At 40.7% G+C, this 72,089-nt stretch overlaps 2 protein-coding genes across 5 annotated transcripts; one reads left to right on the plus strand and one right to left on the minus strand.

Annotated features, from left to right (window-relative positions):
* Positions 1-24,146: 24,146 nt before the first annotated feature.
* On the plus strand, positions 24,147-39,269 carry LOC131242630 (chaperone protein dnaJ 10). Of its 2 annotated transcripts, XM_058241388.1 has the most exons (10): positions 24,149-24,463; positions 26,506-26,565; positions 27,004-27,086; positions 27,479-27,632; positions 30,681-30,810; positions 31,984-32,142; positions 32,234-32,412; positions 33,838-33,918; positions 38,297-38,437; positions 38,978-39,269. In XM_058241388.1, exons 1-10 carry the CDS (start codon positions 24,377-24,379, stop codon positions 39,053-39,055), a joined length of 1,152 nt encoding a protein of 383 aa, XP_058097371.1. In that variant the 5' UTR covers positions 24,149-24,376; the 3' UTR covers positions 39,056-39,269. The 2 variants fall into 2 exon arrangements, with proteins under 2 accessions (XP_058097372.1, XP_058097371.1); XM_058241389.1 differs by lacking the exon at positions 38,978-39,269 and having other exon boundaries at positions 24,147-24,463; positions 37,274-38,433.
* Positions 39,270-40,427: 1,158 nt separating this feature from the next.
* LOC131242631 (F-box protein SKP2A-like) lies at positions 40,428-51,920 on the minus strand. 3 transcript variants are annotated; one of them, XM_058241392.1, is made up of 5 exons: positions 51,801-51,920; positions 48,723-48,991; positions 45,906-46,254; positions 45,692-45,833; positions 40,428-41,100 (listed from the first exon to the last, which is right to left on the minus strand). In XM_058241392.1, exons 2-5 carry the CDS (start codon positions 48,950-48,952, stop codon positions 40,721-40,723), a joined length of 1,101 nt encoding a protein of 366 aa, XP_058097375.1. In that variant the 5' UTR covers positions 48,953-48,991; positions 51,801-51,920; the 3' UTR covers positions 40,428-40,720. The 3 variants fall into 3 exon arrangements, with proteins under 3 accessions (XP_058097375.1, XP_058097374.1, XP_058097373.1); XM_058241391.1 differs by lacking the exon at positions 51,801-51,920 and adding an exon at positions 51,533-51,772; XM_058241390.1 differs by lacking the exon at positions 51,801-51,920 and adding an exon at positions 50,390-50,667.
* Positions 51,921-72,089: the final 20,169 nt, after the last annotated feature.

Genomic DNA, 72,089 nt, shown 5'->3' on the forward strand with positions numbered 1-72,089 from the left:
GCCCACCATTAAAAACTTCCTGGGGGCCACTATAGTTTTGGATCAAGCTGATATATATATATATATATATATATATATATATATATATATATATATATATATATATATTCCCTTCATCCAAGCCTGTATGACCCAATCAACAGGTTAGATGTCGAATAACCATTACAGTGGGCCCTAGGAGGTTTTTAAGGGTGGACATTCAATCACAACTGTTTTCCCATGGTGTGGTCCACCTGAGATTTAGATATACCTCATTTTTGGTATAAAGCCCGAAAATTATCTTTCAAAATGGATGGACAGCATGGATAAAACACATACATCATGGTGGGGTCCACATAGCACTGACCACTAGCCACCTGGCTGGTAGCATCCTCACTAGCCAAACCGCGTCCGCTCTTTTAGCACTTGCCTTTCACACGCGTGGAAGATCCCAGTGAGTCCCACCTTATATGTCTTGTTTTAGATGTATCACGTGTATAACCGGATGGCAAGAGAAATCTACGACTGGGCCTCATCCAACATAGGGATAACGCGTACTTGATGCTCATTTCAGCCCGATGAACGACTTGGATCTCGCACGTATGCGTTGCCTCCTTCGAGTGACAATTGCCAATAGGGTAGAATTCTTCGGATCTCGGACATGTATACCATCCTCATGTTCTCATTTCAGCTGTGTGATGATTGGATGATCTAAACTGCTGGTATGATGGGTCATGCTATTTCTTTTACAGGGCCCACTGTATGGATAGACCATGCCCCAAAATCAAGTAACGGCCAAGATTGGGTTGATCCAGACCATTATATGAAGAGCTGAATAGAAAGCAAGTACAATCATGTTCGGTTGAAGAGGTCACGTTAGGTGATAGTGGGTCCTAGGATAATTAAGCCATCGAACGCCCAAAAAAGGGGTGGAATTCAGGTCGTTTGATTATGACCGGTTATGATGGAGGATGGATTGACAGTTCAGTCAGTGGGCCACACTCAGCTGGCGTGGATCCCTCTCTCCACGTGCATCGTACACATCATGTCACGATGCTTGGAAACACATGTGGGCTACAGGCATTGCTTGGGGAGCATCGCACATGCCTTGTAATTATAAAGGATGCTCTCTCTTTTTCTTCTCCTCTTCTTTCTTTTTCTTTTTTGATAGAGCAATCTCTCGTCGGTGTGGACCGTTGGATCCACAGTACGCATGCACAGATGGAACCATGTGTCGCGTTGCTTGCGCCCATAGACTGAGGTTATCTGATGATCTGAACCGTTCATCTTCTCGGTGCTGCCCAAATTCACGTACCATTTATGATTCTAACCTTGGATTTTTGAGGTGAATGGAATCCATCCGAAATTCCTTTAGCAGCTCTGTCACCCGCATGTTGAGCTGTACACATCTGAAGCAGGCACACATGTGAGATTTAAGCTATCCAAAAGGTTGGAAATAATGCTTAGACGATCTTCTACCTAAAACATTGGACAATTTCATTTTTGCAGTGAGCAGAAAGTACAAAGTAAATTAAAAGGTGTTTTTTTTAACCATTCATTTATTTTAGTGTGCTGTGGATGTGGTCCACCCGATCTGTTAAATGGTCTGAATTTACTGGCTTATGCCATGAGATCCCAATGACTATGGTCACTGGTCATTTTCTCCAGTCACCCGTTTATCTTATACTGAGCGTGGCCCTCTTGATGAATGAACCAGTCTCATTTTCGTGTCAGTCATGGTTTCACTTACCTGAGGAGTAAATTTCATATCCAACAGGCATGCCATTATTATGCCCGTTGGGTCCACCGTGGTGTTCATGTGTATGGGGGAGAGGATTAGGTGTGGACCTTTCTGTGGGGCCCACTTGATGTATGTATTATATATCCTAGTCATGCATCCATCCGTTTTGCCTGATCATTTTAGGGGATGAGCCCAGAATTAAAACATATCCCTACAGTAGAGTGGTGATTGACCATTCCTGATCATTTTAGGGCATGAGCCCAAAATTCAAACATATCGGTATAGAGGAGAGAGTGGTGATTGACCATTCAAAACTTCAATAGGCCACAGAAGTTTTAGATCAAGCTGATTTTTTTACCTTCATCCAGGTTTGTCGGACCTTATCAATAGGTTGGATGGCAAATAAATATGAAAGTGAGCCCAGAAAGTTTTTAATGGTAGAGGGTTCAATCACCATTGTTTCTTATAGTATGGTCAACCTCAGATTTGGATTTACTTCATTTTTAGGCTCATGACCTAAAACCTAAAATGATATGGAAAAACCAATGGACATGTGGATATAGTATACATACATCAAGGTGGGCCCCACAGTAAGGGCAGCACCTTAACCTCTCCCTGTGCATGGCATCCAAGCAGGAGAAATCCAGTGAATTGAAGTGTTTCCTAGTCACGATCGAAGGAATATATGGTGAAGAGAAACCTATATGATCTTTTATCTACCTATAACTAGAATAGCTCCTAGCTTCTCCTCCATGTCTCTCCAAAGTAAGAACAGCTTCCTTTCTTCTGAAAGGAAAATCTGTGGGCCTGAAGGATTGCATTTCCTCCCCTTTTGATATTTGACTTCATCCGATTCTCATATGGATGAATGGCTTAAATTCTCACAGCCAAAACATCCAACTTTTCCCATTTCAATGTTAGCAAAATTATGGATTGATGTGTCGTCCGAAACAGGTATGTATTGCCCGATATGTATCGGTGTTGCCATGAACTATACAACTCTATCAGACCGTGACAGCCCGATACAAGGGCAATGCAACCTCGTATCGGTGTGACCAATGCAGTACACCGAAACCTATTTGCAAACCTTGACCAAGAACCACTAGATATTCTTGAGCAATATATATGGCCCACTGCAGTTTGTCTATGGCATCAAACTTCTCCGGCGAGGTTCACCGTCATGAAAGTTGGACGCGAGAATCAGCCCGGTCCAGCTAGCATTCATGTGACCAGTATGTGAATTCAGAGTTTTTATGACCATTTGATTGTTTTCTATGGTGTGGCCAACTTAATTATTGGGTAGGCCTAATTTTTTAGCATCTTATCATTGTAATTGGTGTGTTTAATGTGTGGGGTGGATGGCATACATGCAACATGGTAAGACCTAAGACAATAGTACATAAGCACATAAATAAGTAGGTGAATATTGGAAGCGGATTGTGAGGTGTGCAATATATTGATGTCACTATAAGTTATGTGGGCCCCATCGTGATATTTGTGTTATATTCACAATGTCCATCTATTGTTTGGAAATCATTGTAGGACATGGCTCCAAAAATGAGGCAGATCCAAAACCCAAGTGGACAACATCATAAAAAGTAGTGGGGACGATGATACCCATTGTTGAAACCTTCCTAAGGCCCATCATAATGTTTATTTGCCATCCAACTTGCACATAAGGTCACAGGGAAAAAACAGTCTAAAACTTGGTAGCTCCTAAAAAAGTTTTAAATAGTAAGCGTCCAACTCCCACTGCTTTTTTGATGGTGTAGTCCATATGTGCTTTGGATATGCTTCATTTTTTGACCCATATCTTTAAATGATCTAGAAAAATGAATGTAAAATGTGGATATAACACACATCTTGGCAGGACCCATGGAACTCAATGACATCAATACACCACCGGAGTTGGTGGTATGTGGCACACTATGCAATCCGCTTCCATATTGGTTATTAGATGCAAGCGAATGCCAAGTAGAGGTGTACACGAACCGAGCTAGCTCAGTTAGCTCGCTCGACTCGACTCGAAAAAGATCGATTCGACTCAGTTCGAAGCTGAGTTTGAGCCGAGTTGAGCTGATTTTTTGAGCTCGAAAATGTGTTTGAGCAGAGTTCAAGCCGGCCCCAGCTCGGTTCGACTCGATGTACACCCCTAAATTGCTGAGTAAACTCAAATGAAAGTGTGTATTGGATGGTGTAAAAGGACTTAAGAAGCGAATGCCGAGTATACTCAAATGGAAGTGTGTGCTGGATGGTGCAAAAGGACTTAGATTGCATAATGTAGAATACATCACCGATGTATACGTGGAAAAGCTCCACGGACCCCTACCATGATGCAGGTGCTTTACAGATGAAAGGAAAACACAAGTATCAGCTTGATCCAAAACTCATGGCTCTCAGGTAGTTTCCAACAGTAGGCATTCAATCTCCAGTGATCCTTGTGGTGGGTTTACTTGAGCTTTGGATCTGCCTCATTTTTTAGACTTATGTTCTAAAAGGATTTAGAAAAATAAATGAGCAGAGTGAATAAAGCACAGGCATCAATCTTTTCAACAAATAAACAGTAACGATACAGGAGCTGTGCAAAGCAAACTTGCCTGCAATAAAATTCATCTACATTCCAAACATATGCTAGCATGGCACGATAACTCCAAGATACAACCCATCCATCAAAACGGATGCCCTAGCCCAGGAATCAATTTGATCCACTGATCAGGTGGGTCATAGTTTTCAAAACAAATACACTTCTTATGAGAACTTGGATGAAATTCACTAACCCATCTACGGCGTCAATTGGTCGGGTTGGCCTGACGGGCTTTCGGGCCGGTCCTGTCTCGGGTATCCAGAAGCCCCTATTTAAGAAGGGCCGGACTAAGATATCCAGAAGCCCAATAACCCGGCCCGGACCGCACAGATCATTTTAAATTTCAAATTTTCATATCATGCCATTCACACGGCGGAAAGGGCAACGGAGGGAAAGTCATTTCACTTTATACCTTACCCACAGGAGAAGGGATGAGGGAAAGCTGTTTCACTTTTTTGAAAGTGTTGCCGGCTCCTGTGGGTTCCATCATGGTGTTTACGTGAAATCCACCCACCCCAACCATCAGCCGTGTTAGCCCATGTTAGGCCCAGACCCAAAAATCGCTCTCGTCATTTATTCAAGTGAACCATACGATTGAAAAGAGTGTAGATGGACCACTCATCCTCCACATATTTCACTTAGTATTGCCTACCCGAATAATGAATGGGCCTGATATTTGGTCCTCAAGCCTAAGTCCTTAGTTTGATATCTAGTGAATGGACTAGATTTTGTATAGTCATCACAGTGGGCCCTGTAAATATCAAGATTGGACGTTTCTCCCAATTGTTTTCCTTTATGTGGCCCATCTAAATCACTGATCAGATTAATTTTTTGATCATAGTTATAACTTAATATTTCGCATCTAATGGTCGGAGAGGATCTGACAAAATCATGTTGGTTCCTCTAAAAAATAAAAGGTGAGATACCTGACACTGACAAAGGTTTTTTTTGGTACGCACGTGTCAGAGCAGTTGTCTGTTACGCTGTACAACCCACCCATTTATTTTCAAACTTTTTTCGGACTTGTGTTCGACCCTGTTTATACATTCCGAGTCGGGCTCGACGGTTTTGGCCCATCACGGGCTTGGGCCAAGTTTAGAGAAAGTTCAAAAATATGGGCCGGGCTTGGACAGAGATTGGCCCGACCCATTGATACATATTATCGTGGAGCAATGTGTACAAGGTCGACCAACCTGATAGATGGATTAGATCTCTGCCATGATGGCACACGTGTGGCATGTGCACGAGCTTTGTTGCACGCGTGTGCGCTTAGCAAAAGCTCTGGATATAGTTTAAAAAAATGCTGCCCCATCTTTATCATCAACATGATACTTGTGTAGGACATCTACACCGTCGAAACGTTAGGTTCACCATGAAGATGATCTGTCACAAAAGGTAGGCCACTCATCCTGTAGGTCATACCGTTGGAATCAATGGACAACCGATCAACAGCCTCAACATACAAGTGTGGTCTATCTGATGAGTGGATCCTCTGGAATTCTGAAATGGGTGATCTTCAACGGTGTAATATATCCTTTGCATGGCACAGATTCCCCACACTAGTGTCATGTTGGTGGGAAAGATGGTTGACATGGCATGCTACAAATCTTTATAGCGGTGGGTGGGTTTCCACAGTGGGAAATGATATAATACATCCTGCCCCATTGTAGTTGGGTAAGCCACCAATCACAGTCATTTTCAATCTGTATAAAAGGTGAATGTTTCCTGTGGTGGGACGCACTAGATTGACGGGATGGACCTGAGGTTGTCGATGGGCCACGTTAGTGTCGGTCTAACAAAGTACAATTTATTCGTGAGTCCAATTTGGGCCTTTGACGGTCCAAAATAAACAAGCCCGTACTGGCCCACCATGACTATGCATGACCTGAATCTGAATCCCACCAACCCCAACCCTACTATGCCTGGCCATGTTTGGGGTGGGCTGAAATCATCCGGATCAATAAACGGGCTTAAATTTTAGGCCTGGGTCTAGCCCTCAGGCTTAGTATTTCAGCCCAATCCTGCAAGCCTGATGGACCAGCCCGGTCCATCGACAGTCATTGTTGGGGCTTGCAATTACTTACCAAGATGTTCCCCTAAGCATGTAGATGGGTCATCCCTTACACCTGCGTGGACTTAGCCAAGCGGGTAGTTTTTTTATACTCTGGCAGAATATGATGCTTGATACGCAGGGACTCGCCAATTGTACAATTGGCCTGCATCAAAATAAATTAAACTGACTAAATTGTATTCCTCCATGGAAAAAGTCACATTCCTGAAATCATTTGTTAAACAAGACTAACCTTTGATTCATGGATCTTCTTCATTTTTAGTTATCAAATAACTGAGATTCAGAATTTGGACAGTGTCATTTGAATTAATTGTACGTATGCAATTCCTAACTAATATCTAAGTGCCTGAGTATCATCCATCACAATCTGCTAGAGTATAAAGGTTTTTCTCTGGTAAAGCTCCCCCTTCCAAGGCCAGGTTCCCTACAGTAGATCCCAATAGAATCCCAAAATACTTCAGCTAATTTATTTGAGAGAATTTTACAAATCACCACTTCATTAAATATGTATTCACATTCTCATAACTTTCTTCAAGATTTTCAATAAGATACCCCATTAATCCAAGTAATCACCATCGGATTACCTTCGGCTATTTATTTTTTTAATGGAAGTTGGATTCTAAGAAGGGATTGCTGATCAGGTGGGTCCCACTGTGATATTTATATGAAATCCTCCAAAAAATTGAACCCATTCATGCTTCAGGTGGACCACATGATTGGAAACAGTGTACAGGGCAATGCTCAACCCCCACAGTTTCCCTTGGTGTAGCCCTCCTAAATCATGGATAGGTCTGATTTGCTTGCCCTAGGCATAAATTTGGTTTCAATCTAATGGTTGGAGTGGATTTCGCGTAATCATCATCATGGATCTTGTAAAAATTAAAGGTAGACGTGTCTCTTCAACTTTTTCCTATAATGTATTCCACCGTAATCAGGTGTCAACCTGATTTTTTATCCCTGGAACAAACATGGAAATACATGTCTGCTTGTCAGAATGAATCTCTCATACACATTTGGGTGGGCCATATTAAAAATAAGGGTGAGCCTGATTAAAGCATTTTTTATTTTTAAGGAGGACGTGTCAAATCCAACTAGTTGGACCACTAGTTATGAACCACACAATGGATAACTTCCAATTTATTTGATCGAATCAACATCACTACCTTCCAATAGGTTGGCCCCACAATGAGGATCGCCTACAAAAAAACAGCCCCATCTAATCATCTAGTTAGCTGGACCATAGGACCATAGAAAACAGTTTTTACAATTGAAAGTAAAATGCAACTGAGGTCCAATAAATGAGTAAATGTGACTAATTTTTGCATGGAGAAATTGTCATGTAGATTCCAACCTTTTAGATGGATTGGATGCTGCAGGCATATGAAAGATTGGAAGGTATTTTTTTTTTTTAATGTATTGTAATTTGTGGTCCAATTAGTTGGACGTGCAACCCCTTTTTTTCACATAAATTTATGAATATGTCATAGATGGTCTCTAGCCATTAATTTTTCAAGGGGCCCACCATAATGTATATGCCAAATCCATTGCAACCATTAGATGTATAATCCCATTTTTGGCTCAAGAAAAAAAACAGACTAACCTGTGATCTCAAGTGGACCACGTCGAAGGAAATAGTTGGAAAAGAAATGTCCAACCTTAATTGTTATAGAGCCCACCATAATTATTATAGGAAAAGCAATGTCCAACCTTAATTGTTATAGAGCCCACCATAATTATTATAGAAAAAGCAATGTCCAACCTTAATTGTTATAGAGCCCACCATAATTATTATATGAAATCCACTAGTTTCAAATCAAAATTTAGACCTGTGGCACAAAAACCTGACTCACCTGTGATTTAGGTGGGCTACGCTAAGGGAAACTGTGTGGAAGGTGAGTGTTTCCTTGTACACTGTTTTTATCGATGTGGTACACTTGAATGACGGACGGAGCTGACTTGTGAGCCCCTAGGCTTATCATGGGGTGAACACATTGTGGTTGGAGTAGATTAGATATAAACATCACAGGGGGGGCTCACCCGAACTCAATTAATGAGGTAGCTTATTGAAAACATTTTTAGAAATGGTACTGGAATGTAAATATCTAATTAATGAGGCAGTAATTTGTAAAATTCCTTTTATTTTAAAAACACATTGATATTTTGTGCCTTTAGATCAATCATCCACACTGTTCATATCACGGCCCTTAGGATGAAGATCAATGGGTATAAAAATCAGACCAATTAAATCATTAACTGTTGATGCAAAAATCTAGTTCACCCTCGGTGAGCTCCGAGCATTCACGTCGAGCCCTATTAGCCTGCACAGGAGGAGGACAAAGGAGACCTTGGCTAGCGTAAGGGACCCTCCGATGCCAAAGTCAGGTTAGGAATCTTGTTCTTAGTAGTGCGGGTAGATTTCAAGTGAGAGATTTTGCGTACATGTTTCAGTTGTTATGCCCTCTATTTATACCTTTGGGTTGGAGTAGACATGTCCATTAATATCGGCACGATCTCTGCCATCAAGCGGGAGCTACGTGTGCGTTGATGTCGGCCGTTATCCTGAGATCGTGTGTCAGATGACTCTCTGTACATGCGTTACTGGAGACTCCTTCGACCACATTCTCATCCAAGTCGAGCTTAACCCTCCGAGTAAACGAGCAAGTTGATCCTAGTCGGAGCCGACGGGTCAGACGTGTAACAGCCACGTTTTCCCTCCGAGCTAGGCCTCACTCAGGATCCTCCGAGCCCATGAGTGAGTTAAACCTAGTCAAGGTTCCTAGTCGGGGCCGGCAGGTTGGATGTGTGATGGCTTCTTTCGGGTTCCAGGTCGATTTCAAAGCTCTACAAAAGAACTTGGAATCGAGTCGGTTCGGATGTATGGCTACTAGTCTAAGGCCCTGCTCATCGATTTCCCTAAGTCGGCCTTTGTCGGGTTCAGCTCAGATTTTCCTATAACAGAAGCTCCTTACTTTCTGAGTCTGAGGTTGGACTCAGGGAGTAAATGTCTAGGAAAATGAATTACCACTCTTATCATGATGACGAGTCAGCAAGGTTAAAATGAATCGTCATGATGATGGCGCCTCGAGATCTGCGCACTGTACAATGACTTTAGCTTTTTGGGTACCAACCACTGGATGGCAAACAAGTTGGAACGGTTGAGGATTCGAATCGGCTGGATGAGCAGGATGCCGCCACATGGACATTGAAAGGTGAAGAGCCGTCCACGCATTGAATGTTGTTCAGCACTGGCAGCGCATGACTCGAAGGGTGTCAATTCAGACGAATAACTTGCTGCCACGTACCCAGCCAGGTTCGGGATCGAGTTGTTTCAGCTTCAGAGATAGTTGTCCGTCATGATTGCACCCCACTGGCAATGGATATATAAGTTCCACCACTTCTTCATTTGAGCTCTCCTGTATTTTATTCACGTTCCCCTCTTGAGCTTCGTTTTCTCAAAAAACTAGTGTTGCGAGACATCTCCCGAAGGGTGATTTCCTGTGAGTTCTCTCCTTTCCAAGCCTTCTTTCAATTTTGTTTAGTCCCACAATGTCAACGGTTCAGACGAAGTTCGAGTAATGGTGTCAGAGACGAGTCTAAGTCGGAGAGTACGGACTCTGAGAGTCGGGGATCGGAAGGTCCCTTTGAGGCAATCCCCCTCCGACCTCCAGTTAAGAAAACCGTGGGTCCGAAGGCCAAGGGCGGCACCAAAGGGTCTACGAGAATACCTCGGGACCCAACTGGAAGGGCCGTGGCCCGGCCTTCGGGAGGTCGATCTGAGGCCGTTTTCCCTAGGGGCTCAATTTTGGTCGAGTCCCAAATGGCTTAGATCCGTACCAACTACCAAATCTCTGACTTTGTGCACATCAAGGCCCCTTCTGCCCTCGACGCTCCAGGAGATTCGACTGACAGAGAAGTTGCTATCTTCATCTGCGCGCTCCAATGTGGGCTTCAGTTTCTCATCCACCCTTTTGTGCGGATGCTGACTGCACATCTAAAGTTAGTGCCGGGTCAGCTCATCCCAAATGCTTGGCGAATTCTGGTTTCTTCGTATATCATCTGGCGCCATCTAAAGAACTAGGATATATTACCAGATGAATTTCTGGCCATGTACCAAGCCAAGCACGACTCGGCCAAGCTGTGCTGGTATTATTTTTCCGCAAGAGCCTAATGTACTCTGAGCCTTGTAACCAGACTCCCCTCTTCCAACAAGGATTGGAAGGGAAAATGGTTTTGGGCCTCCGAAGAATGGGAGGCATCGCCATCTGAGCTTGGACACCTAAGGGCCAGGGTGCCCATAAAATTTTTTAACCCAGGTACGAGTCTTCAAGATTCATAGTACGTTTTGTTTCGATGACTCATTTCCGTTCTACCCTGTGCTTTTTGTTTGTAGATTATCCAAAAGGTCCGTCAGAGCTGTCCCCCTTCCTCCGAGCCCAAATTGATAGGGCTCGGCTACTCAAGAAAGAGCAGTGTATCTGGCACGATATCATCAGCCCGGACAACCTCCTCTAGTCCGGATTCTGCCGATTTAAGCCCCTCCCCACTGCTTTGGGTGAGTATAGCAACCTCTTATACAGTCGTCTTTCTTTGTAGGTGTGTCTATGATTTGGTTCTTTTTTTGTCAGGTATGGCTGAGGATTCGGGGTCGAAGAGGAAGAGGTCATCGGTGTCACGCCCTCCTCTAAGCATGATGATGGCTTCTGAGCCGCTTGTTAAAATCACAGCGAAGAAGAAGACTGCACCTTCTGTAGCCGAACCTGCCGCAATCCCTGCCTCAGCTCCCACCTCAGTCCCCGAGGTCCCTCCGTCTACTCCGACCCATCCACCTAGGACCGAGAGAGAGGTAGTCGAAGAAACAGTCGAAGCGGCTCTCTCCCAGGATAAGGACGTCTTGAATGAGTCCATCAACATCAACATCAACCTCACTGTCGCTAAGGTAGATTTTTTGGCTGGCAGGATGAATGTCCTAACCGAAAAAAGTGTCATCCCTGAGGCCGAGCCTCAGGCCTCTACTGCCAGCAGTGTGAGGAGGACTGTTGATCTAATTCCTCCCTCGGGTTCGAAGGTGCTTCCACCAGGCTATCATATGTCATTGCTGAACGACTGGGTAGCTAAGCACGCGACTAAGGCATCGATCACCAACACTCTCTCCCGTCTTCTCGAGTCATTCGTAAATGAATTCGCCTCGGTCTACTACACGGTAAGCTTTTAACATTATTTGCTAGCTCTGATCGTCGTTTCTATTCTCTAACCCTTTATTTTTTCGAGCATTACCGATGTTTATCCAGATCTGAGAAAGGCTGAAGGCGATGACTCGGATTGAGTGGGAGAAGGCTGAGCTTAAAGGGCTCTTGAAGCCTCAGTCGCAGAACAGGAGAAGTTGAAAGGCCTGGTGGGAGAAGGCCAACTAAGGGAGCTCATGCTTTAAGGAGAGGTGAACGAGCTTCAGTCTCGTTTGGATTCGGCTGAGTCCGAACTGGCAAGCTCGAGAGCTCTCCCCGAACGCGTGGAGGAAGACAATGCTCGACTGGTGGCTTAACTCGGACTGGCCAAACGCGACGCCGCCGAGGAGTTGGCTAAACAGCGTGCTGAGCTTGAAGCTTCAGCCGTTTTGCACAAGCTATTATGGCCGTCGAGGAATTCAAGGCTTCGGCGGAGAGGTCCGCTGAATTGGATAGTATACTACTACGCCTATAATGCCGCCTACAATGCTTACTTGGGCGATGTCGAAGAACTCTATCCAGATCTCGACCTCGATCGCTTGGCTACCGACGATGCCGAGGACGCCCCTGCTACTAAGGCTGAGAATGATCCCATCACCGCGGAGGCCAAAGGGACTCCTGAGGCTCAACCTCCCAACTTTGCCGCCAACCCTCCTACTCGAAGAGAATAAATTCATATCTTTCTTTTTATAAAAACTTGTAGCAAAATAATGATATCTTTATAATTTTTCTTATTCTTTTGGAATGATGATTTAATTTGTTGTGTATCATTGTTGGATCTGTCTGGTTGTCGAGTGACGAGCTAACCTCTTCTATAAGGGGTCAGATCATCGAAGGACTTCATTTCTGCATGTGAGAAATGGTCCCTCGTAGCACACTAAGGTGACGAAGTAAACATTCTTCCTCGGGAGAAGCCCCACGTAGAATAACTTTTGTATAAAATGGCATTCTTTATTAAAAATGTCATCGGAACAAACAATCCCGACCCATATATCATTTCCCTTTATGGGTAGTAGATCTTCAAGTGCTCAGCATTCCAGGGATATGGTAGGGGTTGTCCTTCCAAATCTTCCAAGTGGTAAGACCCCGATTTGGTCGAGCCAACTACCGGTAGAGCCCCTCCCAGTTCGGTCCGAGGGACCCTACTCCAGGTTCCACAGTGTTCTAGAACACACGGCGAAGGACGAGATCACCACATCGGAATCGTCTTATTTTGACCCTGGAATTGTAGAAACGCGCGACCTGTTGATGCCTAGCCGCAACCCGTAGTCCTACAGTGTCCCGCAACTCTTCGAGCAAGTCGAGGCTTGTCGTAATCAGCTCAGTGTTCTACTCGTCTTGATAGGTCCGTACCTGAGTAGTGGGAAGCCCTATCTCGACTGGGACAACAGCTTTCAAGCCATACGAAAGGGAGAACGGGGTCTCTCATGTAGTCGACTGAGTCGTGGTTCTGTATGCCCAAAGAACAAATGGAAGCTCATCGGCCCAATTGCCCTTAGCTTTATCTAGCTTCATCTTGAGATGATGCTTGATGATTTTATTCACAGCTTCCACTTGTCCGTTGGACTGACGATGGCGAGGTGATGAGTATGCGTTAACAATGTCGAGCCTTCAGCACATGTCTCTAAACTTATCATTGTAGAACTGTTTTCCATTATCGGACACGATGGTACGCGAGATGCTGAACCCGTAGATGACGTTCTTCCACACTAAGTTCTTTATCTTCTGTTCTATAATCTTTACCACGGGCTCGGCTTCCGCTCATTTAGTAAAATAGTCAACCACCACGATAACAAGTTTGGTCTGCCCTTTACTGCAAGGCAGAGGTCCGATGATGTCGATCCCCCATTGGGTGACGGCCGCGGTCCACTCATGGGGGTCAACTCTTCCACTGGCTACATCAGGACGGTAGCAAATCTTTGGCACTTGTCGCATCTCTAGACGAAACCTTTAGAATCTTCTTGAATTGTCGACCAGAAGTATTCTTGACGAAGAATATTTTTAGCCAGGGCACGGCCCCCAGAGTGATTTCTGCAAATTCCTTCATGGATCTCTCGGATTACGTACTCTACTTCATCAAGTCGAAGACATCTGAGGTACTACTGGGAGTAACCTTTTTTGTACAATGTGTCACTAATGATCGTGTATCATGCTGCCCTGACCCTTAGATGCCGAGCTTCTAGTCGATCTCGTGGGACCTCTCCACTTGTGAGATATCTGAAGATAGGATCCATCCAACTTACAGTCACTTGCACCCAGTTGATGATTTCTTGGTTGGTTCGGTCAATGATCAACTTATCTAGGAACTCCACAGGAACAATCGTCGAGATATTCCCTTCGGCCAATGAGGCTAACTTTGCGAGGGCATCAGCCCTCCGTATCTGACTCATGATGCAATCCTTGAATTTTCCCATTGTTTTTCGGGTTTCGCTCAAGTAGGCTATCATCCTTGCTTCCTTCGCCTCGTACTCTGCTAACACTTGGTTCATAACGAGTTGGGAATCACATCGGACATCAATGAACTGGACTCCCAGACTAACGGCCAATCTGAGCCCAACCAACAGGGCTTCATATTCTGCCTTATTATTTGATGCTTTAAAGCCGAGCCTAATTGCGTATTGAATAGTGGTTGTGTCAGGCGCAACTAGGACAACCCTTGTTCCTCCTCACTTTGAATTGAATGACTTGTCCACGAACATGGTCCATCTATCAGATCTTGCTTCTGCCCCAGCGTCCTCAAAAAGAGAAGAGGTTGGGGGAACAGTAGGGTTTATCGCTAAATTTAATGATACCTCTGAACCGATTCCTTCGAGTTCGCAGTTCGGATTAGTAAAATAAGCTATAAATCTATCACCGCTTAGCCTTTGACAGCAGTCATCGGCTGATATTGTATATCAAATTCTCCGAGCTCGACAGCCCACTTTGTCGGAGTGGTGAATCGGTGATGACAACGATGTGATGTGCTTGGAAGTATGGGTGCAATCTCCGTGCAGAAATGACCAAGCTTAAGGCCAGCTTCTCCATACTCGGATACCCTGTCCCTACTGGGACCAGGGCCTTGCTGGTGTAGTAAACAGGATGTTGCTTGCCTCCAGCCTCTCTAATAAGAGACGAGCTGACAGCCGAGGTAGAAACTGCTAGGTAAAGAAACAAGGACTCCCCTGATTCTGGTTTGGATAGTAGTGGTGGCGATCCCACATATTGCTTCAACTACTGAAAGGCTTGCTCACAATCCGAGGTTCACTCTGCCTTCTTGTGACCCTTCAATTACTAGAAGATGAGAAGGCACTTATCCATGGCTTTGAAGATAAATCGGCTGAGCACCGCAACCCTTCCAGTGAGGCACTGAATTTCTTTCGTAGTCCGAGGTGAGCTCATATCGAGCAGAGCCCTAATTTTATCAGGATTCACTTCAATGCCTCTCTAACTAACTTGGAAGCCGAGGAATTTACTTGACCCAACACCAAAAGCGTACTTAGCCGGGTTCAACTTCATACGATACTTCCGTAGAATTGAGAAAGTCTCTCCGAGGTCCGAGATATGGTCAAATGCTCTGATGCTCTTCAAGAGCATGTCGTCGATATAGACCTCCATAGTCTGGCTGATCTGTTGGGCGAACATTTGGTTTACCAACCTCTGATACGTCGCACTAGCATTCTTCAAGCCAAAAGGCATGACTCGATAACAGTAAAGCCTTTTGTCAGTGACGAAGGTTGTCTTCTGTCTGTCCGGAAGATACATCGCTATCTGATTGTAGGCAGAGTACGTCCATAAAAGTGAGGAGCTCGTGCCCGGCTGTGCTGTCAACCAATTGGTCGATCCTGAGGGAAGGGAAACTATCCTTGGGGCACGCCTTGTTCAGGTAGGAGTAAACTATGCAGACCCGACATTTCCTATTAGCCTTCTTCACGAGCACTACGTTTGCAATCCAATTCGGGTAATAGATTTCTTCAATGAAGCCAGCACCAAGGAGTTTAGAAACCTCGTCAACTATTGCAGCGTACCTCTCAGGCTCGAAAGCCCTTCTTTTCTGTTTTACTGGTTTGTGCTCAGGCTCTACGTTTAATCTGTGGACGATCACTTCAAGGGGAATACTAGGCATGTCGTGGTGAGTCCAAGCAAAGACATCCCGATGTCGCTTAAGGAAGTCGAGCATCAAGGTTCGTTGGTCATCGGACAACGAGAATCCGAGCTAAACATCAACAATCAATCATGCATCAACAATCAATCATGCACGTCCAACCGATGATTTGGATTGAATGAGGGAATTTTACAAACTATTACTTTATTAACTAGGTATTTATATTCTCATACATTTTTTTGAAAGGGCTTTCAATAAGATACCCCGTTAATCCAAACAATTATTAACGGAGTGCCTTGGGCTAGATTTTTTTTTTTTTAAAGGAAGTTAGGATTCCGCCCTATGTAGGATTGCTGATCCAGTGGGTCCTGCCATAAATTTATATGAAATCTACTTCAACCTCCATAAGTGTCACCCCATGTTAGGCCTAGATCCAAAAAATCAAATCCATCCATGATTAAGGTGGACCACGTAATTGAAAACAGTGTACAAGGCAATGGTTAGCCCTCATACTATTTCCCTTAGTGTAGCACTCCTAAATCATGGATAAGTCGTATTTAGTGTAGCCCTCCTAAATCATGGATAGGTCTTATTTATTTACCATAGGCCTAAATTTGATTTGGAATCTAATGGTTGGAGTGGATTTTACATAATCATCACAGTGTATCTCTTGAAAATCAAGGGTGGATGTGTCTCTTCCCATTATTTCCTTTGGTGTGGCCCACCGTAATCACATATTGAGCTGATTTTTTATCCTTAGAACAAACGTGGGAATACACATCTACTTGTCAGATTGAATCTCTCATGCATATTTGGGTGGGGCCTATCAAAAATCAAGGGTGGGCCCCATTAAAGTATATTTTTTTATTTGTAATGAGAATGCATCAAATCCAACTAGTTGGACCACTAGTTATGGTCCACGCAGTGGATAACTTTCAACCCATTGATCGAATCAACAGCATTCCCTTCCAATAGGTTGGCCCCACAATAAGGATCACTAATGAAAAATCAGCCCCATCTAATCATCTAGTTAGCTGGACCATAGGATTATACAAAATAGTTTTAACAATTGTTAAATAGTAAAATATAAGTGAGGTCCAATAAATGAGTAAATTTGACTAATTTTTACATGAAGAAATTGTAGTGGTGATTCCAACCTTTTAGATGGGTTGAATGTTGCCGGCATATGAAAGGTTGCAAGGTATTTTTTAAATGGATTGTAATTTGTGGTCCAACTAGTTGGATGTGCAACCCCTCTTTTTCCATGGAAATTTATGAACCTTTGAGACGTGGTCTCTAGCCATTGATTTTCAAGGAACCCACATTAATTCATATACAAAATCCATTGCAACCATTAGATATGTAATCCCACTATTGGCTCAAGATAAGGAAAAATTAAAAATTAAAAATTAAAAAAAAAAAAAAAAAGCCAGCCTGTGATTTAAAATGGACCACTACATGGGAAATAGTTGGGAAAGCAATGTCCAACCTTGATTGAAATTCACTCTAACCACTAGATGTCAAACCAAAATTTAGACCTAGGGCACAAAAATCATACTCATTTGTGATTTAGGTGGCCTATGCCAAGGGAAACAATGTGGAGGGTGGGTATTTCCTTATACATTATATTCAATCATGTCGTCCACCTGAATGATGGATGGAGCTGACTTGTGGGCCTTAGGTCTATCATAGGGTGACACACATGGTGGTTGGAGTGAATTTTATATAAACATTATAGTGGGACTCACCTGAGCTAAGTTAATAAGGTAGCTTATTGAAAAAGAAAAAAAAAATGAAAATGGTGCGGATGTGTAAATACCTAATTAATAAAGTAGTAATTTGTAAAATTTCCTTCATTTTAAAAAACACCCTTGCAAATGCACAAAAGTCTGTACAGGAATATCTTGTGCCTTTAGATGGAGTCATGGTTCAATCATCCACACCGTTCATATCATGGCCCTTAGAATAAAGATTAGTGGGTTTAAAAATCAGACCAATTAAATCATCAGACAATCCGTTGTGCACCAAAAATATGGACAGCATAAACCAAACTTGCCAGCTATCTAATTAGTTGTAAATATGTGGTCCACCTGATGATTTGGATATACCCTTTTATAAAACTGTTATGAAACTAAATCTTTCACATATAGGATAAACACATATAAAGGTGCCATGTGGCACATTTGTGCCAGCTCTTGAGCCATTCACTAGGTACAACTCAATGAGGCTAGTCCACTCATTACAAAAGATACGCTTATTGGTGTGGATCATATCATCCAACCACGGTCCTATGATGGATGTCGCGTAGGGATGGCAATGGGCTAAGCTAGTGCTGGCAGGGTGCCGATGGTGTGGTGATATGTTTGTTACCCTTTTACTGTAGTGTGAAGACTCTGTATATTCCACCCTGATGTATTTTATCCATGCTGTCAATCCATGTTTTAAAGCTGGAAGTGGATTGGCCGGTGTACTGTACACCAACGACCTCACTGGTGTGTACACGTTACGAAGTTCTATGGCCCCAACCTGAGACACGTGTTGTATCTAAATTGATTGAGATTCATTTAAGACTTGAGTGGAGACCAACAATAGAAAAAATTAGCACTCTAGACGCTTCTTTTTTCTTTTTTCTTTTTTTTGGGTTAGCATGTCAGGATACACATATGTTAGTACACACACTCCATGTTAGCCACCCCCACTAGGGATCATACCAATACCTCAAGTGTTGAAACGCGGTATCTCCACTCAGTCTGCTAGGGGTGTTAGCACTCTAGACGCTTACCTTTTATGTTTTTTTTTTTGTTTTTTTTTTAATTGAAGGCCCAAAACTTATGTTACTAATAGATTTTTAAGATATGGAAAGACAGTTTTGGACAAAAATATCATTAGGTTTTAAGGTAAAGCGGTTAAAAAAAGTAAAGGTAATTTCGTCTTTATGAGTTTGTCCATAAAATTTTATTCAAGTCGAATAAAAAAAGTAGATAGCCGGTCACGTCTATAATAAAAAATTACCACCAAAAATAAGACAGATTCAAAGATCCCATGAACCTCGCTCCAGGAAGTAGTGGGAGATTAAATGTTTACCAATGAAACCTCGGGTCAATCTTATATTTGTTTTTAATTTTCAATGAACAGATTTAATGGAGGAAAAACATCATGGTAGGAGTTATGGTCCCACTGCTATTTGTGATGTGGTCCATCCACTTGGAGTTTTGGATATGATTCATTTTTGTGCAAATGCCCTTAAATGATCTCGCCCAATTGATGAACAGTGTACATATAATAAATATATCATGATGGGGGCACAGAACTGATCTTCTTTGGCCAAAAATTAAAGCATATCCAACGCCCAAGGGTACCAAACCACACGAAGCAACTGGGATAAGGTAAAATCTTCTGAGGACCCACAACGATTTTTATTTATAATCCAACTTATTTATAAGGTTTCACATACGCAGATGAAAGGAAAAACAAAAATATCAGCTAGACCTATAATTCTTATGGCCTAGAGAACTTTCATGGCCTTCAAATAAGCTGAAAAATATATATATATAAATAAAAATAGATAGACGCATGGATGAAACACATACATTATGATGGACCCCACAGCTTCATCGAGAACTTTCATGGCCTTAAAATAAGCTGAAAAAAATTATATATATATATATATATATATATATATAGAAAGACGCATGGATGAAACACATATATTATGATGGACCCCACAGGTTCATCACACCTCACCACGCAATCTGCATTCGGCTGGGCTGGCCCTGCAAGGCGAAGACTTTCAAATGGCATGTTATCACCTGAGACTGGCCGCGCATTAAGCTAACATGTAACATGGAACCGGTTGGAGGTGATCATTAACCAGGTAAGCGTAGCACCGGATGAGGCTAGCTGAGTCATCCTCTTTTATGGGAAATGAATGATCCACAAAAGAACTTGGATGGATTTTTAGTGAGATGGCCCACTGATAGAATTACTTTAGAAAAAAACGAATGATTGCACCAGTTCGATCTGAACAGATCGTTTTGGAAAGTACTAAAATATCAACATTTTTTAAGTTTTCGAGCTCGATCATCACAGGTGTAAAGAAAGAGGAGTGAGAAAAAGATGTACTACTGTAATTTCCAATGGCTTTTATTGGAATCTTACGCAGATGCAATTTTTATTTAATGATGAGAAATGCTCCAGTACTTTCAGATTACTGTCAAGTTATACTGCTCCTGGTTCTATTGGGATACTTAGACAGTTCAATACATTGATCCAGACCGTTCATAGGCCCAATCGACATTTCATCAGCTCTATGCAAATATTGCACCATAGGGTATAGAAAATAACGCCAGATCAAGTACAGAGGATCATCTGATCGGTGCGATTTTTGCATAGTAATCCATTAAATGCAATCTGGAGTTAATAAACAGTTCAGATCTATTGATTGTACTGTCCAAGTGAACGGATGCAACTAGGAAAACTATAACTTATAGTGCTATGAGAGCACTGGAGAATTTCTCTTTAATGATTATATGAGTACAACTATTTATTTATTTATTGAGTCTACAGGTCAGATAATGCACGCGACATCACATGTGCCAGCATGGCAGACAGGTGAAATATCCTATCCATCCATCAGAAAGGTACTCCCTATCCCAAGAATCATATGGGTCCACTGGTGAGGTGGGCCATATTTAAGTGAACAAACTTAGGGCTGTGAAAAGAAAAAAATAATAATAATAATTCAGCTAAACCACCCTTCAACCTATTTCTATTATAATGGCACGCCTACTTGATGCAGTAACTTTTATCTTTGGGAAGTAACATCCACACAGAGAGGTCCATCTGATGGATGGCCTGGATATTTCACCTGTGACATGCTAGCTTATGCAGTAGCAAGTGCATTGGCAAAGCTCTTATTTTAAAATTGGAAGTTAAAGGTAAATTAAAGTACATATACGAATAATGATATTTGTATGGTAGACATGTGCATCGACTCAAGTCGGGCGGAGTCAGGGCTGAGTTTTGAAGTAGGCCTTACCCAAGATTTGGTATTGAGTCCAGCATGCCTAACTTGATTCGAGTCCGGTTTACCTTGGATTGATCCGGACAGGGACGGACCTGGTCAGAAGTACCAAGTCAAGTCGAGTTGACACGGAGTCAGATTGAGAGATGAGTGAGTGGGGGAGTGGGAGGAGAGAGAGGAGGAGGGTGGTGGTGGTGGTGGTGGTGGTAGTGGTGGGTGGGTGGCTGTTGAGCTTAGAAGAGGAGGATGAGAGAGGGAGAGAGAGTTTAGGACCGGGTTAGGATCGGGTGTGGTGAATAAGGTTAGAGATATATATATATATATATAAATTCGAACCAATTGAGTCAGGTTTCAGATCAAGTCAAGTATAATCGGATTGAGTTTCTGGGTAACTCGGACTCGACTTGGTTTAGGTTTGGATTGAGCGAAGCCTACTCGGTTTGGACCGACTCATCCATTCTATTCAAGTCGAGTCGAGTATGGACAAATTGGCCGAGTTGAGTTAGCCGAGTCAAGCCGACCCATGCCCAGCTCTACTTGTACCCGCTTATATAGTATGACACCTCTGTGCATGATCTGGGTCATCCATCCGATAGGGCTCACTGCTACGAGCATGCCATAGGTCAAAGATCAGGACAATTAAAGCCACTCATATGAATGTGGATAGTTGGTCATTTCTCTTTCTAACCGTTCGTTTTTTTCCTCATATAGATGTGGTCCGCTTTATGAATAATAATGACCGAGTGTGCTTAATCTTCCTATAGAGAGAGATGCTTGCTCAGCAGCTCCCGGAGATTACAGATTTTATTTTTATTTTTAATGCCTCCACAAACACCGACCATCTGGTGGGCCCAAATTGGATGGCTCAAATTTTTTAAACTTGGTCCAGGTCATCAAATCATGATTTATTAGTTGATGGACTCCTTGAAATATATCAAAATACAAATGGATCAGATGATCCTACTTATCTGATTGATGATCTTCAAAGCAACGGTAGGAAACAAAAATGATTAGCAATCAAACATTTAGCATGGGAAGATGTAGAAAGTGAAGAAAGATATAATGAAATGGATTGTCTACAATGTATCATGTTTGAAATGTTAGCCGTTCATCACAAGGTCCACTATATGAAGAGCCTCAAATGAACACATCTCCTGTAAAGAGATGCCACTCTACCATATATATTCGGGTCCTTTTGGTACGTCTACATGCAAACACGCAAGATTGTATGTGGAAGTTCTCATACGAGGGTTTCTTTCAGGTCAGCATGTCACATATACAGAACATCTGAAAGGAAGAGGAAAAGCACCATTTTTTAAGCTGTAAGAAACTAACACCCGAGTCTAACGAAGGTTAAGTACGTTCAAGCGCCTGCACTTTTGTGGCACTTGCCTCTCACACGTGTCAGCATGGCATACCTGTGTGAGTTCTAAACCGTCCACCCAACCACATGCACGCCAAATCTCCTAAAATCACGCCAATTCAATTATCAAATGGGCCATTTGTAAAAGAGAAACGATCGGGTACCGTAGCTGCATCATAAGTCGTGATGGTGATCCAGCCGAGTTGACCTTCGCACAGCTCAACTAGGCTCGGCCACTAGCCGACCCCAGCTTGAATTCGCCTCGGCTCGGTCCTCGAGCCTCTCAGTTCGGCCAACAGCTTGGGCCAGCTCAAGCTAAGATCGAGCCTCTATGCATTTTCTCAAATACGAAGAGGGCACCAATTTCTCACGGAATGGAAAGAAGCATCAGCTTACATCAAGATATGAGGGTATTTGTTTCATATTCATACCTTTCTTGCCACCCGCTGAAACTTTGTTGAGTTATTTCATCAAACACTTGCTGAGCAACATCAATATCTAAATAACCGAGTCACCAACTAGTATGATACGAGTTCAAGTTGGGTTTTCATTCGAGTTGAGTCAGGATGGGCAAGCTCGAACTCAGTTCAAAAAATTTTCCAACTCAAAAAATCAGCTCAACTCAGCTCAAAAGCGGTTTTGAACCGAGCCAAATCCAGCTTTTTTCGAGTCGAATCGAGCAAGCTAAATGAGCTAACTCGGTTCGTGTGCGGCTCTGGTTATAATACATCCATTTTCCCCACATCATTGCATTAAATCATACAATCGGCTGTCTATATCTAAGTTGTGTCTCTCTTTATGCGTGGATAGGCCTGATTTTCAGGTGATCATCATGATGTGCCCCACCTTTTATACGGATAGGATATTCTGCATATGTGAAACGTCGGCAGAAAAAAAAATGGATGCATGGATGGGATCATTTCTCTTTGTAGACAGAAATGGACGGTCGGGAGAATTTACAAATGGTACATTCATCACACAAGTAGGGCCCAGCCTATGACCCTACCATACTGATTATCGATAGAAAGCATCTAGGTGAGGTGGGGACCCCAAATGAAATGCTTGGAATCTCACACGTGCATAGTTCCCACGTGTGACAAATTAGCGCGGAAACAAATGCATTCAGCTTGATTGCATTTGAGCATTTCTAATCTGGCATATATGTCGCTCGATACACAGGCAGTTAGAAACTTGACATGTGGCATAATTCAACTCAAATCAAACCGATCAGATTGTGGAATCCACTGTCTTATATGTCATAGTCCCAAATCGGATTGTTTGAACGATCCTAAAGTCTGATTCGTGGACACACGTTTGCTGAGACATGACCGTTGGATATTTTCACTTTGAACCTTTAAAAGCCGTGCACCAATCTGATAGCGAGATGGGTCAGGTAAGCGTAGTATTTGGTTCATGATAAATCTAAACTGGGACCCATAAATTCGACAGTTTAATTTAAATTATCTATGTGCCACGTATGCATTTTCTAATTAATTCCAAGTGCCTGTGCATCATCCGTCCCAATTTCCAGAGTATCAAAGCTTTTATAGAAAACACACGGCCAATGCGCGTGACGGCCATGAACAGCCCCACCACGCTCCCTCTCAAATCTCCGATCTCCTTTTCAAAAAAAGAAAGGGAAGTTATTTGATACTCCAGCAGCATATGAAACTCGATATGCAGGCCCTTAGAAATTGTACACGTGGCATAAATAAACTCAAATTAAACCAACAAAATTGTATAAATTACTCTAGATAAGTTACAGTCCTAAAATCAGATTGGTTGAAGAATCTTTTCCTCCGATTTGTAGACACTTGTTTGTTGAAAGAGGACCGTTGGACATTTTTCACTTTTAACCGTCCAATAAATGTTCACCCATCCGATATTCAGATTTTTATTTCAGGATACATCAATTTTGGAACGGTTTAATTTGAATTAATTGTATTAAACATATGAAAAATAAAAGTAATTTCTAAGTGCGTGTGTATCATCCGTCACACTCCGCCAGAGTATCAAAAGTTTTTCAAAGCAACAGCAACAGCACTCTTCCAGCTCTAAAAGCCATTTGAATCCCGTCTCTCTGTTTCCCGCAATAGAAAAGAAAAGCAGAGAGAGAGAGAGAGAGAGAGAGAGAGAGAATAGTTTAATGTAGGGATGGGGAAGTGGAAAGGCAGACTTCCAACTCTTGTGGGGGCTGCTTCTCTTCCAATGGCATCCTTCATCTTCACTACCTTTTCTCTCTCTTCCTCTCCTTCCTTTCCACATTCGTCTCTCCACGCGCCATCTCCACCAGCGCTGCTAGGGTCGGTATTATGGTGAAGGATTCCGAATACTATGATATTCTCGGTGTCAGCCCTTCCGCTACTGAGGAAGAGATTCGCAAAGCTTACTATCTCAAGGTACTCTGCAGAAACAAATCCTACTTCACCAGCATCGATCTCTTCATTTTTCGATTCTTGTTTCTGGATGGATTCGATTCTTCTCGCTTTCTTGTGATTTGAAGGAATGGAAATCAGATTGAACTAACTGAATTGACACACGTGGCTTCCTTTCGTTTTTAATAGGGTGCCTTTGGATGCGCTTTCGAATTGAATTGAATTTGTTTAAACTAAAATGTTTGCAATTCGATTCACTTATGCATCCAAACACGCTGTTAGTTTTGGGATTTGTCTTTGATTGCATTCCATCTCTATCTTTCTTGTGTGTGAAATAAGTACCCTTCTTTGGGACTAAGGACAGAAATAGGGAACTCTTTATTGGACTTTATTAGGACTTGTAATTGGGCTTATGTTGGTAGCTCCGTGTGAATGCTGGAAATCGGTATCCACGCTTCTATGTTTGTTTTTGAGTCGTATGGGTTGTTTTGGATTGATGATATAGTAGACTTGGAGTCGCCACTATCCAATTAGCTCAAAATTCTCTGCTAGAACCTGCAGAATCTGTAAAAGCCATAGAACCTAGAAACTCTCTTGCTTTAAGTTGACACCTGATTTGCGACCTGGACTTCCAAGTAAGGTAACTCGGTTACAAAGAGGGGAGGTGTTAGGCACCCTCCCTGCCCATACAAGTGTACAGTCTCTACTTCGTGTAGTAAACTGATTTTAGTGGATAAAATTATAAGATGTGAAGCACCAAAATAGGACTAGGCAGCCTAAGATTTCTAATGTGATAGGATCCGGAATTTTGGCAAGCCATAGAGCATATGTCTAGAGGTTGTCTAGAAAAGAAAGGAAGTTAAGAAGAGATATGATTATGCTAGAATGTTATGTAAGAGGACTGGGTTATCACGAGTTTATGATGTGACAGGATCTAGAGTTCCGGCAAGTCATAGAGCATACATTCAATGGCAACCTAGAGAAGTAAGGGGGTTGAGAAGGGAAGTGATGATGCGAATGATGAAGTATGCATGCAAGTGGCGGCGGATCGATCTTTGACTTGCAACTCGAAGCGGCTTGAAGTTGTAGTCTTAGGTGAACCTGGACGAGAGGGTTGACCCAAGTGGGCTAGACGGCTAAGAGAGGGTTTAAAGGAGGCTAAGGGGGGTGAAAAGGATGGAAGCTTTGGAAGCTCAAGCTCTCCTTTCACTCTCACTCACTTACTCGCTCTCTCACTCTCACTCTCCTCTTGATTTTAGTGTGTGAAACGAGAAGAGGAGGGGGGTATTTATAGCCCCCTTGGATGGCTTTCTTGTAAATAGTGAGACCTTGGAGGTCAAAAGATGATGTGGAGGCTTTTGATTGGTGGTGGGGGAGGAGGTGCTACATGGCACTCTCTTATGGGTTAAAAGGTTTTGTAAAATAGTAAATAGTGATCATTCCCGGGGCAATAGAGGGTCCACTACAGCTATCTCTCCAAGAGAGAAACAGTTGTGGCTCTGGGCACATCCCTCGAGAGGAAGTAGTAATTGACTTACCACTGGTGGAAGTCAAACTACCATCCCCAATTGCTTTGTTTCGAAATCTGGTCAGATGGTTTATTTGGCTCCAAGAAGTGGCTTTAAGGCTTAGGTTTAGGCTATGGCTTGGGAATGGCTAAGGCTTGGGAATGGTTGAGGCTTGAGGGTTTAGGTTAAGTTAGGGCTAGGGTAATAGATCTTAAGGACCATCCATGCTTCATCAAGTTGCTAGCCTGGGTGGGGTGTCTACACTTTGAGAGTTTGATTGTTTATCACTCAGTGTTTCTTGAGCTTCCACGTCACGTAGTATTCCTTTCTTTTGTTCTTTTATTTTAATTTTCTTCTTTTCATCTAGTTATTGCCAAGCCAAGAGCTTTTGGAATTTGTCGATACATATTTCCAGGGCTCCTCACCCAGATTAGTTGGATGAGGCTTTGATGATGATGATGTTCCTAGAATTCAGTTTCAATTGGTGTAATGGTTTTAACATGTTCGACTAAATGACAATAAGAGATCTCACCAGAAACTTGCTTCATAATTCCACAGGCAAGGCAGGTGCATCCTGACAAAAATCCAAATGATCCTCAAGCTGCTGAAAGATTTCAGGCAAGTCTAGTTTTCTTTGTATGTGCAAATGGTGGAATGACCGGCTTATTTAAATTATGAGGCCGGATCCAATGTAAAGCCTTATATGTTAAGCTTAATGTACAATGTGTGTCTAAGTGTGTGTTAGTACATTCAAGTGCATTTAAGTGCACCTATATTCAGTTTGTAAGAACATCTAAGTCCATCCAAGTGTAATTTATGTAGATGCACTTAAATGTACTTAGATGCACATTGTGTGTTAAGCTTAAGCTTTAAAGTATAAGCCTTTGTATTGGATCTGGACTCGTAAATTATTTAAAAATTGAAATTTGTTTGAAAGGTCTCTTTTTATTTCAACACATTTGAAGAGGCCATTTTTTATGTCATATTTGTGATGTAGTTGGATCGCTATTGGGTGCTCCTGACTCTTGAATGATTAAACCTGAACTGCTTTACCAGGTATTAGGAGAAGCTTATCAGGTTTTAAGTGACCCGGTGCAAAGGCAGGCATATGATGGGAATGGAAAGTATTGCATCTCTAGGTAAGCAGTGAACAGCAACATATTAAGCACATTGCATCAGTCTGTCGTAATTTTCTCCATTGCAGGATTTCTTTTAGATAAGGTTCTCCATTGCAGTATTTCTTTTAATAAGAAATGGGTCCTAACTCCTAAGTTGAGCTATTGAACATTGCATTAGTTTGTGTTAAACTGTTGAACTGGAAGATGGTTAGTAGCAGCTGCAGTGGGTGCATGGACATGTAACTGGAATGGTCACTATATCAGCAAAATGAATTCTTCTCTTCATCTGCAGCTTAAATACATGTTGTCTATCAAATATCGTCCTTGTGATAAAAAATTTATATGTTGATTTTTATTTTCATTTTTACAAGAATGTCTTTTGTTTCTAATAGCTAAATATCTATACTTTGCAGGGAGACCATGCTAGACGCCACTACTGTCTTTGCCCTTCTTTTTGGAAGTGAACTGTTCGAGGATTATATAGGACATCTTGCTGTGGCATCAATGGCTTCTTCTGAATTAGCTTGTGACATTGAGAATCCTGAGACACTACATGATAGGTTGAAGGCAAGTACATAACACATTCCATCCAATTTTATTTAAAAAAAAAAAAAAAAAACTTTTGGCTCTTGTAGTGTGCTTTGATTTGTATAATATCTACACAAAAAACCAATAAATTCAGAATCAACATGACCCATTGAGCCTGTAGAACAAAATAGCTTCTCTGCTGATTAACTTCAGCATTCAAGGAGCTGCTAGTGAAGGGAAATTTGTTAATTTCCCTAGCAATTTCACTTTTCTACGAATAACGTTAATCTCTTCAAAAATGTTTCAGGTAGGAATATGTATCGCAGTTGCAATCTGCCAAGTTGATGATTAAGTTATTTCTTTATATACTTCTTAAACATTTCTTTTATCATGAGTGCACATGTGGTTCAAAGACAAGATCTATAGGAAACAACTCTGTCAACCTGACTCTGTATCAGTGATTACTGTGAGTCGCTGTGCTGCAGGCAACCATCATGATTCAGCATAATCAAACTCGCTGAATTGTCCAATACGAAGTCTTTATAGCTGAATTGGATGTGCAGATGGACCATTATAGGGTTGATATCTCAAAATATGATATTTTTCCCTACTTTCATATTCTATCTATTTTATTCTCCAAAATATGAAATGGCTTAACACAACTTGGATGAGTTGGCAGCGGTACAAATTCTTAAAATGTTGCTTTGCCAAAAGATCTAAGAATCATGCTTACACATGGAAACGCTCCAAAGGATTTATATGGCTCATCCAAGTTGGCGGTTTGGCACTAACACAAGTCTTAAAACCTTACATATATATTTTTCAAAACTATGACATATAAACCTGCCACTTGAATCATGTAGAAAATTGATGGGCAATTGAAGTTAATAGCCCCAACAGATCCAAGAATTGCAGGAAACCAATGCTACTCAAAACTGATGGTGCGATAAGAGAAACAACAGCATCTGAGAGAGATGCTCATTCTCATCAGAATCTACAGCCAACTGAACTCTGAGATTACCTGCAGATTAACCAACCATATATTTCCTCAGTATATTTCAATTTCCATTTACCAACAGTGAGTAAATGATGTAACAATACTTGAAAGAATCAATTAGAAGAATACGCATATCAATTTGATGATTAAATCCTCTAAGGTTATTCCACAAAACAGATGACTTCACTTGCAGCATAAAATAAAATAAAAGGAAGATTGATAAATATGTGGAATCACACCACAAAGAAAATCTTATGGAGCATCACACCACTAGATTATTTGGAGGAGAGAAAGAGAGAGTTCCATCGCGGGAAACTAACAATATATATTTGTTTGCGCGTTGTTTCCTGCACTGGGTATGCGGGTGTGCCAGAATTGGAATTGCGGTTCCAATTCAAACCAAACAGCAATGACCCTGAGTGCCAAGGTAGGCAAATACATAGTGTATGACCGAGATTTGGAGAGATCGGTCTCCTATTTGGCCACTTGCTTGATATGTAAATTAAATCAAGAGATATTTAGAGGGTGCTCTGATGATGGGTTACTCCTTTGCCTTCCGTACGAAATGACTTTTCAATACAAATCAAATCGAAAGAGAAAGAAATTCTTATAGTCGGTTGCGAGGAGCAGCTGAAGAACACCTTTCTATTTGATGAACTGAGCCTAGCGTGCGAGCGTAGACTCGAATTACAGCTAAGATTACACGCTATGGAATTACTACTATGGTTTACTCTAAGTAATGTAAATTAGCATACTTGGAAAGTAAAGATTGCGCTAGAAACGTAAATTTGCTTGATAAGGAAAGTAACAAATTGCACTAGGAAATGTAAATTGACAAGAAAATTTGAAAGATAGATTTGGTTTGCTTGGGTTGGTGTGAGATGATTTTTCCTATTGAATTCATTTTCTATTTATAGCTTTGATCCAGCCGTTCTGGATCTTTCCCATGTTCTGACGGTTACCATACCCACTCTACATTACTTGGCTTCTAGATGCTTTACACGTTTTGTTTCATTTGCTTCCTATTGCGCCACCTGTCATGTGATCAATTAGGCTCGGCCGCTTCAGTGATACACGGCATTGCCTGATACGTCCTGGCTCCACTCATCAAGAGATCTCCCTACATATCTGCAGATCTCTAGTTGTGCCATGTGCGTCCGTACAAATCACACCTACTCCCCTCTGATTGGTCGTTGCAGGGTATGGCCATAATGGGGGACGAACAATGTTTATCAATAATTGAGCATTCATTCATTGTCTCAATTATGACCTCTTGCTACAAAACCATCTAAGAAGCTTCTAGAAAGCATTTTCTATAGAAAGTCCAACTCTCTAACCCAATTGGGGCACATATTGTTTCTAATAACACTTGCTACAAGAGAAGGGAAACATAACCCAAATAGGAAACTACTTTATAAATTGCTAAAGACCAACACCTGTATACAATTGTATAGTTTGTAGGTACAGGTTGTACGAAGTCCACAAGAGGGCTCCATGGTTTTGTATAAAGGTCATGTAAAGGGGTATGGTTGGACTAGTGGCTCCAAAGTCCAAATGCCATCCATCATGGCTGTCCTACTGGATCTATGGGTCCCACAATCCTACCAGATCATTGATGTTGTCCAAAATAACCATCAGGACTTTCAATCTTATCCAGATGGTTGATCGAGTAAAACCCTTGATTTGTGCTGGACAGTCGGATGGTCCAGATATTCAATTGAATAGTTGGATAGGCCTGACGGAACTGTTCTAGGCATAATTTACAATCATATGGACCCGATCACATGATTGACCATATATGGGCCTCAATCAGATGGTCACGCTGTCTTATTGCATTAGCAACTTTCAAATGAGATCCTTGAATTTCCTTAAGAATGCTTACTATAAAGTATTGGAAGCTTGATTCCTTTAAAATGCATTTTATATTGTTTTGGTATCTGCTCATTCTAAGAGTATATTGTATAATAGGGTACTATTAATTTAAAGCTTCTCCATTTCATTAAAATCATTGCGCTTTATATCATTTCATAAGGTGAATTTTAGGCTAAGCTTTTGTTTTCATCCTTGTTGTGCCAATTATTGCAATAAAGGCTGTCCAGAAGGAAAGAGAAGAAAAGCTTGCCAGGACACTGAAGGATTTTCTTAATCAATATGTTCAAGGTGACAAAGAGGGCTTCTTGTATCATGCTGAATCTGAAGCGAAACGACTTGCCAATGCAGGTTAAATAAATTTCCCACCAACTATTTTTCTTTTCTTGTTTTCTTTTGTTGAAATTAGCACAATTGATAAAGGTTATCAATCAGGTGTACTCACATTCCAGTGATTCTTTATACTATACGTTGTTAAATATTATGTCAGATTTGAAATTCCGGAAGTTTATAATGGAAATTGAATATTCTTATAACATGTGACTATGCGAGTGATGTCTCGTGCTGTGACATTCCCATGTATTGATCAGAAGTACAGTTAATGTGTGGGTGTGCTGGAGATCCAGAAATAAAAGAGAAGAGGAGGAATAAAACCAAATTAATATGGACAGCTTGAAAAAAGAAAGCAATTGCCTGCTGTTCTTCTACCAAACATACTGAGTATCAGGAGTGTTGGCCCAGGGCTTCGATACCATTTGTAGGGACCCCAAATTCTTCAATGCTAAGGAACATGTATGTGAGGTACTACATTGATTTGATTACCGTAGTCGTAGTGAAGTACCCCTATTAAATGACTGATATAAGTAATTTAGTATTTTATAACAGAAATTCCACTTATCTGTATTTTTTTATATCATCTGTAACAATCAACACTAACAACTCCAATCATATTTTACCGTGATATTGGGAGAATAATCGGCATTTATCTTGAAAACTTGTCAAACTATCATGGTACAGGATTCTGGCTTGCAGAGTTCTTCATAGCATTTTACAAATTTGGAAATGACTGTATTCTATTTTGTTAAATACCATCTAGTTAGGTCTAATTTTTGCCATCGTGCAATTTTACTGGAATTCCTGTTCTGGCTAAGCTGGAGTTTAGCTACATTTTCTACGATGCCATAGTTGTCATCCTATGTGATGATGAGTGCTAATAATGAGTGTGTATAGGAAAAAAGTGTCAACATGCCCTTTGGTTGATTAACATAGGTGGCCAACTGAGTAGAAAAAGGTGACATAGTCGGATGCTTGGGTTATGCTGCCTATTTGAGCCAATCAAAGATTCAAGGGGCACAAGGCACCTTTTCAGCACAAGCACATGATATTAGCAGAACTCTTTATCTCATATATGATACATTTTATGTCAATGATGTGATGGCTAAAACGTAAATCAGCTATGGTCATGAGCCTTAAATTATTAAAATTATGTTAATGGATTTCTCTTTTTCTATGACGCGAATACAGCTTTTGGAGTAGATATTCTACACACAATTGGTTACATATATTCAAGACAGGGTGCAAAAGAACTAGGGAAGAAAATAGCTTATCTGGGGGTGCCATTTTTGGCTGAATGGGTACGGAACAAGGGGCATTTCTGGAAATCACAAATCACAGCAGCAAAAGGTATCTAGGATGTGATCCATGTTGCTGTTTTAGTATTGGAAGCCTCTGCTCTGCAATGATTTATCTAATTTTTCTATGGAAACTGATTCAGGTGCTTTCCAGTTATTGCAACTGCAAGAAGACATGCGCCGGCAATTTAAAACAGATGGCAGTGCTCCTGAAAATGATATTGAGTCACACATACGGTTAAACAAAGATGTGATGATGAGCTCATTATGGAAACTGAATGTGGTTGACATTGAAGTGACCCTTCTACATGTGTGTGAAATGGTAAGTTCTAAAGCTCGATGACTCTAACTTGCAAAATTATGGTGTTGAAGTTTATGCTAGTATGAAATTATGCAGCAGATGCTTCAGTAGAATATATATGCATATTTTACCTTCACAAATTTTCAATTAGCTAATCAAGATTAAGTTGGGACTTGTTTGGACATAACCCCAGGTTGGGACCAGTTCTGCAACTTCAATGGAACTGGTCAACCAAGTCACTTGTCCGGGGTGGAACAGAAAATAAAAAGCAAAGTTGTATTGCAATTTTCCCGCTTTTTCCATCCCAATTTGTGAGTGGATAAGAACTGTAAGATCCAGTCATATCACTTGAGATTTAGACGAGTGCATCCTATTCACTGCAAAATGCAGTCACTTAGGAAAACACCCTTAGTAGAGGGTAGAAAACAAAAGAAACCAACCATACTATTCCGTTAATTGTGTCGGTCCTCAAAAGTAAGCAATGGTCAAGTTCTTTCTGCCCACTTGAAGTGGCCCTATCATAAAAACTTCTAAAAGCTAATACCACCTAAAACTCCAAAATATTTGCCTTGTTTTTCATTCTAAAAATTTCTTGTTCCACTATCAAGATTTGTTAATGCAGGGGCATTTTCACACCAGGCTCGAGTGGGATAGCATGTGGGATGTAGGGACACACTCGGGGTGGGTGGCCCGTGTGAAGCGGAACCCATGTGAAGTGGGGCCCACGTGGGGGGTTGGCCGAGGTCCTAACCCATGCGATGTGGAGCCTGGGCTATGAGATAAAGGGATTGATTCGCCACTCTCTATCAGTTCAAGCTTTTAGAGCAAGTGGTTAATTGTCATGCATCAAAGTGGTATCAGAGCGGGAGGTCTCGTGTTTGAGACTCCTCATTGGGGGTGATTAATGCAATGGCATTTTCACACCGGACTTGAGTGGGGTGCAGGGACACACTCGGGGTAGGTGGGCCCATATGAAGCGGAACCCATGTGAAGTGGGGCCCGCAAGGGGGTTCAGCCGATGTCCTAACCCATGCGATGCGGGGCCTGGGCTATGAGATAAAGGGATTGATTCGCTACTTTCTATCAGATTGAGCTTTTAGAGCAAGTGGCTAGTTGTACTGCATCATTTGTGTTATGCAATTTCACTGGTATTTTCTGTTGAATTGTGTAAACCCTAGTTAACCATGTAGTGCTTGTCTGTGCAATATTTGTATATCAATTATATGACACTTTCATTCATACATGACTTGTAAAGTTAAAATCAAAACAGGATATAATAATCATTCATGATAGTTGCCCCATGTGGTTTGTTTTGCATCCTGATGTGGAGAAGTATAGTTCATCTCAAGAGAAACTCTTCTTTATTTCCAAGTGCTGAACCAAATTCATGGCTGTTCGAAATACACTGGCATGTGTCTTCTTAACTTGTATGGGATTGTTTGCTAGGTGTTGCAAGAAAACAATGTCAAGAAGGAAGAACTTAAAGCTCGTGCAGTCGCTCTGAAAATTCTTGGAAAATTTTTTCAGGTATAGCATAAGCTCCAGTTGCTATTTCTGTTTGATATCATTTGAAGTTCACATATCTATAGTAATGTCTCCTTCCATAACTTCATATTTCATGCAAACTGTGATAAAAGGCACGATGCATTTGCATTAACTTTTGTCAATCTCTCCTTCAACAAATGAAAAATCTTATCCACTTCCCATGTGCTTATATTGATATTGGAAGTATTTAAGCAGCCAATGATGCAAAATTTGTGTTAGATTAAATGAAGATAAAGGGCGTTGTCTCCATATGTGGGCATTGTCTCCATATGTGTACATATGCTATAAATTCACATCACTCAGCTCAGTGAAATTGACTCCATTAAGAGCAACAATCTGCCCCTTTTAACTTCAATGGGAGAATGAAGCGATTCATTAAAGAAAGTTCTGTGAGATTCTAAAAGCTGAAGAAACATTGTGGAGGCAAAACACAAGGACCCTTTGGCTTAGCACAGGACAAACATGGGGTTTTTCCATTGGATTGCCAATGCCAGAAGAGGAGGAAATGAGATTAGAACGTAAGGAAGGAACGATACCATTCTCAAGGAACTGGAAGATATTAAGGATGTAGTCAATATTTGTTAGATTCCCAGTTTGAAATAGCAATGTATCAAACTCAGACTTGATAAACTCAGCTTCGAGTGCATCCCCAAAGATGTGGCCAATTGGTTGGAATGCGACCTTGACGAGGAAGAGACTAATGAGTTTCTCATCTTTGAGATGGGAGATGATAAGGCACTTGGCCAGGATGACTTTACCCTTGTCTTATTTCAGACATGTAGGGGCACAATTAAAGTCAAATGTGATGGCAGTCATGCTCAAATCCCATGCTCAAGCTACCCTTGATCAAAGATCCAACTCTACTTTCATCACCCTCGTTACAGAAAAGATGATGCAGTCGAAATCAGGGATTTCAGACGTATTAGCCTCATCTGAGGCATTTGCAAGCTCATCTCAAAATCCCTCATAAATTTGCTTTGCACGTTTCTCCAACTGGTGATTTCCCTTTCCTAAGATGCATTTGTGCAAGAGTAACAAATCGTCGATGGTGCTCTGATTGCCAACAAATATATCAACTTAAAGGCAAAATCATCTGTTCTCAGGGTCTTGATGGAAAATGCATCTGATCACTTTGATTGGGACTTCTACATGTTGAGCCACATGGATTGTAAGGATAGATGGATGCACCGGACTGTGTTGCATCTCTTCAGTCTCCTTTATTCTCCTTAATGGCTTGCCTGCTAGTTTCTTTTGTTGCTCAAGATGTCTCAGGCAAGGAAATCATCTTCCCATTTTTCTTTTGTGTTGTATTACCCTATTTTAATCATCACTGTCCAATCTCCCTTTTATTACCTTTGTTTGTTCAATGGGTAAAAGACTCAAAATTGGGCTCTACTCTGCAAAAGGCAGTTGAGATTTGGATATGAAACAAAGGCTTTATATTTATGGTGGTTGTAGGAGATTGTGTGTGAACACAGTGTGCATATAGTGCTTTACCCTACCTTTACCTTTTGAGATTAGTTTAATTAGGGATAAATAATGGGGCCTGATCATAAAGCTTTGTAACGGTACAAATAAAGCAAGAAAGACACAAACCATCCTTCACAAATACAATGCCAAAGGTGAGCAATGGAACCTGAGGAAGGAGGCATAACTTGCATAAGTGTGTACTTCGACGATTTGGAGGAACATTTGCAAGATTGGAGACGAGACTATGGTGTTGGTTTCAGAGTGGGTGACTGTTTCAAAATCTCCTTCCGGGAGAATATTTGGGTGGGTGAAGTACTCCCAGTCCTAATGTCTTCTTTTCTACGCCTCTTTAGCATTGATTTGTCAAAGAAGGCTCGTAAAATTAACTCTTTTTGGGAATATAATATTTCAAAGGAATTTGAAGGACAAGAAATTTGTTGATTTGGGAATATCCTTGAGCTCTTGATTAGAGTGTGCATTACCTAGGAAAGATGATAGGCTAATTTTAAATGATCCTCTTTGGGGAACTTGTCTTCAAGGCCATCATCTCATGATCATCTGTTACTAAATCTAGCAAGATAGCCCCTCCTTGTGCTCATGCATGGGTAAATATTCCCTCCTCGGTGGCTGGCTTTTGTTGGATGGCGATGGCAAACACAATTCTTACACTTGGCATCTCCAACATTGTCAGCATTGTGTCTCAAATATTTTAAGGTATTATGTAACGATATCGACCAGCATTGGCCGATACAATATGGCCCTGTAATGGCCTTTTAAAATAATAATAATAATAATAATAATCTCAAAAAATATTGGGAAAGTTCTAAAGATGTGAGGATCCCAAATGTGTTTTATTTTTATTTTATTTTATTTTGTTCTAGACATGTATTTGATGATGTAATAGGCTATTCTTTTGTAAGAATATTGTTCTCAGGCAGCATCAGCAATGTGTGACCTGCTGAAAGCTGACCAATAGGCCCTATTGAACACAAATCAAGCATAGTTTGGTGGATTAGGGCCCATTACTTAAATACAACAAAAAGAAGATGGAAAATGAATAAAATGATGCTTCAATTTCTTCCCATATTTCTCAAAATGGTCCACTTCGGTTCTTTTCATCAAATCGTACTCAAATCTTGTGTTTTGAATCTTGATCCTCAAAATAGGCCTAGATCTAATTTAAAGTTAGTTTCAAAGTTTCCTTCATCAATCATGATTGAAAAAAAGTGGGAAAACGAGAGAATTTTGAGAAATAAAAATGTTCAAAGTGAGCTCTTTATGGCCATATTGGCTTGTAATGATGCCGATACAAGGTGTATTGACCTGTATATGCCCTGTATGAGCTGATACTGCCCCTTTGTTCATTACGTATCTGCCTATATGGCCAATACATGAAGGTTTTTTAATACCATGGAATATTTGTTTTTTGGCCTACATGGATAGGCCAACAAGGTTCCTTTTATAGATGAGAGAATTTGAAAGTTATTCACATTTCTCCTTTTCTGTTTTCCCCTCCAAGTCATTTATGAATCGGTCAAGATTTCACATCTACTTGGTAACTTCAGATAAATTAGCAGATTCTCACATCAATTTAAGCACGGTATGTAGCTCAAGGTTGATTTGGTACCTTAAAGAGTTCATTATGCCTATGTTCCAAAGGGCATCTCTTTTCTAAACAATAACTAGTACACTTGAGGCAATCAGGGATAGTGAATTTATGAAAAGAGAAATACTGAGAAATGAAATAACACAGAAACTGATGAAGATACGACCCAGGAAGTTAGTGAAGGGAAAAGAAGCATATGGATCTCAGGTCCATCTTCTGAAATACATAGCTGGTTCACCATTTCTCTTGCTTCATGTGCAGGATGTACAGAAGAGGGACCATTGATAGAAGAACCTCCAGTCTGGGAAAGCTACAAATCAGATCTACATGGATGTGTATACTTGAGCTCTGCAAAGCTTACATGCACTTCCTCACGTGGCCATGTTCCGACCAGTCATTTTCTTGAGACATCAGAGCTTTGCATCAAGTGGACCCCACCATTTTGATGACATTGCATTAAAATCAGCCCGGTCAACTCATTAGGTTGGCCAAGAAGGTATAAAAACCACGGTTGGTTTATGAGAAATTACCAGGTCCACATTCAACATATATTTGTGACCTCTTGATAAGCAGACCATCCTGATTTTTGAGCCAGTTAATACACATTGCACACCCCTTGTACATGGATTGGATGTGCCATCGACATTCTATATATGCATGTCTGGCCACATGGGAGGTACATGTGGGCTTAGCTATAGCTCTTTAGTATCAATGTGATATCATATTTTAATTTCCCACTTAGTTGAGCTTTTGCTGATGAACAGTTTCCTTCAATAAGGGCGATAGGACTTTAACCCCTTCCATGTTGCAACAAATGAGTGAAAGTCCACGTGTAGTGAAAGATGAACCAGGTCTCTGTATTGGAGAGAGACCATTCACTTCATATTTGGTTTTGAGCTTGTTTGGGTCTTCCAGAAGGGTGGATGAGACCTATAGGCTTTTGTTCTGTTGTCTTTTGGAAGATAGAAGTGATACATAGGACAGTTGTACGTCCCACATTCACATTTGAGCAATGGGACAATAGAGCCCAGCCCCCCTAACCCAAATTGGAGAAGTGAAACCTGTGTCCCATAGTCCCTCCTTTTGTGGTACATCCAAACAGGCGCTTAGAATGCTTTTATAATGTTCAATTATCAATAGTCTATGGCATTCTTTTATGGCTTTTTTTTTTTTTAATGTTAACTGGAATCCTTTTCTTCCATGAAGTGGGGTGAGGTGTTTGGCTTCTAATATTCTGTATCCATTGAACTAACATCCTATAATTCTTATATAACTTCTCTGCAGAGGGAAAAGCAACTACGACATGGTGGAACGTCAAAGAGACAAAACATCTCAGATGTTACTGAAGCTGGAAGCAGTTCTGATTCCAGTTCTGTTGAGGATTCACCAAGAACACTTTCATATCGAACCCCTCAAATCACTCAGGCATGCTAAGACATTCTTCAAAGCCGTCTTACATGATCTCTTCAAGTCAATTTTCTTAGTTTCTGCTAGACAGAAGCTTGTTAACAAGAACATGCTGTACTCTTCACCTAGTTTTCAGACCCCTTAGTTTGATTTTTCTTTTTTCCACTGCGGCTACTCACATGATTATGTTTCTGAATCCTACTCCTTACGGCACTCTTGAGCAAGTTCGAAACCATCCATCAGGACGAACTTGATGACTTGCAATTGCCTAGAAATTAGACCGGTCCAGTTGTAATGCAGGCCAACATCTAAACTGGATGTGGATTGATGTGCACTGTCCACTTCTTCATAGAGCAATCTACCTGATGGTGAGCCTTGCACCTCAGGACATGTATGGCAGATCCCACCAAATGAATGACCAGGATTTTGCTAGCACATTCCAAATTGGCAGTTGTGAGGATAGGAGTCTGAGATTTTATCCTCACTGCTAGCCATATGCCAAGTCAACTCCCCCTGCCATTTAACTAATGATGAGCTTGTGCGTTTGTCCCATTGCAGGGTATTGGAAGACTATTCAGATGCCTTTGCAATCCAGCATACGATGTGGACGATGAGGAGATTGTATACAAAAAGTGAAATGAAGGGCAAGAAGCGCCTTTGTCCAGGCTGTGGAATAAGATCAAAGCTCGTGCAGAGATTAGCTAAGCAATGGGTTTTCTGTGCTTTGGAGATGATGAGTTCTTAAAGCGCTTCTCATCCTCCTTTTGTTTAAAGCAGTTTCAGGAATTGCTTCCTCATCTTTTGTATTTTCAAGGAACCATCAATGGCATAACTAATTCATTTTGCATCATCTATGCATCTGCAAGCACAGCTGATTACTTATGATACTTCCTGCACCTTACTCTTAACGCATGGAATATCCAGCCAACCACATTACCACATCGAATTAGAGCTTCTTGGACACCCAATAACTGGCCCACTAAACCAAGGGCTGGTTGGGTGAGGCCCATAAACAGCTCTCTCAATGGATGCTATTCTCCTTGTGGGCCATTATTCTCTTTCCCACTTCATTTTTAGCTGTATCTAGCCGGGATTAGCATGACCAACCAAGCTCTAAATAAAACCACACTGCAATCCCATCATTGCGTTTGCTACCAAATGCAATCCTTCATTTTGTTTAAGGATTCTGGAACTGGGCATCTTGCATGAATGGCAATTGGCGTCAAGGATGTACAATTTTGGCTGGAAAATATGGCAGAAGTGCAGTCAACAAATCCTACAAAGGCAAGATTTCATCAGCAAAGACATACACCGAGCCCCCTATAACCTACACTTTTCAAGGAGTTCAGAACCGTTGTTGAGCCTTGTCCAATGTTTGGATCAGAATGTAATCAATAATAGGACCCCCACCTGCAAATTGGGGTGGCATTAGGTCAGGTTCGTGCAGATCAACGTCAGCCCAAGCAAGGCATCTCTGCCAGTCGGTCCAAGACTTCCAGCCCAAACCTGACCAACTCGTTACCCTATGCCCCTACCCAACCCACAAAATTCACGAAACCCCAAAACCTTTCCTGACACGACCACACTTGGGTTCAAGACCCGAACTGGCACAACGACGTGGGTTTGAGAAAGGAATGTGGGTTAACTGGATCCAATTGACCCGAACTATTGCCACCCCTACCTGCAGAAGTTACAAATCCAGCCCTTCGTCAAGGCAAGGCAAGGCGACAGTTGGATTTCGATGGCATGCATGCTTACACTATTAAAAATTTATTGTTATCCATACTGTAAGGGTAGACCCTCCATAAGATAAAAAAGAATCCACTTATCTCTTGTGACAGTGCAAACACATGGTTCCAACCCAACCCATGTTCCTCACCTTGATTCTGCAACTTGCAACAACAACCCAAGCTAAATGAGTCCACCATATGTAGGATATTCCCAACACTCACCTATACAGGGGACTAACCTGCTGTTTGAATGTTCAATCGAATCAAGTTGCAGTGAATTCAATTCAATAAACAAGGAAATGACCAAAGCAATACCAGCCTCACTCCATTGACAATGAGCAATATTATTCACAATTGCAATTGGTGGCTTTGAAGAACCCACGGAATGCAGTTGAAGGTTTGGTTGTCAATTTGAACTGAAGGCTGCCTTCCCCACTTTGGCCATTTCCTCCACAATTAATTTAAATTGATTACAATTCAGTTCAACAAAGCATCCAAACGCAGCTCAAGTTTTCCTTCCAACAGATGGCCATTTTTATTCACACTACATAAGTTTTTACCATGCTACTGGTCAGTGTGCATGATGAGGGATTGCCCTCCTCCCTGCACGGTGAGCCTGGACGGCGCATGCACAGTGCACAGATGTGAGGTTGAGACAACCGCTGATGATGAGGGAATGCCTCTCAGGACAGGTGTGGAGCGCCGGGAACGAGTTGCAAACAGCCTGAACAGCTGGCGGGGTGAGGGCCGTGCACTGGCTGATGTTAAGATTCATAAGGCCTTCCTCAGTACTGTAGCTGCTTAACACAGACTCCCACAGGTCGTCATGCTTGTCCTTCACCCGGCTGTTAGCCAGTGAATACATGGCCCTGTCGGTAATGTTCTGGCAGTAATATAAACCGAGGGATCTGAGATGATGGCACCTGTTTGCCAAAGCAATCACACTCTCGTCTGCAAAAGCAGCAGTAGCAATAAATTACAACTGGTGCCAAAAGGTCAGAATGATCCTAAATATTAAAAAAGCACAATAGCTGCGCTAAATGAAATGGCACAGCAGTAGGTTGCAAAACAATGATCTAAAACTATATAATACTCAACATTGTCATGTGAGATCGCACATTCACATATGTGATCGCATATGCACGACCACTGCACATATGCGATCACATATGCGATGTATGCGATCGCATGGTTGCCAACTGTCAGAAATCTGACCCTTTTCTGACCGTTGGAAATTAATATATATATATATATATATATATATATATATATATATATATATATATATATATATATCCTGGTTTTTTCTCAATAAAAAGGAATTCTAAACACTCCTACATGCATTCAAAGCTCTCTATCTCTTACACAATTCCAAGCCTCAAGCTCCACTCCTCAATCCATATTTCTTTCAAGAATCAAGATTGAGATTGAAGTTTCAATCAAGGGACAAGTACATACATTACATCCATAAGGATTCAAGAATCAAGATTCAAGAGACATTACAAGATAACCAAGCTCTCTATCCATTGAATTGAACTCTCTTTCTAGTTTCTAATTTTTTCAAGTTATAAATATTCACACAACACACCCACCACTCTTTTTCTAGTTTCTAATCTCTCTCTCTCTCTCTCTCTCTCTCTCTCTCTCTCTCTTAAAGTTTCATAATATCCAAGTTCTAAGTTTTCTAACAACTTCTTAGTTTTAACATTTTTTTTTTTGTTTGTTTGTTACTTTGTTACAAGTTACAAGTTAGTGTTGTGTTAGTAACTTAGTGTTACAGCTTACAACTTACAACAACACAACTTTACAAGTCTACATTCTACATAATTCTAGAATCAAGATCAAGACTCAAGTCAAAGGTCGAGGACTCAAGGCAAAGGTGAAGCGAAGACTAACTTAAACAAGAAGTGAAGTTTGAAGAATTTGGAACTTCTTTTTAAATTTGTAATTGTAATTTTGTTTGTGTGTAAATCTCTCTCTCTCTCTCTCTCTCTCTCTCTCTCTCTCCCCCCCTCCTTCTATACAAATGTAACTCAACTCTCTCTCTTTCTCCTTTTATTTTCCCGTTCTTCTCCCTTTCTACAAGTGTAACTCAACTCTCTCTTTCTCTTTCCCTCTATCTCCTTTTCTTTTCCCTCTCCCTTTCTAATTTCTACTAGCCTACTACTAGTATACTACTAGTGTAAGTGTGTAAGTGTGTAAGTGTAACTCTCTCTCTCTCTCTCTCTCTCTCTCCCAAGTCCTATCTCTTTATTCTCTTTTACTCTTAGTCTCTTACTTTAGTTTTTACTTTTTAGTTTACTTTCTAGTTACTTTTTAGTACTAAGCTACTAGCAATCAATACACACATCATCAACATAATGTCTTCTTCTCAATCTTCCTCTTTGAAACCCAAGTCGAATAACTCAGGTTAGAAGTATAGGCACTACCGTAGTGTTATGAAAAAAACTCATATAGTATGTGAGTTATGTGTGTATGTAAGTTTCAGTGGCATTGCAAGGCACAAGCAACACTTTGCACATTTACCGAGTTCAAATGCAAAAGCATGAGACAAAATTACTCCAGAAATCTTAAGGGAGATCATGGAGTATATGAAAAAACAATCAAGAAAGAGATGCGATAATGCCCTACGTCAGGAGGAATAATTGAAACAAGCTGCATATGAAGATATATATATATAGTTAATGTATATGAAGCTAGTCTCACTCCCCCTACTTCGACAGGCCGGTCTACACCACAAGTACTACCGACAGTCTCGAGAAGAGCCTGAGGGCATGGGCCCATCGATAGATGGTGTAGATCACACCCCGAGGATTTAATCGACCAAAGAGGTAGAGGGAAAGGGCTGGTTCAAAAAACTTTAGAGAACTGGTATAAACAAAAAGATAGGAAAACCACTATTCAATATATTGCTAAGTAATTTTACTAAACCGACATTGCTTTCAACGCCGTTAAATCGAGAAGCTTCAAAGTAATGGTTGAGGCTATAAGTCAATTTGGACCTGAGCTTAAACCTCCTTCGTATCATAAAATGAGGGAGATAGCCTGAAAACTGAAGTTGAATATACACGATCCTTCATAACTGAATATAAGGAATAACGGAAAACATATGGGTGTTCACTAATGGCCGATGGATGGACCGATAGATCCGGTCGGTCTCTCATTAACTTTTTGGTAAATTGTCCCGCTAGGACAATGTTCTTGAAGTCCATGGATGCATCAGGCCATTAACACGGGAATATTTGTTTAGCATACTAGATAATGTAGTTAAAGAAATATGTGAGGAATATGTTATACAATTACAGACAACGCAACCTCGTGTGTAATGGTCGGTCGCCTTCTTATGGGGAAGAGGCGACGCTTATTTTGGACCCCATGTGCGGCCCATTGTGTTGATCTTATATTAAAAGATATAGGTAGATTATTTATAAATGTAATTGCAAGGGGTAGAAGAATCACAGTCTTTATGTACAAACACGTTCTTCTTCTCAGTCGAATGAGAAAACACATTGGAGGTAACTTGCTACGTCCAACAGTCACCTGTTTCGCTACAGCCTTTTTAACACTATAAAGATTTCATGCAAAGAAATCAGAACTTAGAAGCTTTGTAGTGTCGACTGATTTTACAAGTGGGCCCTAGTCAAATATGGTTGAAAGGAAACAGGTTCAACAAACAATCATTTTTCAAAGTTTTTGGATAGAAGTGATAAAGGCGCTAAAAGCATCCGAGCCCCTGGTCATTGTGTTGTGATTGGTGGACGGAGATGAAAAGCCTGCAATGGGCTACATATATCATGCGATGGAGAGGGCGAAAAATAAGATCAATTTTTTAGTGTAAGGCGGCTTAAGTTAAATTAATTACCTAAATAACTAATGCCAAATGCATTTTCTTTCTTGCAGATTCATACCAAGAAAAGGAATCACCTTGAGCAAAAAAATCTCGAGGACTTAATTTTCGATCAATACAATCAAAAATTGCGAAAAAGATTTCAAACTATGAAAGAACTTTGACCCTATCTGCTTAGATGAGTTGGATACAGATAAAACGTGACTCGTAAAGACGGATGACCCGGTATTTACTGGAGAGGACCTGACATGGGCATAAGTTGAAGATGCCGCATACGAATCGACACCTGGTGAAGGTAGTACCACTCGAAGGCAAAGGATGGGAGGGAGCTGGGGGGCGAGTAATAGCCGTCAACCCGTTGAAGAGATTAAGGAGATAGTGATAATGATGATCAAGCTGAAGATCATCCACCATTGGATGTTGTTGAAATATTAGTACGTACAGACGATGAAGAAACGGAAGAAGAAGAAGTGTATGTGGAAGAAGGAGATGACTCGAATGATGATGATGGTAGTGGTGGTGGTGGTGGACCTACTGGTGATATGCCACAATAGCAACTAGATCAATGTATATAGTATATGATTAGATGAATAATAAATAAATAACTTCTTCATTTTGTTTACTAAGTATGTTGATGTTGATTGTTGATGTATATGTGGTGTTGAATGTTGAATGTTGATATTTCATATTTGTTAAATGTTAACTATATTGTAAAATGTAGAATTGTTGATGAATGATGACTTAATATTTAATTCATTATGTAATTGGTTTTATTTTACTTAAATTAAATGTATTTCAAGGGCCAATGACATAATAATTTATTCATTTTTTCTTAATTTATCCCTATTTTTCTGATTTTTTTTAATTTTTTGAAAAATGTTATATATATATATATAAAGTGTGCGATCACATATGCGCACGGGCATATGCAATCGCACACGATCGCATATGCTATTTAACAACATTGATAATACTATCTACATGAGAAGGCATGCATGTGATCCAGTCAAGTAGTTGAGGCCTTGGGAGTGAGTTTGATCTGAGCAAGAGCTTGTAGTTGTGTTTCATTAATCCTAGAAAATTAAAAAACAAAAACCAAAAAAAAAAAAAAACAATGGCAACGGTATCTTCTGTCAGACAGTATCGTAGGAACCAGCCTAAATAGAATAGCATTTCTCAGAAGAAGAAAAAAGGCAGTACTCAGAAGAGAAACCATATACAAAGATTGTATTTTTAAACATCAGCTTGGAGCATGTCATGCCCATGGATCAAAACTGACAAAACTAATTCCAACTTGATCAGATATGCATGTTTTGGTCCTTTCTGATGGGCCAACTCATTTCTTTCTCCACCAAAACCAAGTCAACTAGATTTTTGGCCAATATTTATGATAAGAAAACCACCACAGCTAAGTTCAAGTGCTCCCATCAGATGGAGTCACCTCAGCATCTCAAAAAGTAGTGGAAGACCGTCTCCTCAGTGCAAAATTAAAAATAATAATGACAATAAAAATTACAAACAAGTGGGTTGTCATGGCATGGTTGCAGAAAGTAGAGCAGAAGAGACATTGGGAATGGGTGCTGAATGTGGGCAGTCATTAAAATGACAAGCCCAGAGAGCCCAGGATCATCAACCAAAGAACCCATAAAAAAAATAAAATAAAAGAAGGGTGGGGGGCTCAACCACAAGGAATACCTGTAATAAGAACACAACCACAAAGGTCCAGAGACCTTAGATCTGGACACCCCATCGCCAAGCTCATCACACCTAAGTCACTGACCCCCTCACACCAACCCAGATTCAAGGACTGCAACTGACTGCAGTTATCTGCAATAGCCTGCACCAGAAACAGATGCATGTGGGAATTTTTTGAGTCTCGAAATGAAACAACTATCATTGTCCTTTATACCTGCAAAGCTATGTCGGATGCAGCTCTGGTGCATCCACAAAGATTCAAGTTTTTCAACTTCCTGCACACACTGGTCAGATGTTCAAGGGCAGTATCACTGAAGGCTGAGCACCCGCTGATGTTTAGTTTAGTAAGGCAGGGACAGCCACGGGCTAAGGCATACAAGGAACGATCAGTCAGCTTGAGGCTTTTGCTTAGGTCCAAGTCACGCAGATCATGGCAGTAACTTGCAAGGGTCTCAACAGCATTGTCCTCAAGTTGTGGCACATTTTGGCGTAATGTTAGAACCTGCAACTTTGTGAACTTGGGGGCAAGTGCTAATACAAGGTTGTTCATGTTGTACTTGCACCTGCAAACACAGCATATCAGTGCTGAAATTAGCTTATAACATGTGAGCATTGAAAGGGCACACAATAGCAGAACTGATAAACATTATGAACAACTTGCATAAATATACAGTTAGAACTGAGCAGGATATGCGTTTATATACAAGGACCAGATTATAAGACAATTTTCAAATGTATCTTAGCAATCTGATGCTTAATAGTCCTAATTAAACCACCTTCCTTTACCACCACCATGCTTAATAATCCTGTGCTGTCACTTGTTGGATCAGATGGTAGGGACTTGTTGAAGACAAAAAGCCAACTACAACCGAAGGATGACTTCGGCCATCTGCTGCACCTAGAGCCACGTCTCCCAACTAAACTACAAGGAGTGTGATGTGATCATGAGAAGGCCGTTGGTGGTTTTGATTTTTGATTTATTATTATTATTATTTATTTATTTTGAGCAAGCAACAGAGAAAATTACATCAAAACTGGAGGAATTGCCAAGATACAAAGACGCACAGACTGCACCATTAACCACTAAAACCTGAACAACATCATTCGGCTCCCGCCTTACATGAGTAAAGGAAGTGCTTAATCTAGAGGAGATCCTCGATTTTGTCGAAAATAAAATGTAAGCCCCATGGCTCAGACCTGCTAGAATTCCACTCAATGACTCTAGCCTCCTGCCCTCTACAATGATCAGAACGTTACTAGCAGAAGGGAGATTACGCAGGCTGTTCTCAAAGTGAGAGCAGTAGCATGAACTGGAGCACAAGTGGGGCTTGGACCTGCAAACAGGAGCAATGTCTGTCCAGCAGAGTCTCTAAGAATGCTGAGGGTGGCAATGGGCTGGGCAGCCAAGACGACCCAACGAGCCTAACCAAGCTTTGGCCAGGCTTGGAACTACTAGCTGGGCCCATTGGCTGGGCTTGGACCTCACATGCATGGCCCAATCAATTTTCGGGTCAGGCTTCAGCTCAAGTCATTTTAGCCTGACCCACCCAGCCCGGACCGACCCGACTTTATATGTACATGTGTTATATACCCTTCAAATACGCCATCCCAATCCTTATGCAACCATCTATCTTGAATGTGGACTGATGGTTTCATTCCTTTAAAATGTTTACTCTTTTAGACAAGCATCCATCTTGTATGTGGACCGCTGGTTTCATTGCTCTAAAATGTTTCCTTTTTTGTGCCAGTGTGGACCACTTGATAAACAGGTAGATTAGGGAAATTCATAGGGGAATAAGGATATTATCAACTTTCGGCCCAAACCCAGCCCATTGCCACCCCTAAAGGACGCCCCACATGCCAGCACCCTCCTGAGAACCGTGCCAGATGACACTGAAGTCCATCTTCAATACACCTGGAGGGGCAGACCACCCTACCTGAGAGTGCAGGGAGACCACAAAATGAAGCTGGAACCATTCCTCACTAATATCTGGTGGAGGCTGCTCCTTGAAGAAGATGGTGAAGAAGCCCAATCCAAAATAGAGCACTTGATCTTATCACTGAATGCTTCTCAGAGATTTTGATCCAGTTATTCCTCCCCCCAAATTTCCCAGCAAGTAGCAAAGGGGAGAAGACTCCACAAAACTCTTCCTTCTGACCGAAAAGGATCACTACCCCTGCTAGATTGCCTCAGGGCCATTTCATATGAAAGATGGAGAGGAAGTGATTCCATAGATGGTTGGAGACTGAACAATGCATAAACAAGTGATTCAACAGCTGCTTTTATATAGAAAGCTGTTGACAACACTCATCCTATAAACTTTAATCGGATTCTTTAGCTCCTCCACATGAGCCTCAAAGGAAGATCTTGTAGCACCAATTTTGAGGAAAAAGGTCCAATTTTCAATTCCAGCATCTAGTTTAAATAAATTTTAACACCACAAGCCTCAAAGTTTTCTTTCTTTTTACCGAGGCAAAAACTCTCCCTCCCTCTCACCCTCCCACTCTGGGATTAAACACACCTGACGTAAACAAGCCTGAACCTCTCACATAGACAGAAAACTCAATCAGATGAAAGAGAGCTTCCAAAACATCCATCAGCATACCAAGAACTGTCACTGTTAAAAGGAATGCATCAACTATTATCAGGAATTTTACACTAGTTGATCACAAATTTGATAGCACACAGTTGCTTAAATTGGTTCAGAAAGCAAGAACCAGTCACTCTGTAGCTGTTTAAAAGAAATTATCCGACACATTGAGAACAGTGCCAACAACAAAATCATCTAAAACAAGGGTGCTTTGTGCAAAAGTTAATGAGACAGAAATCAAACAACTATGATCCAACATTAACAACTGCAGCGAATGAAATAAACATCTCGGACAGAACCACGAGGATCTGCTTGAAGAACCATGTATCAGACTGACACCAGATTGAGCTGTGAAATCTATGCACTTAAGACATGACACTGTATCTTATATACTCTACCCACATGCAGCAATTTAAGTCAACCATTGGAACAAGTCTTACCAAGACAGAGAGAGATGAGCCAGCCCCAAGCAAATTGCATCCCTCCATCCCGTACACACACCAGAAGCCATGATGACTGTCCGATCATCGACCAGGGAAACAATGCGCAAGAGAAGCTCCATTGGAATGTCCTTCCAATCAGTCATCGCTCCCCCTCCCATCTTCCCTCCGACAATGAGTTTCTGAAAACAGATGTCCAAATCCTCTGTTACCAGTTTTCCTCTGACCATCTCAAAAACACCACCTCTAAATTACCGCTCTCTAGAATTCTGCCAACAACAACAACAAAAAGACCCAGAATTTAAAATTCCAAGCATATATTGCAAAAGGAAGGAAATATAGAAACAAGAGAAACCAAAAAAAAAAAAGTGATGAAATGTAAGGCATGGTTGGTTCTTTATCGTTCTGGGAGGATGGCTTGCAGTCCACCAAGTTCACCATCCCTATCTGGATACCAATTTCAAGCAGACATGCACCCTTTCCATATGTGATTTCTGAAGAATCACCCGCCCGAAAATGGAAGCCAAATGGATTTTAATCTATTTCACCATGGATATACATACAATCAAATGGTGATCCCTAGTACACCAAAAACAACCCCTAATTAAAGAAAAACCAAGCTCATAAATTTGGACCCAACAGCTAGGGAACTTGCAGAAGCTAACAATAATTCAGAAAAACTAAAGAGGTATTATAGAATGCTTGGGCAGAACTGTCAGTAAAGTATTATTTGGGCTTCAGTTTGTACAAGTGGGGCCCATGGTTCAGTCATTCAAACCATTGAATATTGATATGATAATGATGGGCCTCAGCATCGACGCCCTGTGCATCAAGCATTACCTCAGATTGGTAAGTGCTAACCCTTCAACACGAACCCACAAATAGATGGTTTAAGAAAGAAGACACAGCAGTAGTTCGCACTCAATCCAGAAAAGGCTAAATGTTCTGTGGCACCTAGGAGGCTAGGACCTTTTGATTGGGGGTACCTTGGTGAATCGGAAATCAGCATCAGGCCCATCACATGGATCAGATCATCAAACCATGGGCCTTACATGTATAAACTGAAAATCCAAACATACAGTAGAAACCCTCAGAATGAGGGTTACTAATACATATGAACTAGAACTCCATCCAAGGTTTGCAGAAACAGCCTTATGCCAAAATACCTATTTAAAGTAAATGGGGAACAAATGAGAACTGAAAATAGACGCCAATACACCAGTCATAGCAGAAGGCGTTACAACATTTTAACGCCTCATCGAATTTTTCCCATTCTACAAGACATTGTGCATACCCCATCATAGTGCTACATAACATGGGATAACAAAACAAGATCGCTTCCCACGTTGCGACACAGGACAACCAGCCTGTGTCACCCTATGGGGCCCACATGCAAATATGGTTAGTTAATCATGAGCGTCCATCCTCTTGGTGCTAACTGGGTGACCTTATAATCCCGTAATCACACTCAGGATTTAAGCTTTTTAAAATAATAATAATAATAATAATAATAATAATAATCCCTACCTTCAATTTATTGAGTTGAATGTAAGACAGATTTTTTTTTCCCCCAAAAGGTTCAAATTCAACTACACATATGGACAGTCAAAATCATCCATTCAACTTTAGTATCTTCATGTGTCCATCTGATGCACCATAAAAAGTACCTGATGGCTCTGACTATCCATCCAAGCCCAGTGGGCAACATATGCTGGTGATCAAGGCAAAATGAAGTCTTGCAAGACAACGGTAGTGCATCATCCATGCAGATACTACGAGATGATTAATTTCAGGCCTTTTAGGGTTGAAAAGAGTTTCAGGAGTAATTGATTTATATGCTATTCTGTTTGGCTTTTAAGCGGTGTGTTTGGCTAGCCTGTAAAGTGTTTAAAATGAATAAGTAGGTATTCATGCCAGAGAGCTTGGGCGGCGAACCTTCCAAAATCTGCAAAAATCACAGAAGAAAGACTTGATTTTTTGTAGGGCCTTAAGAGGGCATTAAAGCATGCACACACTAAACAGATTGGATGTCTTCCACCCATCACAGTGGAACCCAAATGCAATCTAGAAGTTTTTAATGGTGGACGTCCCATCCCTGCCTCGTGTGGGCCATTTGATAATGGACAAGCCATTTTTTAGTGCCACAGGAGAGCGTCAAGGGAAGTACATAATGGATAGATTGGATGTACCATACACAATACAATGGGCCCCACATATCATGAGTGTATATTAACCATTGTGTTCTAACATGTAAAATGCCTTTTTAGCTGTAAAGACTTTACCTGTAATCTGAAACATGCTTTTTACCAGGTTTCAGATTACAGCTAAAAGTTGTAATCTGTTTATAGCTGTAAAGCCTTTACAGGTAAATACATGCATCCAAACAGCCCCTTTTATCAGATTACCTGTAATCCGTTTACAACTTAAGGACTTTACAGGCATCCAAACGACCCCGTAGGTTTTTCCAAATACAGGAACTAAGAGCAGCAAAACTAAAATAAAAACTGAAAATTAAAAAATAAAAAATCAGGCGCTAGATGTTTCTAGATAGCAAAATCCTCTTTCAGTTCGACAAAAGTAGTAAAACTTTGAAATTTACAACTGATGATGCAGACGAAACGCTAGAAAGCTATCTTCAGAAGAAGAAGATCAATACAAACCCTAACTGATGAAATACAACACAAAAACGCAGCACCGATTGTTCTCCAGACGAACATCAAAACCTTATATATATATATATATATATATATATATATATATATATATATATGAAAGGAAAACGACAAATACAGGAAGATGATGAAGACAACCTGCTCCGAGGAATCCCGACCGTCGAAAGAAGAGGAGAAGCTTCGAGAGAATGGAGGGAAATGGAAATGAAAATGGTTAGGGTTTGAAGCAGCGGAATTATAGAGAGAAGGGAGAGAGAGGAGAAAAAAACGGGCGATAGGTGGGATGCCACGTGGACGACATCCGTGGATTGATGCATGCAGTGGGGCACACGGAAAGATGATGAAGACACGCCAGAGGGGAAAAGCAGAAAGAGAAGACAGAGAAGAGGCAAAGGGAGGAGATTACGTTGTCGAAAATCGAAGCCGCAGCACACGCGGTGTAGAATCGAATCCTCTGGAATTTTCTTATTTCTCGAAAATGCTCAGATACTACTTTCTTTCTTTTTCATTTTTTTTTCTTAGTTGCGCAGATGCTGGTACTGCCGTCCACGAAATAAAATCATCGTACTACACCTTCTTTCCTGCAACGTATAGGTCATCAGATCCATCCAAAATGTTAGACCGATCATGAAGACTTAGTCGAGTATAAATGATGCCGATGCAAGCATGAGGCGGGCCACTACCGTTATTTGTTCAGATGGTCGATCATACGTTCGTTTTCGAGGGAGAAGCTCAATTAATAAGTAGATCAGACTAGGGATTTTTTTAGATGGGACCCACATCTTGCACGGTTTAGATTTTTCTAGGTACGTGGCTTGTTAGCGATATAAGTAAAGTGGTCTTCACCGGTGGAGTTGTACGAGCTTGGCAGACTTCGGCTTGGCACAATCAACGGATTACCCCATGTATAACTCGGCTCTGCTTTGTCCTTGCGTTTGATTGGTCAGCTCAACTCAGTACGGTTAGCAGTTTGGGCCCATTCAAGCATTCCGGACATTTTCTCAAACACATAAAATACACTTATAATTTCTCACATTATGCAAAATAGCAGTAGTTATTATTTGCAGGCATTTCATTAAACACTTATAGAAAAGGACATCATTAAAATAGAAGGATAGCTTTATCATTTTTTTTTTTTAATAGTAATTTGTTTCATATCATACCTTCCTCGCTACCGGCTAATCCTACGGAGAATATATACACCGGAAACACACCACTTCATTGAGTCATTTCATCAAACACTTGGTAAGCAAAGTCAATATCAATATAACAGTGTCACCTAACTGATTCAATTCGAGTTCGACTCGAGCTGAGGTTCAATCCGAGCCACTTTGAGCTCAAACAAGCTCAAACTCAGCATGAAATTTTCTCAAGCTCCAAAAATCAGCTCTAACTCAGTTTCAAACCGTGTTGAATCGAGCTTTTTCAAGTCGAGTCCAGTGAGTTAACCGAGCTAACTCGGTTCGTGTACAACTCTATCACCACATTGACATCGTGCGCCATCATATAAGTGGATTGTACAATACTCGCTCTGTGCGAACCATTGTAACGTGTGTGTAATATCCACCGTAAAAACTGTAATATGCATGTGCGCGATCCACGATGGGACGCCCTACCATCTGTTTTACGAGATATTGTCCGTCTCTGTTTCGGAAGGGGCTGATTTTGTGCCCCTGAGGCCTAACATTTCTAGCACACCCCACGCAAACAACGTCGCAATAGATGTAAAAAGAACGGTGACCGCACCCCAACAGCCAACGCGTGTCAAAGCTCTGTCCACCCACGTGTTCTATCTACCCATTTTTGCGCGTTCATTTTAAAGCATAATTCCAAAAATGGCTGTTTTAAAACTCAAAGTCCACAGCACCACAGGAAATATAGTGGGGACTAATGACCTAACATTAAAAACTTTTTACGGCCCACAGAAGTTTTGAATTAAGTTAATATTTGTTTTTTTTAAAATCTACAGCGGAATGACATTATGAATCGATTGGATGAAATAAACATTACTGTGGGCTCCATGAAGGTTTTAAGCGTGGACATCATTTTATGTGATGTGGTCAATTTAAGAATTGAATTTGCCTCATTTTTCAGTTAACTTCTTAAAAGCGAAAAAAAATAGATGGACAACATGGATAAAACACATAAACCATAGTAGGACAACACAACAGAGCTTTGACACCAACTAGCTGGCTGATATTCGGGTTACGGGCCAAACTGGATACACTTTGGGCAACACAGTAGAAGAGAGTAGGGGATGCCCATACAGAAATTCACAGCTCCTGTCTTTAGACGGACCTTTCTTTTTTATGACTCAAATCATCTATTTGATGTGGTTTCTTGAGCGTGCTCAAAAAAATATTCTTGGATTGAATTTTTTAACCCTGTTTGTATAAAGGTACGGTGGCCCATCATGCTTAAAGCAAAAGAGAGAAATTGTTGAGGATTAAAGCAATTCATGTGAAAGCATTTATTTATAGACAGTGTGAGACAGGTTGTATAAACCGTTGGGGTCTTTGTTAAATGACCTTTTAAGGGAAAGGATGCAGCTGGATACACTTTGGGCAACACATACAAGAAGGGAGAAGGGTTTTGACGGTGGAAAACCCATGTTATGATTTTTTGGTAGTGGACCCACTAAGGATTCAAATCTAGGCACTTTTTTTGGGTAATGTCCTAATCAATTGCCGCAGCACTTGAGGTATAAGTGTCTGGTAGGTATCTTGTAAGCCTTATAAAGTATTTGGGGCCTATTTGTTTCACCGAAATAAAAGAAATGAATAATGATTACTTCACATATCTAGTGACATCAAATATTCTTTCTTAGTACATTTGTATTTGATTATCAAATTATGTGTTGTAGCATTTGTTTAAATAAACATTATAAAATAATAGTGATGGTATCTCTTTTTTAAAAAAAAAAATGATTGAATTTTATTAGGCACATGAAAAAGGATACAAATACAAAAGGGGCACCAAGAAGGTAACCCAAGACTACCCAAGGAAAGCCATTTTACACTACTTCAAACTAGGAATAGAGTAAGCTCATTCGATGATCAACTTCCTAACCCTATGGAAAATGCTTTCAACTGGCTTGCTCAAGTTATTGAAACATCCTGCATTCCTTTCTTTCCAAATTGCCCACCAAATGACAAAGATTGTGACGCAGGGATGAACGTGATGAGGATAACTATTCTGAATCCACGGAGCTTCTCTGGACTCCTCATAAAAACTTCTCGAATCCATGAGGAAAGAAAGCAAAAAATAGAAATAAATTCTAATAAATTTGAAATTGACTAATTGATTCCTAAAAACGAGTTCACAACCCTTTAAATAGGGGTACCAAGCAATAGGAAAGAAATCAAAATCAAACTACAACTAAAACTCCTAGAATCCATGACTTACTATAAATAGTAAACTTACTATTTATAGACGGTCGTGATGTCTACTAGTGCGCAAGGTTTTAGGCCAAACATAGTAAGTGTCCTATTTGGCTTCACCAAACCGTTCTCCTAATTATTCTAAGCTCTTTTCACGTTGGGCGTAACTCCTAAAGCCCGACGGATGAAGAGTTATAATCAAACTAAAACTTACTATTTATAGTAAAAATGAAATTAAAACAAGGAAACGACCGTCGATCAAAGGGTTTTTCGCAATTTTGGGCTGCGCAACCCGGCATAGCGGGGTTAGTTGGCTAAAGTAGCTCGTTCTACCCCAAAATCATATATTTTACGTAAGGTAACTCATTCCGAATTGCGAGATACGCCTGATCTAAGGTTCGACAGTCCGGATCACTTCTGTCGTCGACCGGGCCTTTTCTTATCCATCTTGGCCATGAAATTGCCCGCGACCCGCTTTACATCGGTCCCTTCCACTTCAAAAGAACTCGTCCTCGAGTTCTCATCCTGTGCTAGTTCATGATACTCGGTCAGGTCTGCGACATTGAAAGTCCGTGAGATCGCCATGTAATTTGAAATATCAACAACATAAGCGTTGTCATTGATCCTTCGAATGATTGAGACGGGTCCAATCTTCTTATTTTTCAACTTGTTGTACATCCCGGTCGGAAATCTCTCTTTACGTAGATGGACCATAACGCGATCACCCACTTCGAACACTTTTTGTCGCCGGTGCTTGTCCGCTTGTTCCTTGTACTTCTCGTTCGAGGCATGTAGCTTGGTCTGCATTCCGCATGGATGCCCATGATCTTGTCTGTCATATGTTCTGCTGCAATGCTCGTGCCTGGGTGCTTAGACAGAGGGACTAAGTTAAGCGTGTGACGAGACACTCGTCCATAAATAATTTGGAACGGTGATTTTCCTGTCAAACGGTTCACCATGTTGTTGAATGCAAACTCTGCTTGAGGCAAGGCTAAATTTCACTGTTTCGGTTTTTCTCATAAAATACAACGAAGGAGGTTTCCCAACGTGCGATTCACAACTTCAGTCTGCCCATCAATCTGTAGGTGGTAAGCACTGCTGAATTGAAGTCGTGTATCGAATCGAGTCCATAAAGTCCGCCAAAATGGGCTAATGAACTTTGTGTCACAATTAGAAGTAATGGTCTTGGGGACCCCGTGTAGCCGTACAACCTCCCTGAAGAATAGATTCGCCACGTGTGTTGCATCGAGGGTCTTCTTGCATGGGATAAAGTGTGTCATCTTAGAGAAACGATCTACCACCACGAATACGGAATCCATACCGCGTTGTGTTCGTGAGAGACCAAACACGAAGTCCATTGATAAATCCTTCCAAGGACTGTCAGACACAGGTAAAGGGGTGTAAAGGCCCGTATTCTAAGATTGTCCCTTAGAGGTCTAACAAATATGACAACGTTGTACGGCTTTTTTCACATCACGTACTAATTACGACCAGTAATACTGCTCTTCCACAAGAGCTCGAGTTATGTCTCGCCCAAGGTGTCCACCTAGGTCACCTCCATGTAGATCCTGAATAATCTGCTCCCTTAGAGAATTTTGGGGGATGCGCAATCATTCCCTTTGAAGAGAAAATCGTCCTGTATATGAAGGTCACTGAGGTGACCTTCTTGGCTCTTCATCTAACAATTTTTTAAGTCTTCATCCTCGGCGTATAGTTCCTTGAGACAGTCGAAGCCGACCACCTCGTTGCTCATCGTAACAAGTAATGATGCACGACGGCTATTCTGAACGAACGTGGATTCCTGTAAAAACGCAACCCTTCTATCATGCACACGATTCACGTTAGTCTGACTATTAATAAACTTTAATGCTTGATGGTCAGTGTACAGAATAAACTCTCTTTGAATCAGATAATGCCGCCAATGTCGCAGCGCCTGAACAACTGCATCCAATTCAAGCTCATAAGTCAACCACTTCTTTCGGGCTTCGCTGAGCTTCTCACTGTAGAAGGCTACCGGCTTGCCTTCCTGTGATAACACTCCTCCAATTCCGACGTATGAAGCGTCACACTCAACCTCAAACAATTTGTCGAAATTAGGAAGCACTAAGACCAGTGTTGTAGACAAATGATGCTTGATCTCATGAAAGCTCTTGTCAGCTTTATCGGTCCACTGGAATGATCCTTTTTTTCATGCAATCTGTTATAGGCGCGACTATGGTGCTAAAATCTCGCACAAATCGATGATATAAAGTCACCAACCCGTGAAAACTTCTCACCTCATGAATGTTTATCAGGATCGGCCATTCCCTAATAGCTCATATCTTTTCATCGTCCACACGAATGCCTGTGAACGTTACAACAAATCCTAGAAACAACAGTTTGTCAGTTAAAAAACTACACTTCTTCAAGTTGAGGTACAACTTGTTAATTTATAGGACCTGCAGCACCTGCCTGAAATGTTTCCTATGCTCCGCCTCATCCTGGATATATATCAATATGTCATCAAAATATACTACCACATATTGGCCAATGAACGGTTTTAGAACTTGATTCATTAAACGCATAAAAGTGCTTGGTGCGTTCGATAGGCCGAAGGGCATAACTAGCTATTCATACAACCCTTCCTTGATTTTGAATGTCGTTTTCCACTCATCATTGGATCGGATATGAATCTGATGGTACCCACTCCTTAGATCTAGTTTAGAGAACATATTGGCCCCTTCTAGCATATCGATCATGTCGTCCAACCGTGGTATTGAAAACTGATACTTAATGGTAATTTTGTTGATTGTCTGGGTGTTGACACACATGCGCTAGCTTCCATCTTTTTTTGGCGTTAATAATGCTGGTACGGCACATGGGCTCATGCCCTCTCTCTCAAGAGACCCTTACGGATAAATTCCTCCACTTGCCCCTAAAGTATCTCACACTCCTTCGGACTCATCCGATAATGAGGGCGGTTGGGCAGGCTAGCTCCAGGGACGAGGTCTATGTGATGTTAGATATCTCCCATGGAGGGCAATCCATCAGGCAAATCCTCAGGCCAGACTTCTTTGAATTCGTTTAGCAATAGTCTTAAACTTAGAGGAATGTTTGAGGGTTCTTCTTCCTCGCTCTTCACCACTATAGCGTATACCTCGCCGGTTTCCTTAGATTCCTCCATGAAGTCTCGAATGGTTAAGAGGGAACTCTCCTCCACTTTAGAAGCTTCACAGTGGTTCTCTGATACTAATTTGATGCAGGACAATTAACCACTTGCTCTAAAAGCTTGAACTATTAGAGTATGGCGAATTAATCTCTTTATCTCATAGTCTAGACCCCACATCTCATAGGTTAGGACCTCAGCCGAACCCCCTTCGTGGGCCCCAAATCACATGGGCCGCCCACCCCGAGTGTGTCTCCGCATCCCATGGGCTACCACACTTGAGCCCGATGTGAAATGTGCATTAATCAACCCTGGTAAGGAGTCTTGAACACGAGACCTCCCCTGTGGTCCCCAAATCGCATAGGTCACCCACCCCGAGTGTGCTCGTGCATCCAACAGGCGACTCCACTCGAGCCCAGTGTGAAAAGGCCTCTTCATTAATCACCCTCGGTGAGGAGTCTTGAACACGAGACCTCCCACTCTGATACTAATTGACGTAGGGATGAACGTGATGAGGATAACTACTCCAAATCCACGAAGCTTCTCTGAACTCCTCATAGAGACTTCTCGAATCCATGAGAAAAAAAAGCAAAAAATATAAATAAATTCTAATAAATTCAAAATTGATTAATTGATTCCTAAAAATGAGTTCACGACCCTTTAAATAGGGGTACCAAGCAACAGGAAAGAAATCAGAATCAAACTACAACTAAAACTCCTAGAATCCATGACTTACTATAAATAGTAAACTTACTATTTATAGACGGTCGTGATGTCTACTAGTGCGCAAGGTTTTAGGCCAAACATAGTAAGTGTCCTATTTGGCTTCACCAAACCGTTCTCCTAATTATTCTAAGCTCTTTTCACGTTGGGCGTAACTCCTAAAGCCCGACGGATGAAGAGTTATAATCAAACTAAAACTTACTATTTATAGTCAAAACGAAATTAAAACAGGGAAACGACCGTCGATCAAGGAGTTTTTTGCAATTCCGGGCTGCGTAACCCGGCATAGTGGGGTTGGTTGGCTAAAGTAGCTCGTTCTACCCCAAAATCATATATTTTACATCAGGTAACTCATTCCGGATTGCGAGATACGCCTGATCTAAGGTCCGATGGTCCAGATCACTTCTGTCGTCGATCGGGCCTTTTCTGATCCATCTTGGCAATGAAACTATCAGCGACCCGCTCTACATCAGATTGTCATTCTCCAAAGCCTAGATTTTGCTTTTCCTAGGCCTACCCCAATCCAAGATGCTAAAAGATGATCTATTGAATTAGGGACAACCCACATCACTTATAAGCGACCCAACGTATCAACCCAAATTGCCCCTTAAGAAAGGGCAATGCACGAAAAGGTGATCTAGTCTCCTCATCCCTCGTGCACATAATACAAATATTTGAAATTACCATAGCTTTCTTTCGAAGGTCATGAATGGTTAAAACTTTTTTCCACCCACCAACCACTCGTCGTTATTTAAGAGGAACATCAAAGCGCCAAACAAACTCCATACACTCTATCTCATTGTTATGGCTTTTTTTTTAATACACACGCACTCACACCCATGCACTCACACCACAATGGATTATTAACACAATGGGTACTCGAAACTCATGACATCGTGTTGAAACTCACTATTATGTATAGCTCATTTGATGAAGGCATAAAAAGATTTAACTGAGAAGATACCCGATTTATTGATTGTACGCATCATCTTATCCAATTCGAAAGATATTAGAGATGTATAAATGAATGCGCTCAAGGAGGGCAGCAAACTCGCTCACCTCATCATCTAACAATAAGTTAGGTAGTAAGTGTTTACAAGGAGGTTCTCAAATGATCACTCCCCTTATTATAGAGAAACATTATGTTATCTTAACATTTCCAAACGTAAGTGCACCCCAGTAATGATGGGGCATTCACATTATATTATTATGGAATCATTAAAACTAGCAGGGCCTGTGTTGAATGGGTGTCTTTAATCTATACAGAATTAAGGGACATACATCGATCGACAGCCTTGCTCAATCGATCAAACCTTCTCGAAATTAGACAGATTACTCATTGGACAATTTTAGACCATGCTCACTCGATTGAACCTTCGAGTCATTCAATCGTCAATATTCAAAAAAATTCTTATTTACTCTCTGTACAGTTTTGGACTAGTTGATCGCTCAAGCTTTAGTATGCTCAATCAATCAAATGGTGCTTAATCAATGTCAATCAGTTGATATTAAGGTCGATAGTGAGCACGGAACTGCATAAGTGCGTGATTTGCTTCCTATTTCAGTTATGATAGTATATGTATCGGGTATAATCGTGATTAGGGCAAAAAAAAAGGTTTACTAAGACTTCCCTAAGGGTTCCAGAGAAGAAAAGCTAGGGTTTTGGAAGATTTGAATCGGTTCTCATCATTGTAAGTGCATCATCTCTTGTAATATCATTTCAAAGTGGATTACTTGTCACTTTGTGTGGTGATTTTTTCCGGTGATGATTTTTCCACGTAAAATTCATGTGTTCTCTGTGTATTTTGTTTATGTTTGATTTCGTCTTAATTGATTGAATTGGAGTTTATTTCCACACGATCCCCAACAAGGTGTATCAGAGATAACGTTGGGATTTCGAGTTCTAATCTGAAACACGTCGACTTTAGCGACATTTTCGTTTCTGTGGTCAAGTAGGTGTCTATCAAAATTGTATTGGTGTTGGTTGCTCAATACAACATAGAATTGAAACAAATGAATATAAAAACTTCTTTCCTACACAGGGAGTTGGAGGAGTTGATTTACATGAAGCAACCAAAATGGTTCGCATTACAAGGGGTTAAGAATAAAGTTTGCAGGTTGAGAATGTCGTTATACAACCTGAAAGTATTGCCTAGGTAGTGGTACAAATGGTTTAATACTTTCATGACAGGTCGGTGATTTACCAAGAGTGAGTATGATCATTGTATCAAACATTGGTTAATGGACAGTTCATTGCACTAGTAGTGTACGTAGATGACATACTTATCGCCAGCCATAACTTGTCTGAGATATTGATACATTGAAGACTTAATTATTAGAGACATTTGAAATGAAAGATATGGGGGTTGCAAATAAGATTATCGATATAGACATTCATAGAGACAGATAAAGGAGCAAGCTGCGGTTATCATAGGCTGAATACCTTGAGAAAGTATTGGTTACGTTTGGTATAGACAATGCGAAAGCAATTGGTACGGCCCGTACTACTCACTTTATGCTTTCTTCTAACCAATATCTTAATATAGATGAAGAAAAGTAAACGATGTCTCATGTGCTCTATTCGAGCATCGTTAGCAGTTTGATATATGGCATAGACTCTATGAGATCAAATATTTCACATGTAGTGGGTATTATAAGCAGATATATAGAAACCTTGGCAACCAACACCGAGAGGCAGTAAAATGCTTACTTCAGTATATACAGGGTACAATGGACTAAGTCTTAACGTTTGAAAAGTCAAATAACAAGTTGGCAGGATATGTGGATGCCGATTACTCAGGTAATGTGGATAATAAAAGGTCGGCTTCCAACTACTCATTTATTCTAACGAGTGGTGTGATTAGTTGGATGTTAAAACTTCATTTTGTGATGACTCTTTCCATAAGCAAAGCAGAGTATATGACGGTGATTAAGGCATTTAAAGAAGGTATTTAGTTGAGAGGAATGATAAATCAACTTGGGCTTTAGCAGGAGGTCGTGTTGGTTAATTGTGACAATGAAAGTATGATTAATTTAGCTAAAAATTTATTTTACCACTCACGTACTAAACATATTGATGCTTGTAATCATTTGATCTGCAATGTGCTTAAGGAAAGTCACACGACTCTAAAGAAGATCCATACAAGTGTAAACCCGGCTGACATGCTTATAAAAGTGGTTCCTACAACGAAGTTCAAGTTCTGTATGACTTCTCTAGACTTAATGAAGGCTTAATGAAGATCGAGAGTGCATAAGAAGTAACGATGAAGTTACGATGGAAGGTTTTTAGATATGGTGACGGTGACGGTGACGGAGAAATGGAGCATGAAGATTGAATCCATTGTGAAAATTGTTGTATGGATGTCTTCAATTCATGCAGAATCAAGGGACATTAATCGACAACCTTACTTGATCAATCAAACCTTCCTGAAATTAGACAGCTTGATCACTGGACAATTTATAAACCATGCTTGATTGATTGAACATTCGGGTTAATCGATCAACAATATTAAAAAAAAAATCCTTATTTACTCTATGGATAGTTTTGGACTAGTTCAATCACTTGAGATTTGGTTTGCTCAACCGATCAAAGGGTGCTCTATCAGTGTCGATTAATCGATAATGAGATTGATGGTGTGCGCGAAACTGCGCAAGTGCGCGATTCATTTCCTATTCAACCGTGATAGTATACATGTTGGGTGTAATCGGGATTAGGGTAAAATAAGAGTTTGCTAAGACGTTCCTAAGAGTTCTACAGAAGAAAAACTAAGGTTTTGGAAGATTCGAATATGGTTCTTGTCATTATAAGTGTTTCATCTCTTATAATATCATTTCATAGTGAATTGTTTATCACTTTGTGTCGTGGTTTTTTCCGGTGAGAGTTTTTCCCCGTAAAATTTGTATGTTATGCATGTTTTGTTTATGTTTGATATCGCTTTGATTAATTAAATTTGGGTTTACTTCCCTGCGATCCCCAAACCCTTAATGCACAATAACCTCATATGTATGGCTACATGCATGATACACAAGTAATGTTGCAATAGAGTACCTGACATCCAAAACTTGAGAAGTAAGAAGTTTGTTGGAATACATGGGGACCATAGCAATTGAATTTTAGGCATCTTCTATGATCCAAACCCTTTATAAGATGATGTTTCCCACTTTGCATGGTGGATTGTCCTTAAGCATATTGACAAATATCAATAATTTAACAAGCATAATCAACCAAATTGAGTCATCAAATGAATGGTTTAAAAGAAATGGGTAAAGATGTCCACATGAAGCCTTGAGCCTTGTTAGATTTAACACCATTTTGAAATTGGCGATGACGCATCGTACTCGCAGATGGTGTTGATTTAAAGTCATCTAGCCCATCCAAACTGTGGGTCTCATTGTGAATGGAGCATATTATTAAAATTCGTTATTATAAAGCAATTATAACTATTTAATTAATGACAATCAAATGAAGAATTAAAAGTAAAATAATAAGCTGTCCAAATTCAAAGGAAAAAAATAATCATGGGATTAATATTATCTCACTGAAATGTTGCCTAATGCTCCATCAACAATTGGGTATGCAATTTTTGCAGTTTGGATTGTTGTTTAGCTATGTCATGAGTATTGTTTGAGATTCACCATAATTTTCAATGGTACAAAACTAACAATATTGATTATAAAGTGCGTTTGTTGGGCCACAATTAATAGGACTTGCCTCACTATCCATACCTGCCGGCTAGTCTTGGCCATTGATTGACTTTAAAGATTTAAAATTAAGAGCTTCACAAAAGTTCAGCTACGTGTCGATATTCAACGATCAAAAGTCCTCCAATCAGGGGCCAGGATCATCTAAAAGTTGTCATCTTGTAAATATGGCTTGAAGGACAAATGATGAACGTTTCAGGTGTCATGCATACGTGATATCGTGTAATCGAGATTGAGTGTCTGATGACTATAGTATTGGCATATAGAAGTTAGAACCGGATACTTTCCTTTCTAATCGGAAGGTTTGCTAATGCCACCACCTATACCAAGTTGGCAATGCATGGAACATGCAAGTTTTCCTTCAGAAGGGACCTACGGTTTAGATGCGATGATCAGTCCATACATTAAGTTGGTTAGAAACCAAAAAGCCTTCAGAACTTAGCCAAAATATTTTAAGCCGTTCATTTACTTCTAGCACTACCGTATGCTTAGCAGGATGCCTTATTTAGATGTTGATACCTGCCTGACATATGGCTTGTTTTAAGTGACTTGGGTTGGGTACTACTGGGAGTGTACACGAACTGAGCTAGCTTGGTTAGCTCGTTCGACTCGACTCGAAAAAGCTCGATTTGACTTGGTTCAAAGCTGAGTTCAAGCCGAGTCGAGGTGATTTTTTAAGCTCAAAAATCAGTTCGAGTCAAGTTACTCAAATTGAACTCAAATCAAACCAATTTGGTGACTCGGTTACTTTAATATTGATGTTGCTCACCAAGTGTTTGATGAAATGACTCAACGAAGTGTGGCTGGTGGCAAGGAAGGTTTGTATATGAAATAAATACCCTTTTCTTTCTTAATTTTTATGTTGCTTAGAAGGTGTTTGATAAAATACCTATAAAATCACTGCTGCTATTTTACATACTGTGAGATTTTGAAGGTGCAGTCCATGTGTTTGTGAAAATGCTTCACAAGCGAATTTGGCTCGAACTCGGCTAGAATTGGCTCGAGCTGTTGACTAAACCAAGCCAAGCTGACTAGTCAGGCTCGACGACCGAGCCGAGCCAAGTTCGAGCTGGGGTCAGCTAGTGGTCGAGCCGAGTCGAGTTAAGGCCAGCTCGACTCCGTTCAACTCGATGTACACCCCAAAGTACTACCCCACCCATCCCTAGTAGGAATGGATAGGGCTTTCGAGGAGCCACCATGATGTATGGGTTTTATCCACACTATCCATCTATTTTGAAAATTTATTTTAGGGTAGAAGGCCAAAAGTGAGGCAACTTCAAGGCTCAAGTGGACCACACTATGGGAATCAATGGTGGTGATGACTCCTACTGTCGAAATCTTTATAGGGCCCACCATGATGACTAATTACCATCTAACCTGTTTATAAGGTTACATAGATTTGGATGAAATGAAAACACAAATATCAGCTTGATTCAAAACTTCCTAGGCGCCAAAATGTTTTTAAAAGTAGGTGTTTGTAACATCCCGGATTTTTACCAACTTGGAAATAGACGTCCTTGGGCAATGGATCGATCATAACACCTTATTAACTTCTTAGAACTCAATCTCAAAGCGTCAAATCCCTTCTTTAACCCATTTCCTTCAAAATCTCACCATTCACCACCTTATTCTTCAAATATTTTTAAGTACTATTATATTAGACATGAATCCTAAAGTTTAGGTGATGAAGAACAATACTTAAACTAAAATTTACTATAAATAGTAATTAAATAAATAAAATAGGTTTTTAACCTTTAATCTTTTGGAATCTCACGAAATACATAGGCTATTTGTATAGATCAGATTCTTCTACCCTAAAATCATATATTGCATGTTAAACAACTCATTCCGGTTTGCAAAGGGGACCCGAAAACACATCAAACAGACTCGGGGGGCAGACGATGCAAACCGGGGGGACCCGAGGTGGGCCCCGCATGTTTCTGGCACCCCCAGGGGGGGAGGACCTTACCCCACCAACGACCCCTCGCCAGAAGGTCTAGAGACAGGCGAGGAACTCGCCGGTTCCGCGAGGCCTCGCCGGCTAGCGGACCGCAGCGGGTCGGGTGCCCCATTTTCTGCACTTTTCATCCGATTTTGAAAAGTCATATCTCCTTTGTTATAACTCTGATTTAGGTGATTCAAAAGCCAAATTGAAGCTTGATAAGTCTAGTTTTATATAAAAATAAGTAAAAATATAATAAAATATTTAAGATAGTTAAACATAGGTCATTAGGGCAACTATCTGAAAATTATTAGTTTAGCAGCTACTGCTTCTGGAATTTTTAGAATTTTTCTACCACATGAAATCTAATGAAATTTGGTAGGGATGAAGTGGACTTGATGATGAACTAATAAAAAAATAATTAAAATAATATACTAACTAAAAGTACCAGAAAGGGATGTAGAACTATCCTAGGACCTTATTCTATCGTAATTAGGGCACGATTTAGTTAAGTGTTAAATTGAACAATCAATAGAATTAGATCGAACCACTTTAAATCTGAACTACAAAACTCAAATGTGTAAAATCATTAACGCAATATTATCTTGAAACTTAGGATCCATCTCAAAATCCAGTTGCTCTCGGGAGCACCTTGAAACTTCGTATCGGACATGGACCGCACGTTGAAAGTCTGGTTACAGCGAAATCATACGGTTAGGACCGCCTCATTGGACTTGACATCCATCTCAGAAATCAAGTCCTAATGATACCCAGAAACGCACAACTTGAGTCCGAAGCGAAGTGTGTGAGAAATGCGAATATCTTTAGAAAACGAACTGAAACTTAAGTGAATTGAGTCGGTTCACTTGCAGGCCAAATCTGAGGATTCTAACCATCAGAATTTGACCCAACTACACCCTCGGATTAGAAAAAATTTTCAACACATGTCAGTACACCTGTGGCCCCGATTGAATACTGGTGACCGTTGAACTGAAATTGGTCCGCCACGGTCGATCTGTAAATCCGATCGGACCAAAAACTTAGCTTGACCTAGATCCAATGTCAGGGAGCTTAAGTCCAACCGCACACAGAAAAGGGGCCTCCAGAAGTGCTCCGTTGGACTAAAATAACTATTATTTGGCTATAACCTAAGTATACCATGGCCCTGGGGCCATTGACATCGATTTTGGGCTTATAAATAGCCCTTAAACCCCTTCACTCCCAATCCATACGAATTTCTTAGAAACCCTAGGTGAGAGAGAAAGAAAAGAAGAGAAAAGAGGAATGAAGGAGGAGAGATTCTTGGGGATTGTTGTTAGGATCTTTTTCTACAACTCCACATGTCATTTCGCTTCTCTACTACGCTACTCAACTTGTTTCAGTTCCGATTTGGGTAAGAAATCCTAACCCTAATTTCGTTTTAGAAAACCAAATAGAGATATCGACGAAATAGCTAATCTATTTCGTGATTCAGGTAACCGTTGTGCCGTAGGCAAAGACGTAGTGTTCAAACTGAGCTCGGTACGGGTTTACCGGTGAAAGGTGCGGACTATAAATGTTTAGGTTATGGTTTTCAAGGCTTTCAATGTCAGTTAATGATTTATGACTGACTTGATTGCTATCACATGCTTAAATATGACGTTTCCCGCGCTTTACACATATATATGAATTATGTTGAATATAGTATATTCTTTGTGTTTGTTGATATGATTGAATGAATATGGAATTTGGATCTGTGTTTGCCATGATTATTAACCATGAAAATATACTCGTTGTGTATGTGGCAACTCCTTTGTAAAAGGACTTACCAGGATATATGTTATAACCAGTCTAATACATGTATGTCAAAGTGTGTAGTCTATGTGTTTGTTGAAATGTCTGAATGGACATGGAATTATGATTTGTGTCAGCTATGTCTATGGAATGCAAATACATGAATTGTGATGTGCGTGACAACTCCTTCTTGCGAGGATTTGTCCACATATATGTTATAATCAACATATGTTGTATATGTTGATATGTGTAGTATAAGTGTGTGACGCAATGACTATATGTGAAGTAGTTAGATGAATTGTACTTAATAGGGTTGTTGGGATAAGATTCCCAACTACCATAATTATTTGCATAAATTCCTTCAAGTTGTTGTAATCTAAATAGCGTGGTTTGTGTAGAATACGTGTATGTAGAATGACATGTTATATGTATTTCATTATACGTTCAAATGCTTTCAATGTTTGCATTGATTGTTAAATGTTGTATGATTGTCATATGTACATATTTCTTAAATCCGAATGTGTTTGAGACTATAATATAGTCTAGGCAATTGGTAACAGGCCCTGTTTTGGTGGCTAAGATTGTTTCGCCACGCGGGACGTGTTCGATGAATCTGAGCCGTACTTTAGTTATCGATAGTGGTTAGGCCACATAGAGTGCTTACGTACTTCATGTCGATTAACTCGAGGTGCGCTCGTACCAATCGAGCTCGTCAAGTAACCCGATTGACCCGATGTAGGTTCACCATGTATGGACGCTACTGCTTGAACCTAAGGTACCAACGTACCACTGAAAATCACATTAACCTTGGTACCTCGATCCACTAAGACTCATGAGTCGGACATGGTGGTATGGGACACCGTGGTCGAGCTGTCGGCCTACGCTGGGGTGACGAGCCTCCCCGTAGTGTCCAGTGAGCAACACAGCCTCGTGAGCCGAATACGGTGGTATGGGATATTGTATTCAAGCTGTCGGCCTACACTGATAAGGTGACGAGCCCTTTGTAATGACCTCAAGCATACTCTAAGACCGCTTAAAGGCGACGAGCCTTTACGTAGTAACAATAGTACATACTAGGCCTGCACTGTTAAGGTGACGAGCCCTTTACAATGACCTAGAATCGTAACATCGTATGAGATTTACTAGGACGATGACCATAGAATGGATCATCTTTTGAGAATTGATATAAGGGAGGTACCTTAGCTCCCCAATCCTACTGTATGAAAAAGGGTCTAATAAGAAACTCGGTAATCATGTTCATGCACTGCATTACATATGCGTTTGACGTAGCAAATCAAGCACTAAGGGTTGCATGCCGCGATCGTGAGATGAAGTAGCTGATGGAGAGTAAGCGAGGGCATGCATCATTATTTTATATCATTCTTGCATTAATCATAGTATTTATGGATGTTTGATTGTATTGCTTTATCATTACTGCTTGACTGAATTGATAACATGTTAACCTTTGCTTTAGAGTTCCACTAAGTTGATCACTTACTCCCACGTTACGGGACGGTGTTGTACACACCAACTAGACTCTGTCTTAATTGCAAGTGGTGACAATGCCTACGAGGCAGAGCCAAACTTTTATTATGATGAAGAGGGTTTCTCCTATATGCAGCTATCAGGCGAGTCTATGTAGACCGTGTTCTGATCGACGGGGCTTACAGGGATGCTGACTAGATATCATTACACTCGTTATGATTGTATTTTGAAGCACACATGTATATTCATTTTATACATTTTGGGGGTATACATGTACATGTTTAACCTAGTAACCTGATCATACTTCGGAGACTTACTACAATTCATATATCTTATACATCTAATACAGTCTTCCGCTTGCAAAATTCACTTGTCTCTGGAGTATGATATGCTGTTTTGGTATAATCTCATTCATGTTTAATGCACTAATATGGACAACATTTAATCATCATTATCTATATTGCATAAGTGATGTGTTGGAACTCGGGAGTCGAGTTTGTGCTTGACCCCCGATTTTCAGGGCGTTACAGTGTTTAATCCCGACCGTGTAGCTCACTTGACCCTTGCAACTACCCCAATGTTTTAGCTTTTATCCTAAATTGATATGGTAAAATTGGCGTGCAGTGTGGATAAAACTCATACATCATCCTACCTAGATTGCTTATGACACCGTACGCCTGGAGCTGTTTAGGGCCCATAGAGAAGTCTCTGGCAAATTCACTACGTCCATATCTTTTATAAGACTATGGGGGTGTTTGGAGCAGGGTATTAGGTGGGATAGAGTTGCATTTGGTCTCATGAAAAATTCCACCAATCATTTGAGGAGAATGGAAAATGTTGGAATTAGGTGGGATAGAATTGCATTTGGTCACACACGTGATTTTCATAAATTTTGAAATTCGCTACACATGTGGGCCCCACATTGATGCATGTGTTTATCCATCTTGTCCATCCATATACACCATTTACATGTGACATTCTGGTTATATATGTGTTTAAGTGAACAACATCCATTATAAATTTAGTTCGTTGATTACAATTCCATGCAACACCAAACAATATTTTGTTTAATTCAGTGTTTTTCTGATAGCAAGGATTTTATTCCAAACATGAGATTGGATGGCTAAAATACCATGGTATTTCCAAACATGCAATCATTATGCAATAACAATGTTAATCCCATCTAATACAATTCAATACCATCTAAATCCACCAACCAAACACGCCTAATAAGATAAATAATGAGTGAATGTCGGACCATGACAAAAGTTTTTTTTGTTAGAATGATATTTATGACTATCATATTTCTAGGGGTTAATAACCATGTAAATTTTTTCAATGCCGTATAAATATCGGAAGCGGATTGCATAGTGAGTAACTTACGACACTTAGCATACTGAGTAAACTCTGTGAGGTCCACAATGATTTATGTATTTCATCTGCTCTGTCCATTCATTTTCCCAGATAATTTTAGGACTTGAGCCCAAAAATGAAGTATATATTACATTCAAATGGACAACACCATAGGAAACAGTTGAATTGAACTTCAACCGTTGAAAATTTCTTGGGAGCCACAGAAGCTTTGGATGAAGCTTCTATTTGTGTTTTCTGTTCATCCATGTCTGGATGATCTTATGAATAGGTTGGATGATAAATAAACATCACTGTGGGGCCTAGCATAGTTTCAATGGTGGAAATCATTATCCCCACTGTTTCCTGCGGTATGATCCACTTGATCTTTGGATATGCTTCAATTTTGGGCTCAACCCCATAAATTAGATGGAAAAATGGATGGACGACATGGATAGACCACATACAGTCAAGGTGGGCCCAACTGAGTTTACTTAGTATGATAAGAGCATGGTGAGCTCCGGGAAGATCTCAACGGTGGACATTTTGGTTCCCAAAATAGTTATAACCCACCTGAGTTTTAGAGATTTAAACTCATGTCCTATTGTAGTCTTTTGAACAGATATATGGATTAAATTTGTAATGGACATCTATGTGGACCCCACACAACGCTAGGTATAGGTATATTTTTGTGGCCGGGGTCACTGACATTCGGCTTCTTATCAAAAGATGGGTCGGGAAGTACCAATCCATGTCATGCTTGTGGTATGCGTTAGCAACGTTGTTATCGATGCATATGGAGGAGCTGGCACACACATGCATTTGGATTTAGAAAACGTTCAATATTGATCCGGATGATGGAAATCTGTACACCAACATTTGACCGATACACCGCTTATCTTCTTTAGTATTCAACTCTAATCTCACACGTTTCCTTGGGATTAGGTATGCCCCTGCCTTACTTAAGACCGTGTGGCACTTACCTTGGAGCTCACCTTGATGTATTTATTCTATATCCACACCGTCCATCTGTTTTTTCATATCATTTTAAGGCATGAACCCAAAAAAGAAAAAGATCCAAATCTTAGGTGGACTATGCTATAGGAAACAATGGTGATGAACACCCTACTATTAAAACCTTCCTAGAGCCTATGTTAATATTTTCGGAATGTTTATTTGCAATCCAACTTGTTGATAAGTTCACTTAAACCTATACGAAGGAAAAATAAAAACAAATATTAACCTGATTCAAAATTTTTGTGGCCCATTAATGGTCAATCACCACTATTTTTTAAGGTACAGACCACCTGAGAATTGAACCCGTTTCACATTTGATATTTTAAAAAAATGGATGGACCGTGTGGATATAGAATACATATGTAAAGATGGGTAATTATGACGCCTAATCCACTCTCTCATGTGATTATCATGAAGTTGTATTTATTCACCTTTAGTAGCCTCTCTTCTTACATAGCGTGTAACCCCTCCACTGCATGTGCCTGTCAATCCAAACTGTTCAATCAATGGGAACTTGGATATGGATACTTAGATGGGAGATAGCCGGAAGAGGATCGTCTCTTGCCTGCTAAACTAACTCAGTCCAGGCAGGGCCTCTGCGTGGCCACCTTGATGTAGGGGTTTTATCCATGCCGTCCATCCATTTTTCTATATCATTTTAAGGTATGAACAAAAAAAAAAAAGGCAGATCCAAGGTTCAGGAAAACACAAGCTTGATCAAAACTTTTGTGGAAGTATTTAATGATGGCGTTCATCTCCTACTGTGTGGTCCACTTGAACCTTAAATTTATATCATTTTTGGGTTCATAACCTAAAATAATATGAAAATATGGATGGATGATGTGGATAAAACTTGTCCATCACGGTGGGCCGTACAGAGCCCCTTCCTCTGTCTAAGCAGGGGCAGGACACAATCCCTTGTGTGATGTCCATACCAATGCCTCAATATCTACCGGATTGAATGATGCATTGGCCTGAGTCTCTACGTGATATACATGTCTCAATTTGACATGTGAACCCAATGGTTTAGTAGTGAGTGTGATTTGTCTTTTGCTTCCACCATGGATAGACCATGCATTAAACCTATCCTCAATAGGACTATACTTTTAAATTATGACCTTTGGTCCACTTGAGCTAAAGGTCTACCTTATTTTTGGGCTTGTAACCTAAAATAATAAA

The sequence above is a fragment of the Magnolia sinica genome, chromosome 4, assembly GCF_029962835.1.
Source record: "Magnolia sinica isolate HGM2019 chromosome 4, MsV1, whole genome shotgun sequence".
NCBI lineage: Eukaryota > Viridiplantae > Streptophyta > Magnoliopsida > Magnoliales > Magnoliaceae > Magnolia > Magnolia sinica.

Bases quoted from the DNA above. Each gene is read 5' to 3' on its own strand.
- LOC131242630 (XM_058241388.1), top strand. From the start codon at position 24,377: ATGGTGAAGGATTCCGAATACTATGATATTCTCGGTGTCAGCCCTTCC. The intron at 27,087-27,478 runs GTAAGCAGTGAA...TATACTTTGCAG, and splicing joins GGAAAGTATTGCATCTCTAG to GGAGACCATGCTAGACGCCA. The intron at 30,811-31,983 runs GTTAAATAAATT...ACGCGAATACAG, and splicing joins GAAACGACTTGCCAATGCAG to CTTTTGGAGTAGATATTCTA.
- LOC131242631 (XM_058241392.1), bottom strand. From the start codon at position 48,952: ATGGTCAGAGGAAAACTGGTAACAGAGGATTTGGACATCTGTTTTCAG. The intron at 46,255-48,722 runs GTAAGACTTGTT...CTGTGTTTGCAG, and splicing joins GCTCATCTCTCTCTGTCTTG to GTGCAAGTACAACATGAACA. The intron at 41,101-45,691 runs GTATTCCTTGTG...CTGCTTTTGCAG, and splicing joins TGGTTGTGTTCTTATTACAG to ACGAGAGTGTGATTGCTTTG.